Below are 55,882 nucleotides of genomic sequence, written 5' to 3'. Positions count from 1 at the left end.
TGCTGCAGCCACGGCTGCATCATCTGGATCTGCTAAAGACGAGCAGATGACAAAGACAGACATGGCGATGGCATCTGCAGCAACGTTGGTGGCTGCACAATGTGTAGAAGCAGCAGAGGCCATGGGAGCTGAACGTGAACACCTTGCTTCTGTCGTTAGAAGCTGCTGTGCGAATAAATCGAAAGCCGTCGATCGGAAAAGGGGCAAAGGAGATATTGAGTTCACGTTCGGAAAACTGATCGGCGTCGTCGTCAGTTTAACCAAGACAACGTCTTCGTCGTCGTCGATGGTAAACGGTCGGAAAACTGATCGGCGTCGTAGAGGTGGGTCGCCGTTAGCTGTCGAAATCGATGAGAGAGAGAGAGAATGTGATATGGATCGAAAACAGTCGAAGTTATAATCGTGTACTGAGCGTGTAAATTTGATAAATGATGAAGGGTAAATTTGTCATTTCACTAAGACGCGTTAAAACGCAAATGCGCGAAGCGGCTCACACGCGCTTTTCAAAACACCGTTTTTTTTTTCAAATTTGCGTTTACAACTTCAAAACGCCGCGTTTAGAAGTGATATCAAGCGCGCAAAATTTTGTAAAATCTAGCTTTTAGTCGCAAACGCCGGTAAAGCCGCGTTTAGAAGCGCAATCAATCAGGCCCAGAGAGAACAGAAAATAAATGAGTTTCACTTTTTTTTTTTTTTTTATTGAATTATTGAGTGGAAGAGAGAAGAGAAAGGAAAAAAAAATATGAGTTTTTTTTTTTTTCTCTCCAAAAGTGGAGAGATTTAGAGAGAAACCCTTTTAAATAATTTTATAATTTCAATTCTACCCCTACATTTCTTTTCGACATTTTAAAATTTCAAAACTATCCCAATTTCTCTCTCTCCACTTCTTTCAAATCCAAACGTATTGTTAATTTAAAATCTATTTGCCAGCCGCGACTTTGCCACCTCTCGTTCTAAAAAGTTAAGAGCGTTATTATACGCAAAGAGATCTCTGTCAAAATCATCATTTCGTGTGTGACAGAGAGAGAGAGAGAGAGAGAGAGAGAGTCCAAAACCAAAACCAAAATCAAAACCAGAAACTCTAGCTGTTTGAGAAACATTAGTTGTTGTTGTTACAGGTTTTTTCTTGGTTCCGCGAATAATTCGAATGGCGAGGAGACCAGACGAGGAGTACGATTACCTGTTCAAGGTCGTACTAATCGGCGATTCTGGCGTAGGGAAATCGAATCTTCTATCCAGATTCACCCGCAATGAGTTCTGCTTGGAATCCAAATCAACCATCGGTGTTGAATTTGCCACTCGTACTCTTCAGGTCAATCCTCAATCCATCCCTAATTTTTCGATTTCTTTCTCTCACTCTCTTCTTTAACTGTTTGTTTGTCTCTTCTTAACATTAGATCTCAACTAGAAGGAACATGTTCAATTGAGATCTGTATCGATTTATATAAGTTTGATTTGAAATTATCAGATTTTTTGTATTAATTGGGTTGTTTTAATCCGATCGTACAACCATAAAACCGAATTATAATTATATATGGAAATTCCTACAAATGTTGCAGTCAGAAAATGAGGTTCATAATGAAGCAAATTAGGTTAAATCTAATCCCATTTCTTACTATATTGTTTGTAAGGCTACATAATGTCATCTTAGACAATCCAACCGACTTGTTAGTTGTCCCTACTCAATTTGATTTGAATAAAGGTTTAATTATGTTTTAGAGTTTTCATCTTTTCATGAGGTTAGGCATGTCAGAATGGATTGATTTTTTTTTTCTTTAAATTTTTTGTGAGGTTAATCTCCATCTATGGACAACTCATTATATGGTTGGATTGTGTGACCCATAACCTTGTGAAATGTGAACCAAACACCTTTAATAATATTTCACCTGTTCTTTACATATTGCCCATTGGTACTATGTTATATGTAGTGTAGTGAAAGGTTTTTCACTCATTGACATCTGTGCACTAACTGTTGGGGGTTGATCATGTAGACCTATAGTGTTATTTTGTGGCTGTGTGTTTTTCTATTTCTTTATTTGCTGATATTATTATTATTATTCATGGTTTCTTGGGTTTTTTTGTTGTGGTTTGGAATTTCTTTTGAAAATTGGTATCAGAATGAGGGTGAACCAACTTTTTAGGAAGAGATGTTTGTGCCTTGTCAAAGGGTGCAACCCTCTCACTAGGAATATTAGATCGTATTTGATGGCCATCTAAATGATCTTTGTCATCAAATTCATGATGGTTGGTTATAAATTCTTAGTAATTATTTGGACAATCTTTAAAAAATGTGATCTCTAACACCCCAATCGTTAGAACATGTCTATGTTTCAAAATCTTTTTCTTAATCCAACCAGTTGCACTCCTCTTTCTCTCTTCAATAATGATAAATTGACTCGAAAAAAAAAAGAACAAAAAATTCGAACATACTCAATTGACGTGAAATATGCACAGAAACATAGATTTTTTCCTTTTGTATCTCAAGGAAAAATCTATGGTTCTGTGTACATGCCACTTCAGTTGAGTATGTTTCTTTTTTCGAGTCCGTTTATCACAACTATTCTTTCTATCTTTCTTTGAAAAAAAATACTCCTCAACGATCCATTTTGTCTTTATGTATCAAACATTTGAGGACAAGTCTCAATCTCCCTCACTTCTTTGTTAGGTAAAAAATGCAATATAAAAACTTTGAGTAAAAGCAAGAAGAAAAATAACTCATTCCAATGAAACAAGCAAATGAAGTGACAGAATTCCAAACTGAAGAGAAAAGGAAACAAAAAAATAACAAGGATAAAAATCCAAAACAGAAGAATTAAATGGAATTCAGACTATAGAAAAATATAAAAACCAAACCACACAACTTAGCTAGAGACCCAACCTACTTGCTAAAATCATCAAAAGCACTTATTTTAACCTCAAAACTAACACACACACACACACACACACACACAAAACATGCCTACACACAATCTTCTCAATTTATTAGAATCCTCGAAACCCAAACTCAAAAACAAAAACCCTAATGATGAAGGGCATCCACATGAGGAAGACTGAAATTTTCTGTCCGAGTTGACTCAGTCAAACCTAGTCAACTCGGGTCTGACCAACTTGGTTTGGGTTGACCCGGTTGAGTCCATACTCAACCCAATTCTGATTTCAGTCTATTTTAGTTTTATAACTTGTTTGGTTAGTTTCTATTTCAATTTTAGGAAGTTTGTATATTATCTTGTTTCTAATTTGTTTAATCTCTAATTTATTTTTAGATTTTTATTTTTTATTTTTATAATTCCGTATTTATTCTTTAGGCTATTATTAGAAGTGTCCAAATTGAGTTATAATAGGTTTAGAAAGTTTCTATTGTATTATAGATAGGTAAGAAAAGTTACTTTTTGATATTTTAGGATGTTTCTAATTGGTTATGGTAAAGTTATCTATATAAGGAGCTTCAAAAACGAAATTTAATCAATTCAAACATATTAATTCAATTGTTTTCTCTCTTAATTACTCTTTATCTTCATGCTTTATTCTCTTTTAAACTATTGCTTGTTTACCTATTGAATCTATTGATTCACACACTTCCACTACGTCAAAACACATGTCAACTACTCATGACAACCCATTCTAAGAAAAAGAAAATCAACTGATAAACTCTAGAAACGAGAGAGGCAAAATATAGTGATGGTTTCTCTTTGTTGGTTAGTAGATATAAACTCACAAGAGTGTAACTATTTTTTCATTTTGGAGTGCAATCATATCAATGGAGTGTGAAGGGGAGAATTTCTTTTATGGAGAGAAAAATTAATCTAAGATTTCACAAAATCTCAGATTGACCAATTGTAAGATGTTGGTATATTGAGGGCTTTCTTAATGTGGATATTTTGTAAATTGGGGATGGGGATGCCCTCAATGCATGTGACGTTTAGTCCATCTAACTTTGTGGATTCTTGGATTGAATTTTTTTAAGAGTGCTAATTTTGTAACTCAACTTGTTGGGTAACTCAAAAACTCATTGACGTGGTAGGTGCAAGAACTGTAGATTTTTTCCCCTCGGGATACATTACTACACATGTTTTATGGGGATTTGCAGTTGTGTATCCCAAGGGGAAAAATCTACGGTTCTTGCAGGGTACATGTCAGTTGAGTTTTTGAGTTACCCTATCATGTTGCTTTACAAAATCATTAAACTTTTTTTAGTGTCTAAAAATTTTAGATTAATCATAATTTGACTTGAAAAGACTTACTCAACCTGTACTTGGTTGACGTGGTAAGTGCACAAAATCATAGATCTTTTTCATTATAAGTATGGTATAATGTAATAAATCTTCTAGACTTAGATATTTATCTAGAACTCTCCATCAAATGCTAATGCGTTCTTGGGGAAAATTCTAGGCTTGTGACAACCAGATAGAGTTATAGCCTGGTGCTAAGCCACCTATATTAGCTCCATAAGGAATGCCTCATACTAAGTTAGTAGAATTGTGGAAGTAACTAATGAAGTTATTATTGAACGCCAGATTCATCTTACCATCAAAAGTGTTGTATGGACCCTAATGCTGCTCAAGAAGAATCATGATGAAAGTCTAACATTATGCATTGACTATCTAGCATTGAACAAGATGATGGTGAATAATAAGTACGGGATTTCACTTGTAGCCAACCTATTCGACCTATTAGAAGATTTGGTGTAGACATGATATCTAGCTACTACCAAGTTCACACTACCATGGGTGACAAGCCAAATAAAACATTGACAACGAGGTATGCCGTGTGTACCCAAAAATTGGATGTGGTCTAATTTTGTTACAATTTGCAAATGAGCCAATCATAGAGCCATAATCCCTTTGAGTAGGCGATACGCCACCACGTTATACACCTTGCATGTTATATGTGGATACACAAAGAAAAGCCTTGTTGCTTATCGATGAAGGAGGGTTAGTAGGAGCAAACCAACATCGCTAAGTCTTCCAAGATAATGAAGAAATGAAAACATGTGAAATGGTGACCTGTTGAGTATAAGGAGGGGGAGTTAGTGATGCTAAAATTCCAACCTCAACAATTCAAGATGTCCAGAGGAATGCGTAAGAGTTTCTTACGATGATATAAGGGGGGCCATTTTTTCCATACGAAAGGAATTGGAAAAAGTGTCATATGACTTCAGCTAATTCCCAGGTTGAAGATTCATCCAGTCTTCCATAATAGCTACTTAAAGCTATATCATAGAAACACAGATCCATCTCGCATAGTTGGCATAAGAACTCCTATGACCAGAACTACTTCCTTTGATAAGGAGATTAGTTACAATTTTGTCCCCAGCAATTCAAGATGTTCAGAGGAACACGCAAAGGTTTGATACAATAATATGGTGTGGGCCCTTTCTATACAAAAGAAAGTGGGAAAAGTGTCATTCGATGAGGAGGTTGTATAACAGTTGATCGTTGTAGAAGTAAGCTTCGATTCCAATCTTACATGAAGTACTTGGTGAAATGGAAGGACTTACCAGAAAGCAGATTAAGATGGGAGCATGTGAGCGAACTATGGAAATTGAGGACCAACTTACCAAGTTTCTTGAGAAGATGATGTTTGCACAATATGAGAGAGAAAGTGTCACAAGTTCATCAATTTTTCAAAGAAAGATATAACTTTTTTTAGAGACTTCTAGAATGTTCTAGAGAAATATCTTTGACAAAAGGTTCACTTCACTGTACCGTAATTATTATACAAAACACTAAAAAGGTCCTAAGAATAAAGTTGGGTATTCTAATAGGATCTACTATCATTGATTTGTTGTAATTTGGCTAGAGCTTCATTGTTAATGTAGCCTACTTGGGTATATAACATGGAACCTACCTCATCTGTACGTATTTTCAACATTTAAGAGTAATACATGTTTCTTTTGTCAAATCACTTGAACGTTCTCAATTTAATTTAAGTAGTGAGTACGAGTATTCACTAAGATACTTGGGGAAGGCTTATTCAAGCATCATCGAGATGATCGTATGAGTTTTTTATCGACATCAAATGTGGAAAAATCTAAGTTCTCGATTTATAGGTAAAGTCCATGTAACTCTAGATTAGAGATGGGGATTATGCAACAGTTTTGGGCTACCCTCTGGCTGAGTGCACCAAGGGTTTGCTCTTGTATGGCTGATTTGCTCCTTGTATCCTTATCTCAAGCATAAATTAACTCTCAATGTGCCAGTTACCTTCTTGTGTTGATAGTTGTCTTTTAGGATTGGAGAGGGCGTCAATTGGGTGGCTGGAGAGTGCTAACTCTTAACAGTGAACCATACAAGTTTATTTTGTTCTTTTGTGTTGCTTTCTTTTCTCTATTTCTCTATTTATTGCTATCATAATTCATAGTTTCTTGGTATTATTTTGATGTGATGAGCACTTTATTCCAACTATTGGTTTTGAAAGTAACAGTGAATTGGATCTTTGTTCATAACAACAGGCATCGACTCAAGATAACCAAGGTTTATGTATGCATAAATATGAGTTGAACAGTTGTACACTTGTACATTCAATTTTGCACGCCAACCAATTGCAGTCTGTGCTACATATTTGTTCACATGCTAAAAGGAAAAAGTTCTTATGTTCACACACACAATGCAACAACTAAGCCTTGGAGCTTTTGCCGATTCCTAATGGTTAGGTTAGTTCGGAGTGAAGAGATACAACCTAACAGCGTATTTGAAATCCTAAAGTTGTAGGTTTATAAAGTTTGCATGGGAGCATTATGTTACAAACTTTGTTGCAAGGGACCTTGTAAAGTGGTGAAATATCTATTTCGGACACGATCAGATTCCAACACCCCACATAATTTACTGTACAGCTCAGATTTTTTTAAATTTTTTATTATTATTGCAAGATATTTATCGGCGTTTATAATATTATTTGTTCTACCTTCCTAACTGAAAATTTCTTGTAGCAAATATAGTATTATTTGTATATATAAAAAAGGTGGGTGTGTGTGTGGGGGGGGGGGGGGGGTGTCGAATATATGATAAATATCATAAGATATTCCATCTCACAGTCCACTATTATCCTTCTTATTATGTAAAGTTAATTCATCATCATCAAAACCTTATCCCAAAACTTTGGGCACGGTTGAACAAATCATGTTCGTCCATTCAATTTTATCTAAAGTTTTGCCTTTTATTAATTGAAGTGTGCATATCTACTCTCACTACCTCAATCCATGTTAATTTTTGTTTTCTCTCACATTTTTGAAACCTTCAAACAACAGGCTACACCTACATTTGCACAAATGCATTTATTTATAATATTTATTTTTCTTAGTCTTTCCACTCATCCATCTCAACATCCCCATGCCTCTTGCGCTTAATATATGAACATGTTTCCTGATTGCCACCATTAGCTCCATAGGTCTCAAATGATTCTCACCATCAACCTTCCATAATCCCATATATGTCCCCTGTTACACAAAGAATCCCCAAATTACCCCATTTGCTACTTCTATTCCTGAAAATTACCCTTGACGGTTTTATTCATAAGCCACTTGCCACCAGATTTGGGCCCTTTTTACCGTGTCAATTTTTTCACCACTCATCCCAGCTCTAAAATGAAATAGAACTAGAGTAGGATACAAATATCCTCAAACATGGCTTAGGTTATAGTTCATTTACCATCTCGATTTGGGGTTCTGAGTTCATTCTTGATTTTTTTTTTTTTTTGGTTTTGTTTGTTGGAAATCTAGATCATCATGATAAATAGGGAAAGTCTGCAATTATTTTCTCCTTGAAGCACTAGATATTTGGTGTACTGTTTGATCGATTGTTGTTTCGCCAAAGTTATACTTGAATGCATTGGGGAATTAAGACAGATGGATATGACGGAGTTATTTTAAATTGCATCATTATCATTTATGGTTGTCAACATGAAATATCTTTTTTCAGTCCACTATCTTGGACCATGTCTATGAGGTAGTAAATTACATGCAAGAAAAGATGTGTAAGAAACATTGCTCTATTCATAATTTTCCTTATTGTTTATGGTTCGATATACCATTTATGTTATTTTCTTATAATACATACCACATGTATGGGGTTTTCTAGGACATAAATCTGAAACTGATATGTTTTTGTCTAAATTAGATGTCTTGATTTGTCCTTCTTCTTTTTTTCTCCTTTTGAAATTAATTTTTTCCTATGCTTCATAGATTCCACTTTGAATAAACAAATGATCTGTTGTTCATTTCCCCCTTTTTGATTCAGGTTGAGGGCAAAACTATAAAAGCACAGATATGGGACACAGCAGGGCAAGAACGTTACAGAGCAATTACCAGTGCATACTATAGAGGTGCACTCGGAGCTCTTCTAGTCTACGATGTGACAAAACCAACGACATTTGAGAATGTTAGTCGATGGCTCAAGGAGTTGCGAGACCACGCCGACTCCAACATTGTGATAATGCTTATCGGAAACAAGACTGATCTGAAGCACCTCCGTGGGGTTGCGACAGAGGACGCTCAGAGTTTCGCTGAGAAGGAAGGTTTGTCATTCATTGAGACCTCCGCACTTGAAGCAACAAATGTTGAAAAGGCTTTCCAGACAATCCTCGCAGAGATATACCGAATAATTAGTAAAAAGTCACTTTCTTCAGAGGAGCCTGCACCTACTAGTATCAAAGAAGGGAAGACGATTCTTGTTTCAGGATCAGAAGCCAATACAAAGAAACCGTGCTGCTCTTCTTCCTAACTCCTAAGGTGATTTCTATTTTGTATTTCGAGCTATATTTTTTTCTCTTCGTTGGCAGGATTGTTCTAGGGGTTCCTGCACGAGGTATTTTACGGTTTTTATTTGGTTTTCAATGTATTTTGTCTTATGGTCTTATAGATATTGGAGAACATCAGGCCGAAAAGGAGTTTCCTAAATTTATTTGAGGTGTGAATTTGATGTTAAATAGCTGAGATTGTTAGTTTGTCCTATTATTTCTCAAGGAATCAAAATGATATTATCCTACGCAATCGTCAGTTCGAGAAGATCCTAGTGTCCTTGTTCATCATATAATTTGGATTGTATACATAAAATACTAGCTTTACTTTTTGTATACTATTGGAGAGTAAGTGTTTTAGATATTATATATCCATTAAAATGACATTTTTGGCGGAAGTTATATAGGGAAATAAGTGTGATGTGATTAAGGTTTTGGTTTGGTTTAGACGTGTTTAAAAAAGTCACAAACAGGCTTAAGGGATGGTGAAATCAAGCAAGAAAACTAAGGTTTTGGTGTTTGGGAGGTTTGAGAGAGGTATTCGAAGAAATAAAGATGGTAATTTCTTTCTCAACCATATTGAATCATGTTGAGTGTTGTGTTATCCGCCTTCGCTCCCAGGTGTTACATGCTCACATATCATGTCCTAGCTTGACCCGTAACCTTTTTATATTTATAGTTGTGCCTTCCCCATCAGATTAATCCTTTGGGATAAGTGGTTTGTTAATATGGTATTAGAGCACTAGGTTTGTATAGGTCATGGGTTTGAGTATCTTCGAGAGAAATTTTCACCCTATAGGTGAGGGGGAGTGTTGAGTGTTGTCTGTTGTGTTATCCTCGTCCGCTCCTGGGTGTCACGTGGTCACGTATCGTGCCCCAATTCGACCAATGTAATTATAGGGATGTGAGTTACAATTTTTATTGTTTTGACTAAAATGATCCTGATTATATCAAATTCAAATGTAAACGTTGGGGCACTCCAGTGAGATTCTCAATTTTGGTGTCAAACCACTTCTACTGCATCTTCTCTAACTGTAATAGTAAGGGAAATTACTTGAAGGACCTTGGCAGAGGGATTTCATTTTAATTAACCCCTAAGTGTTAGTGCTTCTCTTACTAGTCTGTTTAGTAAAACTTTTTTTTTTCTTTCTAATCAGTCCTTGACCCTCATTCCCCACATTTCTCACGCTTGGAACGTTGAATATGTTGTAATCATTCAAATTCACTATTTTTATTAAAGTAAAATAAATAAAAATTTTGGATTTTAAGCATCCCAATTCTAAGGTTTTTTATGTGAAAAATTAGGGTATTTAAAAAAAAAAATACTTTCTTTTTTAGATGAAAATCAATTGAGGATGGTTCTTTTGGTTTGCAATCATCTAAGACAAGTCGTTATGTCAAGTTTTTAGTCGATTTGTCCATGTATTTTAATACAAAAATGAAAATGAGTGGATTTTACCAATGTCGAGTTTGACATTTTTTATTATCGAGTTCAACAATAAAAATTTTTGAATTCAATAATAAAAAATGGTGAGCTCGACAAAAAACTAAAAAATTTACTAAATGGACCATCAAGTTACTGCCCCAAATTCAAGGACTACTTAAAAAGAAATCCCCCAATCATGGTCCTTTAAGTAATTTTTCCTAATAATAAAGATTTCAATCATTCCGTTAACTTGTCATCCTTATCATTTAATCACAACATCCAACGATTGAGATTTTATCCATATCCCAATCATACTATATTTGATGATATTTATCTCCAAGATAATTATGATTGTGTTTACACCATTAAGATCATGTGTTACTTCTCCAGTTAACGGAATCCAACAATTTACATATATATATATATATATATATATATGGAGGAAAAATATAGGTTTCCAGGAGTTGACAATATGAGTATCTTTCCATTTCACTTGTAAGTTTGAAACAGTAATTTGTTAGATAGATCTTTTGCGTTGAATTTGTTTAAATAAATTTAATAAAAAGATTACAACATTCATGGTCCCGTAGCTCAGTTGGTTAGAGCGTTGGTCTTATGAGCCGAAGGTCGCGGGTTCGAGCCCCGCCGGGACCAACAAATCGTTGGAAAAACCAATTTGTAAATGTACAATTGATAATTTTATTAATTTTTGAACTCCCAAACCAAATTATGGTACAAAAGTCCTTTTTATTTTTCTGACAAAAACCAGATTAGAATAAGACAAGGCGTTGTTTTGTTTACTAACTTGTTAAGATTTCAAATCTAACTTAAAACTCAAATGGATTACCAAATTGGCTTCCAAGTTCCAACACCACACAGCCTTCTAGTTTTGATGGAAAAACTCAGATCCTGAAAAATAATTTCTTTTGAGCTTGATCCAAGCTTTTTAATGAGTAGCGATTGAACTAAGAAAAAAAAAACAATCTTTTTAGTTCGTAGAATTTTGTTTTCGACATCCCTATGGCATCAAATCATGTTTTTGGATGCCACAAGCCGAGCTCAACGACAATTGGTAAGATTTTATGGAAAAACTCAGATACAGAAAATAATTTCTTTTGAGCTTGATCGAAGCTTTTTAATATGAGTAGCGATTGAACTGAGAAAAAAAAACAATCTTTTTAGTTCGTAGAATTTTGTTCTTGACATCCCTATTGCATCAGATCATGTTTTTGGATGTCACAAGGCGAGTTCAACGACCCTTGGTAAGATTTGAAAGTTAGTAAGGCTAGACTTGCTTAAAAGACTTTAAAATTTTCTTGGAAAAATTTAATCTAGTGTGTTGCACAGACATGATCCTTCATGGGTGCAAAGATGGGAATTTTAGGTGTTCTAGTAAATATCCCCCCCCCCCCTCTAAAAGAGAAAAAGATAATCTGAACTAACATTAAAATGTACATCGTGAGGACATTCCTCGATGAATAGCATCTATGGTTCTGACAGACATCCATATCAGAAATGTCTCCCACGATGTACATTTCAATGTTACTCCTGCATGAATCCAAAAAAAAAATCAAGATTTCTTTCCTCTTTTACCATCCCATAGTAGTTTGAACAGGTGATCCCAGCCTTTCTATCATGATTTCAGTTTCTTTGATCATAACATGGGGTGGTAGCTGAATCACATGAGAGGAGATTGAATATAATAACTGATTTATAGCAATTCAGATTGAAAGTGTGTTCATATCTGCTTTCACTTACCTTAATTTTACAAATTCTTAGATTTACCTAAATATTTTTAGTACCTACAACTTTTATATTCCTTTTGACGAGAAGTCGTGAGTTATTGAATATTTTGACCTGCCAAGTTCCACAAAAATAATTTATAATTTTTTTGCTATTGCTTGCACCCTAAATAATGTTCACCTTATTGTTGTATCGTAATAGAGTCGTGTTGGAGTAACATTGAAATGTGTATCGATTCTGACATACTGATGTGGTGGTGCACACATAACCATAGATGCTTTTCACACATACTAGATGTACATTTTAATATTACTTCAGCATTATCCATCCTGATAATCTAGCACTATAATTGCAGTCCCTTACCTATCTCTATACTACTATGAAGCTATCTGGGCTTCCGGAAATGTGGCACTCATGAAGCAGTTTTGAGACTCGTCAGAACATAACTATCAGTACAATAATTACGAATAATTTTATCGAATTTTTAATCAGATAAAAAAAAATTATTCCCATAAGCGAATAACTTCGGTTGGACGAGTCGGTAAACAGATATTATCCACCTCATTGCCAACCCTATTTGCTAGAAAGAGAAAATGTGAAGCCACTGGATGGGTGATATGTATAGATGCTTGGGCAAAGAAATTCATTCAAATTAGGGGGAAATGGCTATCTTACATATACTCGGTGAGGTTGATCTCCCCTTTTTGGCTGTACAAAACAAATCCTTTGCCACCCGAACACACATACCCACATGTTGTCGTTCAACGCCCTTTCCTTGCATGAAGTCTTGCAGGCGTATCAAACTCAGAGCCTTCCCACAAATTGAATGGTAGATGGCCATTGGTTTCATTTGCCTCTGAGCCTGCTGCCTTTCTGAATTGCCACAGTTCTCAAAGAAGCTCCATGTGAGGCCAGTTTTATCTGTTGTGACCATGATGAAATAGCTAAACCCTTCAAAGATGAGAACCGTGCTCTTCTGTGGTAGCATTTGAAACAGTGACATTGAGGCAGCACCACCTTTGTGTGTCAAACGTCATCTGGCATTTCTCCCGGGGAAAAGTAGGGCTTCAGACTGGGCATTGTCGCCATAATTCTTGGGCTTGGCCCTGTCAAGACGAGCTTTGCGGACAGCCTGTTGGATTTGCCTCTCATGTTCTTTGAGCATTTCCTCCATGTTTCCCCCTGGAGGTATTAAAGGTCCAGAGTAGTGGATCCTGTTCTTCTTGGGACCAGAACCCTGAGATCACCAACCAAGGAAAATTTTAAATATACATTAGTCTGCTGCATTGAACATTAAGGGATAAAAAATTTGACGAGTAATAATATTAAAAATGTTAACAGGTTCCACAACCTTGGATCGTGAAATCCATGTTGTTTGAGCTGTGTGATGTGTGTACTACACTTTTTGGGAGGTACTAAATATCATTTAGACACCCAAGACTTCTAGTTAGAATAGCATTTGTAAGTATGTATTAGAATTAAGATATTTCAGAATCATAATTTAAACTATGCAAAAGAGTTAGCCGATTTGCTGAAGAATATAACCATCATAGATTTCTTGTCACATACCCTATCACCCTTCTTGTGAGAAGAGGTCGGCCTATCCAGCAAATGGTGGGTCCATTCCTGCTTTTCTGAGGGCTCGGCATCATCAAACTGACTATATCCATTATCGAATCGTTGCTGCTCTGGTGCACTCCTCCTCTCTCTATGGTTATCCAACTGTGCAATGCTTCTCGATGCTACCAAATGAGGTAAATTACACGAATCAGTGATTCCCTGAGGCATGTGAGATCTTTGTGGCCTCAATTCTGGGCCATTCCTTGAAGAACCAAATTCTCGAGAAGGTCCAACCATAGCTTCGTCCTCCTTAACCTTCTTATTCCGTGAAGAACCAAAAGCACTGGGGTGTATTATACCATTCTGCACAATTCCTCTGGGAGGCTCAATAGGAAAGCCAGATCCGCCATCCTCTTGTGGATTATATTTCTCACTATTGCTTTTTGGCTTTGCCCGCCCTTGCCGCTTCTGAATTAGCAACAAAAGTTACAAAATAAAAAATAAAAATTGAGGTGTAAAATAAGAAAAGTACAACCATATAAACCTTATAGAGGTAGGACATACTTGTAATGAGGCTTGTAGTTCGGCATTTGCATCTGGTGCCGGCTTTGCTTTGGAATCTCTTGAACCCCTTACGGATTCAGATCCGCCCTTTACAGCTGCTGCTCTTTGCCTGGCATCGATGTTAGAGATCGAAAAGATATTTGGTCAAAATTCCTAAAATAAGATGTTTACTTTGCTTCAAGTGACCGCATCATGTTTGTATAGGCACACAAATGCACTGAGACACTATATATCTTGTTTGCGGAACTGGAATAAGATATTTGGTCAGTTTTCCTAAAAATAAGATGTTTACTTGAATCCTTCAGGCTGCTCCATATACATCTCTTCTTCCAAATCACCGTTTAGGAAGGCAGATTTCACATCCCTCTGATGAATAATCAGATTAAGGATAGCAGCCAACCAAGGCAATTAACAGCCGTATTACAGTGATCCTCGCTACAGGAGCAAAGGTATCGAAGTGATCGAAACCTTCCGTCTGCTTGAACCCTTTTGCTACTAATCTGGCCTTACACTTGTCCAATGATCCATCAGCTTGAATACATTTCAAGTGAGGTACTTTAATTAAGACACCAGTGATGTAGACTTTAAATTATTCCATCAAGAACAATTTTGAAGTGGAGCTAACATTAATTTCTAGTTAAATGACTCACTGATGGTAGTAGCAACTAACAAGTATAGAAAAGCCTTTTTTTTCTTTTTCAAAACAAAGTGATTGACAGAGAAGCTAACTATAAGAAAAATGATAGAAAAGCTAAAAGAAAACACCTATAATTACTCACCTTCTGGCTTCCTCATCTCGAAGCTTAGCATCAATCTCCTTGCTTGGTGGATATTTGGGCAAACTCAATGGATCACATGGGAGAGGCTTTGTTGTGAAGAACTGGAAAAAATAACTTGAGATTTAGAATAAAATAAGTTGCATAAAGGATTTTTTTTAAAAGAGATTTTATTTACACACCAACTTTTCATTATTACACACCAATTAGATAATTAAAAAAATGTCGTGCTTGGAAGTTTATGCTCTTAGGGTTTGAGGACGGTGTTTGTTGAAGAAGTAGATGGATAAGATGAGGAAGAGAATGATTGAAGAAGGGTTTATATATGCAAGAACTGAGATATATAATTTCTCATTTGGTATGACTAGGCCCTTTTATGACAGATATCAGTGCACAAACTCCTTTCTATATTTTCAGAGAAAAAGGATTGATCTATGATCTATTCGAAGAGTACTCAGAGACATATACAAAAGGTTTCATATAGGAAAACATAAAAAATGATACAATTGGTCAAAACGCATAATGAGGCTCATAATGTCGTATGCATGCCATTTTGCACTTCCCAACAAATAATCTGTTTTGCTATTCTATTCTGGCTAATGAAGAAGGACAATAGGTTTGAAGACGGGTTTGTCAAAGAAGATGAAGAATATGATAAGGAAGAGAATGAGTGAAAATGGACTTGTTAAAGAAGAATAATAAAAGGTTCTGAACAAAGCCTCTACACTCTGTTTGAACCAATCCAATCTGGAGAGAAACCCTATCCCCAGGGACAGAGCTTTCATCATAACCTCTCTCTCATTCCTGAGGTATAGAAGGGGATGCTTTTGTATAGTATCTTCTTTAAAAATATTCCTAGAGGAAGAGATTAAACGAGAGATATTTGGGGTGGGTTCATTTATTTTTATTTGGTGTTCTATATTTATTAATTGGTGTATTATAATGAGCAATTGGTGTGGAAAAATAAGTTCTCAAAGCTGTGCACAAGCAGATCAGAAAGACTTGGTGATGCGTGATGCAAACTCCACTCTGTTACATAATATGGAAATAAAAAGGGATCCCACGGTGATGCGTGATGCAAACCCCATTCTGTTACATTATATGGAAATAAAAAGGGATCCCATGGTGATACGTGATGCAAACTCTATTCTATTTCTTCATATGGAAATAAAAGGGGATCCCATGATGTCACCTTAAAAATTGACCATATTTCTAGTTTATAAACCATGGTCTCAACCTCTCAGGAAAATATGTTAAAAACCTGAACTTTCTATACTTCACTTCTCACTGAAAATGCAGTTACGTATAAATGTTGTACAATGCATCTGTTCTTTCTTTCTTTTTTTATGATAAATACAAATTTATCAATAATAAAGAGGACAAGATGGCCTCGGGAGGATTCTTACTTTGGATAACTTGATTGCTTGGGGTTGGATCACTCCAAACTGTTGTCCACTTTGTCTAGGGGATGGGGAATCTGTTGATCATATATTAATTCATTGCTCTTATTCTTATAATATTTGGTCATTTTTCCTTGATCTTTTTCGAATCAATTGGGTCTTTCCTCGTAAGTTCTCCTCGCTGTTAGAAGAGTGGGATAGTAATGTCTTTTCATCCAAAAAAAGATTCCTTTGGGTGATGCTTCCATCGGCTATTGCTTGGGGGGTTTGGACCGAAAGAAATAACAGGGTGTTCAATAGTAAGAGTAGAAGCTCTCACGGTGGTTTTTTGGAGATCTTGGGCCTATTGTACCATTGGTCAAAACAAAACATAGACTTTGTTGGGATTACTTTTGAAGACTTTGTTTTTAGATGGAACACTTTTTTGTGATTTTTGATTTTTTTCCTTGTTTGGTTTCTTTTAGAGGCCATCTCGGCCTCCTTGATTGTTGTTTCTCTCCTTTTTATTAATATATTACAATTATCAAAAAAAAAAAGATGGCCTCCAGAGTACAATGCATCAGTTCTCATATCTATCATCGCATGGAGCACTCTACCTAGCATTATTTGTCATGAATAACATCATTCTATAACTGGGGATACATGAAGGCAAGCATGGCATCAATCAATGGGTCCAAAATGTAATATCTAATATGCCCAAAAACTGACCTGCTTGACTATCTCATGGGTTGAACCCTCAACTTTCTTCAGTTTCTTCAACTCTTCAGTGATACAGTGGATGGTTACAATTATCTGATCGGATGGAATTTTGGGACGAGATCACTACGTTAAACCCATTGGTTGTTCAGGGTTGGAAGTCCACAACTTTTCTAGGCAGAGAGTGGATTCTTTGGAGTCTCCCATCTGCGGTTGGTTGGGGCTTGTGGAAAGAAAGGGATGAGCAAATCTTTGAAGGAAAGGAGGGCCAACTCCACAATGTCAATTTTGGTATTCCTGGTTTGCTCTTTTATTGGTGTAAGCAATTCAAAGAGGTTAGAGGTTTATTTTTGAGGATTTTCGGTGGAGGTGGCAGGTCGGATTTAGTGTGTAAGGAGAGTGTTTAGTTTGCTTTCCTTTGTGTTGTACTTTTGAGGACATCTTGTCCTCTAATCAATACAAGTTTTTTCACTATCAAAAAAATAAAGGAAACATGAATAAGGTACAATGACAATACGGGAATTGGGTTGATATAGAAGAAATGCCTGTTTACTTTCATTTTAGCCAATGATTTGGCTTGCTCATTGGCAATGACTTTTAACTTCCCGATGTGAAAAATCTTACTGTACCAGGCAGCTATTGATGGTTGGTAAATTTGTAACATGTTCAACTGTGGGCAACAAGCAAGTTGTTTCTCATGTAAAGCTAAATCGTAGATCAGACTCAAAACCCATTGGAAGCATTATCAACTTGGGAGATTTCAAAATTTTCTCACGGAAAAACATAATTGGCATAAAGTTGGAAAAAGAAAAAAACAAACTTACATCACTTTTAAGTGCTGAAGTAGCTGATCCCCGGTCTTCAGGTTCTATTGCAAGAAGGACATCCATAAGGGACAAAGCTGAAGAAGGGAAGTCATTGAAGGTCTCAGCAACACAACGCATATAAGGATGTTGAGGCTTGAAAATTGTTGCATGTGGCAATCTTGATTTCCTCCAATACCCCTCGGAAGGCGAACCACAGAGCTTAAAGATCTTATGCAGTTGCTCCACCTAGGAATAGCCAATAGGAAGATGTTGATGATCAACCAAATCCAAGTCACACTAAGTAAAGTAATTAATGCCTTTATAAAATATATATTATGTTTAAACAATAGGTAGGGAACCTAGTAAGTTAATTCTAAGATCTTAATACACCTGCACCCACCACATACAAATCAGATCCAGACCATGTTAGCCAGTGGACCCTGTACGTACTTTACGACAAACTGTTAAACATAAATTTTGTCTTAGCTTTAGTAGGGTCGTTAAAAGCCTCTTGAAAATTGTAGTGTATATTTTCCTCCACTCTAGGGTGTATCATACCCCAGTTAAGCATCGTGACCCTCTTCTATTCATAGTTCTCCCCATCTCCAGCAGATGGTCTTTTGGAGTAGGTGGTTGGTTATCATGGTATCAGAGCACTAGGTTCATAACTTCATATAGGTCACGGGTTCAATTCTTTCCACCCTTTTGGGTGAGGGGGAGTGTTAAGTGTATATTTTCCTCCACTCTCGGGTGTGTCATACCCCAGTTAAGCCCCGTGAGCCTCTTCTATTCATAGGTCTCCCCCTCTCCAACATATTGGTCTTTTGGAGTGGTTGGTTGGTCAACAAAAGTCTCTTGGTGATCTGACTTTTCTAGAGTACAACCCATCCAAGAGATGACCACCAATCTAAATGGTTTCAAATTGATGAGTCGGTAGCCCAGTCCAAGATATGATCTGCAGGATTAGAAGTCCTGCAGATCATCATCATATAACTAATTACATATCCAAGTAAAAGAAAAGAAATTTTGTGAGGTGAAAGAGTACCTCAGTTCTCCCAGGCATGATAGGCTTCCCAGCAAGCAATTCAGCAAGGATGCAACCGGTACTCCACAGATCCACCGCAACCCCATATTCTGTAGCACCGAGCAAAAGCTCAGGGGGGCGATACCACAGTGTTACAACACGGCTTGTAAGCGGCTGCTTCTGATCTGGCTGGAAAAAGTTAGCCAGACCAAAGTCAGCTATCCTCAGAATTCCGTTGTTGTCAATCAGAAGATTTGAACCCTTGATGTCTCTATGCAGGACCCCACGACTATGGCAGTGTTCCAGCCCACGAAGTAGTTGCTGCATATAACATTTAATCTGCAATCCCAGCACGTGTACTCCACATGAGATCATATAAAGAATGCACGAGAAGTAAATGGATGGATTTATATTGGAGAAAAGAAAAGGGTTGGGTTCCGGTGACTCATGAGAAAACACATGATCCCAACAGTTAAGATACAAAATCCAACAGTTGAGAGAGATTTATGCGTATCTTGATAACACATATCTCAAAGATAGTTATCCCAAGGATATATCTCAACAATTGGATTTTGTGTTTAAACGGTTGGGATCATGTGTTTTTTCCATCAGTCGTTCTTCATAAGTCAAGGGATCTTGACCCAAAAGGGCAAAAAAAAAAAAAAAAAGGATATTTAAGGAACTATAAGGTGGCCTGCATGGATGTTCTATCGACGGCATTAAGTTATATGGCGCGCATTGGAATATTCAAATGGGTCTCTCCCATATTTAAAATTTTTGGTTGAGTTGTATCAGTTTTTGGGTGCAACAAACTCTAAAATGACTTTCGATACATAATAAAAAGTGATGGTGCACCATCAATGAAACGTCTTCCTTTTCTATTTTTTCCTCCCCCACTCCCTTACCTGCCCTTTTGTTATTCTAAACAATAGGTACTTTAATTTCCCAACACTAAAAAAGGAGAAGTAAGCACCTGTGATTCAGTAAACTTAATGTCGGGTGATGCCGCAAGCCCAGTAAGATCATGCTCCATGTATTCAAGTACAAGGTACAAACTACAGGACATTCGTGACGTAACCAGACCCTCAAGCTTCACAACATTCGGGTGATCAAGCCTACGCAGGATGTAGATTTCTCTTGCCATAAAACGAACGCTTTCTGGATCCATATTAACAAACCGCACTTTCTTCAATGCGACAATTTTACCAGTTTCAAGGTCACGGGCTCTGTACACATTGCTGTAAGTTCCTTGTCCAATCTGCATAAATAGCATGACAATTGAAAACGAAATAAATTATGGTAAGTGAATTCTTTAGACCAGCCATTATTTTCCCCAAGATAATATCATACTCAAGCATAAACCAAAGATCATATTTAAAGAATTTCTTAGTCTTCATGGCTTGAGAACTAGGAAGCTAGCAGAAGAATGAGCCACTTGAGAGTCCAAACATTTTCTTCGGGTTTTAGGAGCCTATATATTGTAGTCGACTGATCAAAAGGCAAAAAAGAAGCATGTGCAGTAATCTGAGAAGTTGCTAAATCAAATTAGCATACCAAAGGGGCGTTTGGTTCGGATTGTATAACATGATTCTTGATTCCGATTATGGATTATCAAGATCAGATTTTATAAACTGTTTTTCAAAATCCAGAACCTCACTTGGTTAAACTGTTTTTGAAACCTGATTTTGCAATCAAAAATCATAATCTTGTTTGGCTAAGATTGTTTCTGAAAATTGATTTTATATAAAAATCTACAAAATTATAATTTTTCTAAAATAATCGTATAAATAAGGGTTTTAGGTTGAAAATAATGGAATACATGAAGAACTTGTAGGTGACTGGATTTTGTAAAATAATAATGGGTTTAAGGTTAAAATGATGAAATAGATGGAAAGCTTGTAGATGTCTGATTTTAGGAAGGGAAAAAAAGAATTTGTAAATAGAAACCATGGATTTTTAGGTGGAAAAATCAGATTTGTTAGTAGAAAAAAATAGAAAACAATAAATTAAATGTGAGATTAAAGATGATGGGAAGGAGATAGAGCTTGAAGAGCTTGAGAGGATTGGTTTTAGAAGAAAAACAGGGGTTTTAGATTACAATTTCAAGGTTTCTACAATCTTTATAGTTGCTAGAAAAAAGAATAGAACAAAAAAGAGAAAGAAAAGGCAAAATAGGTTGAAGAAGACGATGATCAAATAACCTTGAAACCTGTAGAGAGAGAGCTATGGTCACTTAAGAAGATGAGCAAGGTTTCCGTCAAGCTTTCTTTAGAGCTGGAGAAGAAAGGGCACACACACAAAAAAAAAAAAAAATAATTCTGAAATTTTGTTCTCATGTTTTCTATTCGTAAGAGGAGTTGAACCCATGACCTGTGGTTGTTACACGGTAATATATTAAGGTGCACAAATGGTCCAAAAACATCTTGCGACCTGTTTCTGATTATTGCTGATTTCCGTTCATGATTTTAAAAAAAAAATCACTGCTACAATCCCAACCAAACACACTTGTAAATTCTAAAATCTGATTGTACCCCCAAGTTTTTTTTTCCAAATTATCATTCCAAGTTTTTCAAGCACTTGGAGTTCTTTTGAGTTTGAGAAAACTACCCTAGCTGAAAAAAATATATATATTTTAAACATTAATCAGATCATAACAATTACTTTGTTCTCCCATGATTAAAATGTCCTTACGAAAGAAAAGAATAGTTACTAAATTGGTTGTAACATTGAAATCTGCTTAAAATTTAATCAATAAGGTAGAATATGAAACTAAGGCTAGCAATCACTACATGATAATTAGTTTCCAGCTACACAAGAACAAAAACAAACAAACCAAAAAAAAAACTTCTAAACTTTTTAGTAAATATGTATATAATGACAAGGAACTGCAAAGAGTTAGATACCCCGAAACTATGGATTCAAGAAGTAAACAACGTGAACTTCAAAAACTAATAAAGATGCAGAAAGAATATAACTCACTTTGTCTAATTTCTCGAATGAATCCGCCCTTCTAGGAAGCCACCCTTTGATCGCTTCTCCCGCCACTGACGTGAGCCAAGATGGCCACCCGGCAGCAACCTGTTCTCCCTTGACACCATGAGGCATACTACCTATCCTAGAGATCCCCCGCTCTCCTTCACCATTCACCCCAATATCCATCGTTGATCGTCTTTGATGAAGGGGTTTTGTGTGTCTCCCACTGACTACGGGCTTCATTTCCACCTCATCCGATAAAAATGGGGTGTAGACTAAATTCTCTTGTGATGGTGGCTTCGATATTAGCCTCATTTTTCCATTGCTCCCACCATTACCACCACGACTACCACCACCAGCCTCCACCACAATTTCCTCTCTACTCGAGGGGGTAACCAATGGTTTCGAAGACTTACTAAATTCTTTCTCTCTTTGACTCTCGACATACTCATTTGCAGCTGAAGAAGCCCCTTTCGAGCAAATGCAACCCATAATTGCCTACAATTTTCTGCCAAATCTGTGACAATTGATTCAAACCCACTGTGCATTTAAGTTAAAAATTTAAACTAAACATTCCTCTTGAAACTCAGAATCCCCCAGATGCAAAAGGCTGTAATTAACCTAGAAATTCTCCAGACATTCCCAGAATCCAAATCCTTCAACCTTAACCACCTATTCAGCAAAGTTCCTGAAAACTATGATGCCTTTATATTTTCTCCCCAAAAAACTCAAATCCAATAGCTCGAATCCTCTTCAATCAACCAGTACTCATTCCTTAAAATTCAAACATTAAATCAATCCCATCCCCAAAAACTGAACCTCAATAAAAGATGTGAACCCGAAGACCCTCAAACCCAGACCAGAAATCCAGCAATGACCACAGGATTTCAATCAAAATCCACGCTTGAAGATGGATTCTGGTCGGGATGGGGTCGCTATTCTCAATCGATGTTAAAAAGTCAAAACAATTAAAGAGAAAAAAAACTAAAAAACAAACCTTTTTTCTTCAATTTTCTAGAAATAGGAAGAAACAGGTGATTAACAACTCCAAATTTGAAACAAAAACTGATTTTTTTTTTCCTTTTTACCTTGTTTGGAGGATTTGTTTGGAAGTTGGGCTGATGAGCTGTGTGTGAACGAAAGTGATAAACATACAGAGAGGGTTTTTCGGATCTGGGAAACCCTAGAAATGCGAGTGTTCAGAGGATTTCGGGGTTGGACAATTGGTGAGAAGGTTAAACTTAGAAGGGTGACACGGCTCTGAGCTTTCTCTCTCTATTTTCTTCGATTCTAGAAAGAGAGAGAGAAAGAGATTTACGGAGAGAATGACAGAAAAGCACGCCCTTCCCGTGAGGGAAGGAAAGAGTGAGAATAGACCCTGCAAGGATCTCTCTCTCACACAAACACACAGATCCTGCGTTACTCTCGCACGTGTGATATTTCAAACACGCGCGCTTTGCTTTCATCTGTTGGTGGAGGAGGAATCCATCCGTAAATTATCAAAGTGTCACACGTCTCCACGTGGCATATACTTGGACTTCGAACTGTAATATCAGTCACGTAGTTCATATATGAGTCGTGATTTTCTGACACACACTTGCTCTACCGACGTGGTATGTGCATAGAAGCATAGATTTTTCGTCGAGATATAAAACTGCACATATTTACGGGGATGTGCAGTTGTGTATCCTGAGGGGAAAAAAAAATATGATTTTATGCACATGCCATGTCAAGAGAGTGGGGGAGAGTATGTTTGAGAGGGAGTCAGAAAATCATTAGTTTTTTTTTTTTTTTTTTATATTATTAAAAAGTTCATCCAAAACGCATAATCCAAATATGATGGTATTCTTAGTGATTCCTTTGAAATAGGTCCTAAAAAAACATATTTATAGGAGTGCTAATTTTGTAACTCAATCTGACATGATAACTCAAAGACTTACTGATGTGACAAGTACAAGAATCGTAAACTTTTCCCTTTGAGCAACATGTGTAGTTTGTATATCCCAAGGGACAAAATCTACGATTCTTGCAAGATATATGTTAGATGAGTTTTTGAGTTACCCTGTCAGGTTGAATTACAAAATCATTACACTATATCTAATTGTGTGTGCGTGTGTGTTTTTTTTCTCTCTTTCATTGTGCTTATAGAGTGGCAATGGGTCAGATATTATTCAACTGCTGGGCAATTTGGGTATGAATACATTTTTTTTCTCTATTTAATTAAGAATTTTTATAAAATTACCCTTAAATATTTATCTATATTTTTTTTAGAGTCGAATATGAATGTGCGTCATATACGATCTTAATATTTGTTTATCCTATTTAAAAGAGTAGATTGCAATAAGATATATAATCCAAAATTAAGATTTCTCCATCATCCTCCCAATGAGGTATATATATCTGCTTGAAATTTGGATACACATATCCTTTAAATAGTTGGATAAATAATTTGATATGGATATCACTAAATTTTTTTTATAAAAGAATCAAATGGATAATCTAAACCAAACGATGCATTACATTTCAAAATTCAATTATAAGCAAGAATTAGACGTTGGAATTCAAGCCAAACACTCCCTTAATAGCTTCATCCATGTTTTCCCAATATTTTCTCTCCACCAAGCAAATAACTTTACCTACACTCGTTTCTATTAACATCAAAATTGTACATTTGATGATGTGCATTGGAGTCGTGTAAGGTTAGATAAAAGGCATCAATTTGGATTCAAAAAATATGGGAACCACATTGTTACGAACAACAAGGATAGGAAGAAATTTCGCAAGGATCCTAGAAATTGAAATGTAGGAAACTTGCATTTCTCTTCCCACCTCTGTTGTTATTGGACACTCAAAAGGTACATAAAAGAATAAAAACAATTGCAAGACATCCCAAATCACTCCAAAAACAAAACAAAAATAAAATAAAATATTGACCATGAAATTGTAAGGCATAACATTGAAATGCGATTGTCATGATATTGCGTCCATTAACAAGCCCATTGGTGTGTAGATATTGTTTTATACAACTAGTTATAATATGTTTGCCGGCCTTGAATGATCCCTTGTATTTCTTACCTTCTCTGTTCACATGAATAAAATTATTCTATTGATCTTAACCAAGTGAATTATCCTTTCCATAGTAGAGCATTGGCTTTCAATGTGAGATTTTTCATTTATTTTTTATGAATACACTTTGAAAATTGGAATTTATATTGAAAATGCCCTTAATTTTATTTTATTTATACCAAAATACCCTCTGATGTTTGTTCCCAAGGTGTATTTATTACACTTTAACGTGTACCCTTAGGATGTAAGTAAAATCCATTTTTTATTTCATTAATTAGCAACGGAGCAATTTTTTTTTTTTTGGGGTAATATTGGGATACCCATCGAGGTTTTGGTGTCGTACAATTAGCCTTCAGGCTATCACTATTGTCTTGCACATTTGAAGCTCATTACACCATTGACATTCGTATTAAGGTCACCTTTTGTCTCGTTTGCCTAACAAACATTTGATAATTGAGCTTTGTAACAAAAGTCTCACTTGAGACAATCATGGATGTTATTATTGGCTGGCATATGGTCACATTGTCTTGGTTGGTCAAGTGCAACTCTCAGGAGAAATTCTAACCACTTAGGTCTCATGTCACCCCATCTCACCAACCTCAAAGGCTATATAATTGTCTCCACGTGGATATTGTGTTTTCACTCGACAAGCCAATCACATCAACCATAGGTACTATTGTGACACCGACAATGCATAACAAAATGCCGACGGATATGCCACATAGTGTCTGCAAGTAACATTTTGCATGCATGGTTGTGACCACAAACATGAATTTTTACATCCGACCCCCACTGCCCAATCGAATCTTTGGCCATACTGTGTGACATGTGAACATTACTCTGCCATGGGTACGATTTGGGGACCATAAATATTGTCTGGCATTTCCTTTTCTTGTAGAATATCCACATGGTTAAGAAGCAATGCCTTGGAGGACTTTGTCGACATTTATAGATACTTCAAGTGCTAAATGGGTAAAATGCAATGATTTAAGAATAGAACCAACAATAAATCTTTGAATAATCATACGCCCCCATCGCATGACTGTAGATTAGGTGCCTCAAGATATGCAAAATCATAAATCTCTTTCTTGTGTATTCCGAGGCAAATGATCTACAGTTCTGTGATATGGGTGTATGTTAGAGGGGGCATCAGATTATCACGACTTTAAATATTTGTTTTATCAAATTGGTTGGACCATGATTGAAGTTAGTTCGACTGATTTAGAAGTATTTTGGCCTCTTAAAGTATCCAATTAATTCTTGGGGCATGTGCAAGTGACAATGGCCCCTTAGGAAGAATTTGAACTCGAAGACCCTCTGCTTCTTGAGACGTGGTCTTTGCCATCTTGCTAGTCCTTATGTTTGTTTTAGTAAAAAAATAAAATTCACAAAAAAAAAAAATGATTTTGTTTAACTAAATTAATTTGGTTACAAATCCCATTGAATTTGGTCCTACCACCTATTTAGTCAGATTTTTAGAACACTGGTAGAGTGTCAAAGATACAAGATGATCAACCTTGGGATACACAATTTACGTCCACGAAAAGTGTAGATCAAGAAGTGATGGGCTCAGTGGGCCCAAAAGAGTCTTCCACTTGGCATAGTACCACATGAGGTCATCAAAAGCTAGAACAAGGCAGAAGCAGAGGATAACACCCTTTCTTAACAAAGCTGACGTGGCGAACTAGAAGCCACGCCAAAGAACAGCTTCTCGACCCACCACGATGGTATCGATATGGTTTCGATCACTTCGTCTTCTCTTCTCACACTCACTGAAACATTTTCGCGCCATTTTTTTTTAATATCTTCTTTAGATTTTGGTTTTATGGCGTTGGGGATTCTCTCAAACGCTCTCCAATTCAACCCCCTTTCCTTCAATTTTAAATTCCCGCGAGAAAAACGGTCCGTTTTGGCGCGAATTGCAAATGGAGAAAGTTCCTCCTCCAACGGTAACGGTTATGCCACTTCAAAACAAAACAACTCCTTCCCAGGTCTCTCTCTCTCTCTCTTTCTGTCTCAAATTTGTTTCTCATGCAATTATTACGTCTCCTACCGTTATAGATTTTTAAATCTGACCACTTTAAACATTGGCCTTGAGCACTAAATATATAAATTATGGTCCTTAAGTCTTTCTAGATCACCAATCAATTTAACTACATTTTCTCAACAATTTGATTTTATTTTGTTTGTTTAATTGTAGTAAATATACATAAATCAAATAGGTGGGGTCCATTAAATGATGGATCTTGATCTGAACTGTAATAGTATTGGAATCATTTCCAATGGTTCAAAATATATTGTATCGGAATTTATTGACTGATACATATTGGTAGCAGCCAAGACTGATACAAAACATTGAATTTATCGGAATATATCTGTCGAGACAGTATCCTGTCTCGATTTTTCTCTTAACTAAAACATTGCCTCGAGAGTCGAGATGATATTTTAAACCTTGTCAATTCCTACTAGGATTTATATAGATAACAATAGAGAGAAATCTTTATTAGAGGTGAACTTCTAACTTATAGAAGATAAAACTAAGTTAATGTAAAGAGGATATTTACACCTTATTACAAATGCATCATATCTAATACTATCTTAAATGTACATGTGACACATGTCAATATATTGCGCATAATGGCAAATATTTTACGTTTAAGCACTCAAGATTCAAATATGTTCACATTATTGTATAAAGGCCTCAGATACACCTATTTTGGTGTTAAATATAGAATAATTAATGTGCAGGAAAGCTAGAGGCTGATGTTGTTGTCATTGGGAGTGGTATTGGTGGACTATGTTGTGCGGGTCTTTTGGCTAGGTATCAACAAGATGTTCTTGTTTTAGAAAGTCATGATCAACCCGGTGGTGCTGCTCACTCTTTCGAGATCAAAGGCTACAAGTTTGACTCTGGTCCATCTTTATTCTCGGGATTTCAATCAAGAGGTCTTCAGGCAAATCCCCTTGCACAAGTAATTATCTCTTCTTTTTATTAGTATGTCCTTTCCTGCATGAATTAGATTTTGTTTTTTAATATGAGACAATTAGCATAGCTAGTGTCAATCAATAATAAAAAGTGTCAGGCACATTAACACTCACAAATCCAATATGCCAAAACCTTGTGGGCTATTTTATTTCTTCAAAGAGATATTTCTAAAATGCTTTATGGTTCATATTAAGTAAACAATATCAAAAGAATATATCTTGATAAGGTGATATACATTAAGATCAAATAGATTATAGTCAAACAGAATATGGTTACATAAACTAGGATTTGTCTGAAAATGTTTACCGGCATGTGTTCCATGTGTAAAATTTTCAGAAAATATTCTTATCACATCAATCCTAACATCACAGCAAGAGCCACACTAAATGATACCAAGTTGTGGTAGCTAATTTTCCCGAGTTGCTATAAGCACCCTTGTAATAATACTGTAAGGATGGAAACTAAACAAAAGATGATTTACCACACAATGCAGCAATATACTGTTGGTTTTGGTGATACAAAATCACGCACCTTTTTTGTTTCATAGAGTTGATGAGTATTTTTGGCATGTATTTTCCTTAGCTTAAAAGAAGCAAAGAGAGAGGGGATTATAGATGTTATGGTCCATTAAAGGGGGGAAACCATTGCGTCTCTCTATTAGGGTTCTTCTGTTGTAAAACTAAATGCTCAAGATTGTTGGGTGTGGTCATCACATTGTTATTGTAGACTTGGGTAATGTGATCACCACGTGTCAACATTACCACCCACTGTGTGGCATTACTGAAGTCACTATACTCTACCACCGAAGCCGTCATGTGGCATCCTATTAGAGCTCTAACTCTGATAATACAGAAGAAGAGTCGGCCTGACATCTTGATTGTGGTGCACATAGAGTCACCAACAAGGAGAAGGCGCCAAATCCTATACAGGCTATGCCGATGACTGACATAAGACAGAGGCCGGTAGTACTGACTCTTGCATGTCCTCTGACACGGGCAGACTGGTACCACACCTCGGACTTGATGGAGACAGGTCCCTGTAGCCGTGGTAGGATTTGACTTTACCTTGGACCTGATAGTGACAGCTCGCAACAATAATGTCAGAGGGGTTGATCAGGAAGAAGCCTTCGCCTTCTACTATAAAGGAGCCCCCAGGCTACCATGGAGGGGGTTGGACCTTTGGCTCACGTATCACTCCAGATCCTTCTTCATAATCTGTCATCATCTTGTCTTGTACGCAATAAGGTTCGCATGACTGTCTACAATTAGTTTAGTGGGACCTTGAAGTCTTTGTAAAGAACAAATCTAATTCAAAGTAAAATGCCTTATCCACCATCAACATTTTTTATGGGTTCATGACAACATGAGTGAAGGAGGGTTGCTTGGTGGAGTGGTATAATTGGGTTTTTGCTTGGGTTGGGTAGGGAGGTAAGTATTGACTTCCATTCTTATAATTTCCATCTTGATTAGTGGATTTGTTACTTGCCTGTGGATGTAGCCCAATTGTTGGTGAACCATATATATGTATCTTGTGTTGTGGTTGTGTTTTGTTTCTTAGTCTCTTTGTTCTTTTTTGCACACACTCTTGGGTTATTGGTTATTAGAAGTTCTATGGGAAGTTTGATTTTGGTAATCAAGTTTGCTCTTGTGGGTGGCTGGGGGGGCTTCGCCACAACATTTACTATCATGGTGGTGACAGAGAATCCTGGTAGTGATTGGACCCAAAGTGAGGATGAGTTTATGGTTGTAACAAACTCAAACACAATGGGTTTGGGATAATTGTCCGACTTCTATCCATAATTTCTTGCTTCTTCTTCTAGTGACCCAGGGGCAGATTCTTTTACAAAAATACCTCCACTTAAACTCTCTAAAGAGATGCTACCAACAAGGTGCGATGATAATCTAAGAAATTTTCCACCATATGTGGATCTTACAAAGAGTAGTATAAAAAATCATCTAACTATATGTCATATTGAGTCCCTATCCAGTAACTACCAAAATAGCCTAATAGAAGAATCTTTTCCCAGGACAAATTAATCACGTTCCATGCAGTGATACATGTTCAGGTTGTGAAGAATTCATTGGGGTCCGAAGGGGTGCTGCAATAAAAAGTAAGATGCAGAAAAGCTTCTTCCTTGGGTCATCGTAGAACTGGGGGACATGTTGCATCCTTATGTTTAACTATCTTTTTGACTAATTTGTAAATAGTATTGGTTTGTGGTGGACTTACGAAAGGTAATAGTAGATCAATTTGTCTTTGCATATTTCAAATTTTAATTGGATAGAGATGGCAGACAAATTTCCCATAAAGTTTCTGTTGTACACATTTTTGTAGGTTTTGGATGCATTGGGAGAGTCAGTTCCATGTGCCACTTATGACTCATGGATGGTTTACGTACCTGAAGGTGAATTCTTGTCACGCATAGGCCCTACAGAATTTCTTAAGGTTGGTTCTCATTTTCGATTTCAGTGTTCATTTCATTTTAAATATAAAACATAAATAAATTTCATTTTCCACTGTTGAAGTTTTTCCCTGTCCTAGTTATGAATATCATATGTATATATTTGTCTTATTCAAATTTATCTTGTATGATTCATGGTTATGTTCCATTCAACATTATTGTTCACTTAGCTCTTCAAGTGTTACAGTACTTTGTTTTTTTTCTATCCATAGAAAGTATTTTGAGAATATGTACACGTTGGCTCTTAGCTCAAACTGATTTCTCGTGAAAGCTTGAACCTTCCCTATAATTGTTAAGTAACTGAAACAAGAGGTTTTGGTCCAAGGGTCAAAATGACATGTTTTCTGTCAGATTATTCTGTGTGGCTCTAAAGTCCTCTTTGGGTCTCTCCCATATACAGCCTCCCTTGTGTGGGGATCCTAGATTCTATCCAAAGTTGCATTTTTTTGGTGGTCTGCCCCATTGAAAAAATCATTATTTAAAATCACCTGATATCCCACAAAATGGTCATCATTGATTTCTGTTCCTTGTTAGGTAAGTGGTGGGATTAACCACCTCCTCCTCCATTGCAATGTCTCCTTTATTTATTTTTTTTGTCTTAATCAATTTGGTATTTGTTCGAATTTCTCCTTGACTTGATTCAAAGATAACATACATTGGTCTTCTCTTCTCGGGGTACAATTTTATGGAGAATAATTCTATTTGTGATATGTTTGACTATTTGAAAGGAATGAAACAAGATGGTTTTCTATGGGGAAGGGGTCCGTCATTCATGTCGATATCCTTACATTAAGACCTCTGTCTTTCTTCGGTCCTAGTTGCTCAAGGGGGTGTTGTTACTGTTTTTGTTTTTCTTATGATGGTCTCCCCACCCTCCTTTTTTTTCTCTGCTTTGCACCTCATGTTTATTTCCTTGCTCCTTTGACTTATCGAAAGAAGACTAACAAGAAAGTTGTGCATGCTAACATTCATAATTAGTACCACTTTCAAGTTTGGCACCTTTTTTGTCCTATTTGAAATGGTGATACTTCCCAACTGTCCTTTTTTAGGTGTAACTTGAAGTATCAGTTTTTAGGTGGAAAAGTTTTCTCTCTAACACCCTTATATTACTTCAGGACCTTGAGAAGTATGCAAGTTTGGATGCTGTGAAAGAATGGCGAAAACTTCTTGTAAGTATTCATTATTTTTCTTTTGGTTATTATATTTCTTATATTTTTTGCATTCCATAGAACCTTCGAGGAATTAAAGTTATGATATTTTATTCAATCTTCTTGTCATCCCTCTCTCAAATAAGAAATGTAATTTGTCAGGATGCTGTGTTGCCGATGTCTGCAGCTGCAACGGCTCTACCACCTCTATCCATTCGAGGTGATTGGGGTGTTCTCTCCACGGCGGCTGCTAGATATGCTCCTTCACTCTTGAAATCTTTTGTCCAAATGGGACCTCAAGGAGCTCTTGGTGCTACTAAGCTTCTTAGACCTTTCTCAGAGATCATTGATTCATTAGGGTTAAAAGATCCTTTCGTACGTAACTGGGTTGATCTTTTGTGTTTCTTACTAGCGGGGGTGAAATCTAATGGTACACTATCGGCAGAGATGGTAACTTATGTTTTTGAGTTCTTGAGATTGTTGTCTTTCATGGTTGCACTTTTCATTCTTAGCATTTCTTCTTTCTGTTAGTTGTTGAGAACATAGTAACAAAATTCGGATTCGGCAATTATCAATTCTGTTAACTTGGAAGAGATTCAGGAAAATTTCAGAGAAAATAAAAACTGCGATTTTAAATGTATCTTTAAAATTTCCGAGCTGGTGATACTCACAGTGCTCCATTTAATAACCACCCACTAAATTTATGAAGTATTGTTGTGATGCTTTAATTTTCCTGGCTTCATATAGGACTGCATGAGTAATTGATGGTACATTTCATTTTTCTTATATTTACCTTATTTGCATTTTTTTGTCCAATTTTCAGGTCTACATGTTTTCTGAATGGTATAAACCAGGTTGTGCACTTGAGTACCCTCTTCAAGGGAGTGGGGCAGTTGTCGATGCTCTTGTCCGGGGACTGCAAAAGTTTGGTGGAAGACTCTCTCTAGAAAGTCATGTCGAAAATATTGTTGTTGAAAATGGTCGGGCTGTTGGAGTCAGGCTAAGAAGTGGTCAAGTAAGTAACTGTAAGTGATGGAAAACGCCCTTATACTGACTTATATTTATTTTTTAGTTCTTATAACAGAAAACAAACAATTTTGCTGCAGTTTGTACGTGCTAAGAAGGCTGTAGTTAGCAATGCATCTATGTGGGATACTTTGAATCTGTTACCTAAGGAAGTCATCCCGAAGTCGTACCAAGACAGGATTGAAAAGACTGAACAATGTGAATCATTCATGCATCTCCATTTGGGTTTTGATGCAGAGGTGAGTTTACATGATCTTCTTATTATAGAGACATTATGTTGTCACTGACACACGATCTCTGTAATGGAAACCAAAAACCCATATTTAAAGGGATATAGTCCATGAAAAACAAAAATGCAAAACCTTCATAAAAAGGTTTGAACATAATCAGATAAGGCATCAAACTCTAGCCTATTTAACTAATTACCACTATCCATTCCTAGTATGACTTGAGCATCAGTGTATCTTTGTTGGTACCACCACTGATATTGGAGATGAAGATCTACCAAAGAAGAATTCCTCTCATTATCTGAGAGAAGAGGAGAACAGTCCTTTGGCGAGTTTAGTGTATGGTACAACTCAAAATATTTATGCTGTGAGAGGTTATAAGAAACCCTCCGAATACAACCTAAAAACAAATAACGAACACTACACGTTTCTGCTGAAAACGTTCCTGCAAGTTGTCATGAACACATTTGTTCATAATCTTCATTCCTATCAAAACAAGGACTTGGTTGGTGGTTCTTTGATAATAGAGGGTGGGAGATGAGTTTTACAATGAGAGGGTGAGAGTTGAGAGAAAGGTTTTGGGAGACGAGAAGTCCTCTTTTGTAAAGTTTTTCAATTTTCATTGTGAAGTTCTCATAGCCTTTAGCGGTAAACCATGTAAGCAATGTATCTCTTGTACATTTATTTTTTTTTCCCCTATATATCTCTATTCGCTGCTATTATTGCTTTTTTTTTTTTTTTAATACATTTTTTCCCTCTTTTTTGGATTGGTCCATTGTGTTGGAGCACTCCATTCCAATAACTAATTCATGGGTTAAGCTCCCCATCTTTTATTTTTGGTTTGTTCTTTTAATTACCCTTGAGTGTAATTTTTTGACTTCTTGTTAATCATCTTAAAGGTATATTTGATTAATCTTCTTTATAAATGTAAATGTTATCCACAGGGCATCCCCGAAGATTTGGGTATCCATCACATAGTTGTAAATGATTGGAGTAGAGGAGTCGATGCGGATCAGAACGTTGTTTTGATATCTGTACCGAGTGTACTAAGTCAAGATTTGGCACCACCTGGGAAACACATCTTGCATGCCTATACACCTGGAACTGAACCGTTTGGCTTGTGGGAAGGACTTGATCGTAAAAGCTCTGAATATAAAAAACTCAAAGCTGACCGATCAGAGGTATTTACATATATTTAACAACATTTATTGTCCGCGTGCTCTTCTCTTTTTACTGGTATGATTATACAAAGAACTTTTCTAGCTTCAACTAGGGCTTAAATGGGCCGGGCTCTGGCCAGATCTGAGTATATTCATATTTAGATCCGATTTTTTTATATGGATCCGACCTGACCGAATTACTTGATTCGGGTCGGTTGGATCAGATAATTCTGGACCGTTCAACAATTTTTTTTTTTTTGCTATATTTCTTTTCTAATTGCTATACTATTTTATTTTACCATTAGAATTCTTTTATTTTATAAGAATTCATGTTATATTAAAGTAGTAGAGAAAAGATATTTCAAAAAATGTAAAAAATACAATTTTCAAAGCAATGTATCATTAGGATCTAGGCGGATATAGGGATGGATCCATATCTGACCCCAATCCAACTTGGATCAAGGGACATCAACCCATATTTGATCCATTTTTTATTTGGATCTACTCCAAAGGCCCAAACCCGCTAAATTTGGATTCTGATCACTTGGTTTTTGGATTAAATCCAACCGATTTTATGCCCTAGTTTCAACCCACGACATAGCAATAAAAAACTCCGTTTTTTTTTCTAAAGTGTCTTTTAAAACGCATTTCGCACCTCTAACGATTAAAACAATAAAAAAAACTTGACTTTAAAAAAAAAACACGTTTTAATATTTTAAACACGACTTTTACATTTTAAACGCGTTCTTTACGTTTTAAACACGTTATTTAAAAAAAGTTAGAAACAAAAATAACCCATTTTTGCAGATCTATGGTTAATTTCTATTGCCCTTTGATTGTTTGTCCTTTGGTTCATTGGTTAATGTACGATTTGAAGATAATGCTTGATGTGATAGGTTTTTTTTTTTTTCAATAATGTCTTATTTTGCTTAAAAGATATTAGACTTTTTTTTTTATCATCATAAAATATATAATTATGTATGGGAACATGATATTATACATAGATATTCAACATATTTTTTTGTACTCAAAAATATATTATAAACTTAGAATAAATGTCTAATGTATAATACATTACATTATGATCCACGGTAGATGCTCTCTATCGGACAAGATAAGAGGAAAATTATTACTATAATATGGATTCTGTGTGTGGCACCTGATGTGGGTATTAACCGGGAAGGGAGCAAAAATTTATTATAATATGGATTCGATCGTTTTATATGTATGTTCTTTAGCCTGGTTTTGATAGACATCCATGTTTGAACAACATTATGCTTTGTCAAACTGTCAGATCTTGTTAGTATCTGAATTGAAGCCTTCGTTCAAATGTTGTATTGGCTTAGGTGTTGTGGAGAGCTGTTGAGCGGGCACTTGGTCCAGCCTTCAGCCGTGAGAAGTGTGAGGTGAAGTTGATAGGAACACCACTGACGCATAAGAGGTTCCTTAGAAGGAATAGAGGAACATATGGGCCTGCTATACAAGCTGGTAAAGACACATTTCCTGGACATTCAACCCCAATTCCACAGCTTTTGTGTTGCGGAGATTCTACTTTTCCTGGAATTGGAGTCCCTGCAGTAGCTGCTAGTGGTGCCATAGTTGCCAACTCGCTTGTCTCCGTATCTCAACATTCAGAGCTTCTCGATGCCATTGGTATTTGATTGCAATAGTTTTTTTTTTTTTTTTTTCTCAATTTTTGTCATTGATTTTGTTTCTATTAAATCCCGAGGAGCTTAATATTTCATATTATCCAGCATTGTAAATACTTTGTATTCTCTTGTGCTTCGATTGCACATATTGTTAAAAGATATATTTAATAATTAATTGTCTTATTAAATGATGCAACTTTGAAGCACCGATATTGGACGTAAATGAAAAATCTACAAAATTAGCCCATCCAGCCTGAATAATCTCAGCTAGTTCGATAGCCTGTGAATCGATGCAGCTTGAAAGAACACTGATACATGTAATTGTCACCAATCTCTTGAAAGATTTTGTCTCGGACAAGTTTTATTAATTCGGCTAAGATTTTCAAAATACTGGACAAGTCATCCCAGTCGGCAAATGAGATAGTGTGCGGGACGAATCACCTTGTAAATCTCGCTCGTTGTTGAACGATACTGAAATAATTCGCCCGCACCATCTCGGTGTCAGACAACATTTTAAAAACAATGCCACCAACCAACTAGCATAACTGGAGCCACAAAGCATCCCATAAAATAACAAAGAGTTGTGATAAACTGACGCTATTTTTTTCAGATGCCCATCACATAAAGGTAGATCCTTTGCTTCGGGATACACAAGAAAAAGATTTATGATTATGTAACTGCCATGTCAGGGAGCGTAAGGGGCGTCTGAGAAAAAGAGCGTCTGATTATCATTGTATAATAACAAAATAAAACTGTCTTCTCTGACGTCTATGTATTAGAGTGTGGGTCATGGGTCGGATTCGGTTCACATGTTACATTCAGACCCGATCCAAATCAAAATTCAAATGGACCCATAACCGTAACCGTAACCAGACAACTTTTTTCAAGGCCTGGACGTTGGAGCGGTCCCAGAAATAAAATAGACAACATAGCCGTTACTTGGCGGGAATTTATGAAATTTTGTTCCAACCTTTTGAAATCTTGGCCTATTTTAAGGGAAACCCACCAAGCTTTCCTGTCTAACATTTCCTTTTGTCATGGAATTTTTCCATGCAAAAGCAGGTTTATGGGTTCTGTGGTTGATCAAAGACCCCAATCAAATCTTACCCAGATCACCAAACCTTGTTTTATCATCTCAATTTTGCGAAATTCCATTGTTTCTCAATCTTCGCAGATCGGAAAGATGGTTCACGCGTGGATTCTCAAATTTTCATTTGGATCAGATCTCTTATTTGCCAACAATCTTCTTCATGTATACTGTTCTTGTTTGTGTGTTTTCGAGGCACTTAAGTTGTTCTACGAAATGTCTGAAAGAGATGTTGTTTCATGGAACACTATGATTTCTAGTTTTGTTCAGTCAGGGTTTTTTGAAGATGGGTTCTCGTTTTACTGTGAGATGAAACGGGCAGGATTCCATCCAAGTCAATCGAGTTTCGCTTCTGTTTTGGTGGCTTCGATAGAGATGGTCAATTTCAAAAATTGTAGGCAAATTCATGCAGAAAGTTTGAAATGTGGGTTTGCTTCTGATCTTGTTGTGGGTAATGCACTCTTGATGGCTTATGTTAAGTGTGGAGACATCAAGGAGTCTAGGAAAATGTTTGACGGAATGCATAATATTGATGAAGTTTCTATTGAAATCTTATTAAGAGGGTACCTTCAACAAGGAATTGCAGCTCATGATGCTTTCAAATTGTTTAGATATTCTTTTATTGTACAAGTTCCGTTCAGCCATTTTGCGCTTTCTAGTCTTATAAGCTTGTGCGCAAGTGTGGAAGTTATTTATCTCGGAATCCAAATTCACGGGTATATTACTAAGGCTGGGCTATATTCAAATGTTTCTATTGTAAATTCTCTTATTACAATGTATGCAAGATCGTACCTTTTGGAGGATTCTGTATGTTTGTTTGACGAGGCAAGGTCACGTGATATTGTTATGTGGAATTCCATGATTGCGGGATATGCTTTTAATGGTCAAGGAGATGTCGGGGTGGATCTTGTAGTAAGGTTTTTGTCCACCGGAATGAGGATGAACGAGTCTACTTTTTCGAGTTTTCTTTCTTCTTGTGCTATGGTGACCATTCTCGAGATTGCAAAGAAGGCTCATGTTCTAATACTGAAGTTGAGAGAGTTCAAAGATCAAGGAACTAATAACATTATACTGACCATGTATTGTAGATGTAGAAGTTTACGCTATGCGACTGATGTGTTTAACACAATGGAGGAGTGGGATGTTATATCATTCAATCTTCAGATTGGGTTGTTTAGAAACCATGGCTGGTATGAAGAATCTATCGAACTTCTTCGTTTAATCCAGTTGGAGGGCTTCAAAGTAGATGAACTAATGTATTCTAGTCTCATTTCTAGTTGTTCGCGATTAGTTAATATAGAGTTTGGACGGCAAATTCACAGCTGTGTCATCAAGACTGGTTTTGAGACGATTGCACTCCTTGGAAACTCTCTCCTACAGATGTATTCTCAATGTGGAAAGTTCGATAACATGGAGAAACTTTTTGGTGAAATTGACATGCCAGATATATTCACATGGAACACAATGGTTATGGGTTATGCTCATTTTGGGTTTTTTGATCACTCAATTAGAGTTTTGGAGGAAATGAAAGAATCAGGTATAGAGTTTAATGAATTTTCTTATTGTGCCATGATAGATATATGTAGTCACATTGAGGTTCCACAGATTGGTGAGCATATCCAAGCTCGAATCAAGAAGTTAGGGCTTGATTCTGACGTGGCATTGATGAATTCATTACTCACAATGTACGCTAATTGCGGGATGATGGAGAAGGCTTCCAAAATCTTTCAAGAGATCCCTTCAAGTGATTCTATCTCTTGGAATGCCATGATTTGTGGTTATGCACAAAATGGATTCATCGAAGAATCAATGAAGTTTTACATGATGATGAATTGGAGTGGCTTAAAACCTAATAACATGACCTTTGCAAGTATTTCCAAGTCCTGTGCTGAGCATTCAGAGCTTGTTCTTGGGTCACAATTTCATGCAGAAGTCATCAAGAGAGGATTTGAGTCGGATCTTGCAGTCTCTAACTCGTTCATCACCATGTATGCAAAGTGTGGGGACATCCACGACTCATCCAAGATCTTTCGGAACACTATGACTGATAGAGATGTGATTACATGGAATTCCATGATTTGTGCCTACGCCCATCATGGTTGTGGAAGAGAAGCACTTGATACAATCTCAGAAATGAAAATTTGGGGGGCAAAACCTAATGCCGTAACATTTGTTGGTGTCCTTTCTGCTTGTGGCCATGCCGGCCTTATATCTGAGGCTTGCACTCAATTTGGTTCCATGCACCAAGACCATGGCATTGTTCCAAGCGAGGAACATTATGCTTGTATGGTTGATATTTTATGCCGGGCAGGGAGATTGAGAGAAGCAAGAGAATTGATAGAAGGCATGCCATATGAACCTTGCTCTTTGATTTGGCGAACGTTGCTTAGTGCTTGTAGAATGAATGAGAATATTCAGCTCGGGGAGGAGGCCGCAGAGAAGTTAATCCAGTTAGAACCACAAGATTCTTCTGCATATGTTCTTCTCTCTAATATCTATGCTTCAGTGGAGAAGATGGAAGAGAAGGCTGTGATGAGGAGGAGAATGGGAGATAAGAATGTGAAGAAGCAGATTGGATATAGTTGGATTTTGAGTTGAATTTAAAGATTATTTACTATGAAATATCTGCATTGCTTAAAAGGGTTCATGTGGCAGACCCAGTATTTGTTGTCGTAGTTGACGACTTTGACTACGAGACATCTTCTAACATATCCAGAGCACCTTGGATTGCAGTGCAATAAACTGGAACGGCTGCGTTAAGCATCTCAATGCTGAAGATTTGATCCTGAGATCAGACGGGAAAGACTTATTGAACCGGCTCACTCCGAACCCGCAGCTCAAATAGCCAAGGTCGGTGGAAAAGGAATAGTCACGCTTGTTTGGATAAAGGAAGCATTCATACCAGACCCGCGTCTGGACGCCCCTTTCGGGCTCACTTCCTGACAACCCAGCCCACAACAGGAAATGTACAGGCATTGACAAATAAATTCAAGCTGCCTATGTGAAATAATCTTGTTTTATGCAAGTTGTAGGTTCTGGATGCATCACATGTGTCAGTTCCATGTGCCACTTATGGATGATTTGCATAGGTGAATTCTTTTCACACATAGGCCTTACAGAATTTCTCAAGGTTGACTCTCCCTTTCACTTTCAGTGTTCATTTCCTTATATATAAAGGCTTATTTCTTCATATCAAACTTTTTATGTTAATATTTCTTACATGATTCTTAGCTTTACTTCTTGTCGGTTCTTTATTTACTTAACCCTTCAGGTGTTATGGTGCAATTTTCTCTATATCATTGCTGATACTCTATTTTTCTTTCATCTTTTTCGAAGCATTGAAAACATGTCTAGACTATGTATATGGTGGCACTTATCTCTAGACTTTGTACATGGGGCATAGACCTGGAGTTATGTTACATTATTGCCAGTCGGAGATCAGAAAGATCAAATCACCTATCCACGTCGATGCTACTAGAGCGATCACGATGCCATCAATTCCTTAGATCCCTAGGGTATAAGTTGGAAACTTTGTGTAATACCTAGCAAACTCAAAGTAAGAGAAATAGGAGACTGAGGAACAGATCAAAATATTGAAGTTGTCTGGATCACATACTTGGTTCTCTAGGAAACTTAACTTCCAATAGGAGAAGACATTGGTGTGGTAATATCTACTCTTTAAAACCAAACATTACGAGTCATACATGGAAATAATTAGATGATGCATATTGTGCTCTTTAGAAAGCTTAGTTTGCGTCTCAAAAGTCGATAATGTATGAGAAGGAAACTTAAGCTAAAGCTGTAAGCTTGGGCTTGGGGGGATTAACCAGACAAATATCAAGAAGACGATCTACTGAAGTGTACTCATAGTCTGGATATAACTTGGAGGCCTCGAAATCATCTTCTTCTAAATCAAAGCTTGTCTGGTCTCCCTTGACAAATATGCTGTGAAGGATGGAGACAGGTATGTTGTCTGGATGCTTCAGGGCTGCAACAATAGAAATTAAGTAGCAAAGATTAGTTAGACAAATCAAGACATTTCCAGGGTGGGTTAGATAAATTTAAAAACATTTCAGATGGACCAATTGATTACTCCAACTTGTGAGATAAATGCAACGAGAACAGCAACTTATCCCAAAGATTTAAGGTCAGCTAAACAGGAAATAGACACGTGCAATCATAGGTTCATCATTTGCTGCTTGTCATCAGCAATCTCAAGTATCTGTAGTTTGGAATTTAGGTCCACACAATGGGTAGTGAAGAAATAATTTATCCATAATATGAGCATCATAGCAAAAAAAGGAGAATATTTAGATAGATGAGTAATAAAATTAGAGAGCTTCTATTGCCACAACAACTTTTGCTAACGCTACCCAAAGACATGTGCTAATTCTTGGGTGATTTACACATGAATTGGGGTAGCGTTAGCAAAAGTTGGTGTGGCAATAGAATCTCTATAAAATTATGTAGCTCAAGATGAGTTGATTCATATTGCTGACCTCAATATTTGATCCAAGACAAAACTATTGAAAGTAAGTTAGCAAACATGTCTTACTATTTGAGAGCTTCACTATTTCTTCCTCTGGGACATGAATCTTCCTCAATTTCCTTCCAGTTTTCTTCTCCCAAGACGAGATTAAGTCTAGCTGAGATACAATGTTTTGAGGTGGCCTATAGTTGATGACACGGTTGCGTGCCCTTGGATCAGAAGCAGCTTTGATTGTATACACTGCAACATCTTCTTCACAATTCAACACCGCTACACACGAAAAACCATATTCATATTAGAACCTACAGCTAGATAGAAAAAGTTCACTATTTCGATCCGAATTCAGCTAGCCCGAGTATAGTATATCTCGGACCTAACAGGGTACCATGGTTCAAAATATTGGAATGTATCGGTCTATATATATATATATAGGTATTGGCCGAACCAATAAGAAACTTTGAATGCTTTGAGAATGTATCAAAATGTTTTGGTCGATGGAGCATTGATTTTTCTCTTGATCGATACATTGCATTGAGACTAGATTTTAAACCTTGGTGGGCCCAAAAGAGTCCTTGATCATTTAATCAATATATGAAGTGTTTGTTGAATTGGGGACTATAACAAAGTTTGTAGAGCAGAGTATTAGGTACCCTTGGCTTCACCACTGCCATAGACGATAACTTCTTCTCTGGGCTCATGTGGATGGAGTAAGTAATCGACAAAGTATGCAGCGAAGCTGTTTGCAACCACGAAGGTATATGGGACGCCTGCTGCTTTGGTGGCCCTTCTGATCTTCTTCTTTCCATCCATTAGTGGTTGGAATGGTGGGAGTACTTTCAACTTATCCACTTCGTTGCCGAATTCCGAGGGTACAAATCTCTATATATACAATGCCACCAGACAAAATTTATGATAAATAGATGGGTGTTCAGAGTATTTTGCAAAAAATATTGAATCAGCACTGTTTTTTTTTTTTTTTTTAAATTTACGAAAAATTCCAAAGGAGTAATAGATTGATTCATTGACAGATGATCCGAAGGGTTCTCCTGGAAATTTTCTGGATTTGGAAAAGGAGTAGTAGATGAGACCGATTTCTAACGTTTGAACCATGATAGGAAGCACGTTGAGAAAACATAAATAAGATTTCTAGGAGTATAAAACAAATGGTTAGTGGGCAATATGTGAATCCCCCTCTATACCGAAATTTGGAAGACCAAAAAATATCCTCACTTTTACATTTAACCTCACTATTATCAAGGTCATTTTTCGTCGAAAAGAATAGAATTTCAATCCACGACCATCTCTAATAATGTTATTTAGTTTTTTAGCTTTTTAAAATTACATAAATATCATTTTCTATTATGTTATTTACAATATCACCCTAAATAATATTTTTTAAATAAAATAAAAAAACTTCTTATAATATGTTAAATGATATAAAATTAGATTATTTATTAAAATTTTAAAATATCTTTTTAAAGTAATTATAAAAAAAATTTAATCATGCAAAAATCCTAATTTTTGTAATACGGGCGTTTGCTATTTAATTATTTACCCTTCTATGAATCAACATTCTACTCAAGGGCATAACCTAAGCTCGTAAATCAGATAATCATTTAGTATATCAACCTAATGGTTTGATCGGATTATGTAATAAAATCAATCTGCTCGATGCACCATGGATTTTTGTGAATGGTATTTTGCTATGAAGGTAATTTAAGAAAAAAGGTGCATATATTTTTAATTTATTTTAATAGAAACAAATCTGTCCAACCAATTTGACAAATTTTCGATTATAAAATGTCGTCAATTTAACAATCCCTATTACAAATCAACTAAGTTGAATAGTTACAAACCAAAATTTATAACTAGACCTTAGTCGATATCATTTAAAGTCAAGTAAACCAATTTTCATAAGCGCAACTTGTAATTCTGAAACGAAATCAAGAAAACTCTCTCTAGACCCTACTTTATCAATTTCCTTATATTCTTCCTTCAAATGCCCATGTTTTAATGCTTTAAACTCTCTTTTCAAAGCACTATGTCCAAATCCCCAACCAAATAACTCTACAATAAAAATTGAGCCGCACTGGAGTGACATTGAAAATGACATCGTTTCATACTTTGGTGTGAATAGAACCATAAATGCCTCTCACTTGTATCTTAATGAAAAACATTTATGATTTTATACACATCCATGTCAACAATGTGTGAAACGATGTCAATTTCAATGTTACTTCAGCATATTTCATAAAAATTATATGTCCTTACGGTAAAGAAGGGTACTGTTAACTTGGGTCCTAAGAGCAGACATTAAAATGCATTAAATACACCTCTAAAATTTAATTTACTATTGAAAATACCCTTAACTTTTTTTTTTCCTCCAAAAAAATACCTGCAAATGCTTATTTTCAAACCAGGAAGACAGTTCATTTCTCACCCTATAATAATTGTGTCAGGCTGGAATGACATTAAAATAGACATCGATCCACACATTGTTGACGTGGAGGTGCACACATAACCATAATTGAGATGCTTTTAACTTGTATCTCAATGAAAAGCATCCATGATTCCATACACACATCCACATCAGCAATGTGTGAATCGATGTCAATTTTAAAGTCACTCCAACATCATAATAATTTTCATGGATATCTATTTCAACTTATCTCTTCGGTGGATCTACAACCAAAAAATCAGATTTAATAATAATATCATGACCTTACTTTAGGTATCCCAAAATGATCATCAACAATGGTAGAAGTCACCCATGTAAAAAAATGCTCAAATATAATCTAGAAGTCACTGATCATCATCGAAATGATCTTTTACAAATCTATCAAGAGATTTGCCAAATATTTATGAATTGATGCACTCAAAATATTACTAGAGAAGGTATTTTCTTTAGGGTTATAAGTAATTTTTCAATAGTGGAATATCCATTTTTTATTTGGAATTTTCTTTTACTTTATTGTGATTTTCCTAGATGATCCATTTTGCTTTAATTTCTTTAAATGTATTGAAAATGAGTGTATTTTGAAGAATGAGTACTTTTTTTTGGGGGGGGGGGGGGATAATTAAAGGAAAATGCGTAAGGAAGTTTATAAAGGACTTTTTATGAAACATAAATAAGGTTGGGACCTAAAAAATTCTATTGACTTCTAGGGATTAGAATAAAGTTTCTAGAGATACTACTAGTTAGGAATTCCTATAAGCAGACTTTCAACTCAAACAGTTGTTTAATGTAGACCCTCACCTGGCGTACCCTACAGCTTATCAAAACCACGTGCATTCATCAGTATTTATGTCTGCCACTCATTGCATCCTACTTTCCTTACAATGCACCCCCGACGTATTTAAAAAGAGTCGTGATGAATGCACGTGGTTGGATTCACGTCTGACGTGAATCATAGATCTTTGCCACGTCAGTCGTGTATTAAAATCGTTATTCATTTAAAAAAAGACCCATTTATTAACCAGACGCATATCCCCTCTCTCTCTGTCTCTCTTCATTTTGTTCTCTACCACTGTGGTCCTCCCCACCCACGCACCCACACGCGCGCGCGCACACACTCTCTCTCTCTCTCTCCACTACCTTCTTCACCACAAGAATCCCCTCCCAAATGATAGAGATAGACCCCTCCCAAATGAGAGAGAGAGAGAGAGAGAGAGAGGGGTATTTTGGGGAAGCATGGGGGTGCAAAGAGTGCTAGTCTTCATAAAAAATCAACTGTGTTATGTCCACACAAAGTCTCTATATACATGTTCAACATATTAAATGATATTAAAAATTAATATTTATAATTTAAAATAAGTTTTTGTTTGAAAAAAATATTAATTAACTTATAGAATAATACTAATTTTTACAGGTAACAACTAGTTTAATTAGTAAAGTCTTTGAGTCAAGATACTTGAGATTTGTGTTCAAATCCCACTAGTACTAAGTTATTGAACTCATTAAAACAAACTTATCAATATTTTTTTTTATATAAAATAGTATTAGACTAACTAAGAAAAAAAAAACACTCAAAAATACATTGGTAGTATGCATGGAACCATTGACTTTTTTCGTTTTGTACCTTGAGGAAAAATTTAGGGTTCCGTGCATGTTGTCACAATAGTGAGTGTATTGGAGCTTCTTTTTTTTTTTTTTTTTTTTTGAATCAGATTAGCACAACTCTAATTTATACTTCAACCAAAATTTTATTTAGACTCCGAATTTTCAAACTGACTCAATAAATGTCTAAGTCAACTAGTAAGAGTTTCAAAAGTTTTATATATGGGGATGTAATAGGATGAGTGACCTTTTGGAAAGTTCTCGTGTTGCACACCTTTCTCTTTATTGATCAAAAATGAATTTTATGGAGCGAGAGGAATGAACCCCTTAGTGTTTTTTTTCCCTTTTATGATTGGTTGTCTTGTGTGTGTATTATTATTATTAGTAAGCCTATTTTTAATGAGTTCAACAACTAAGTACTACCAGGATATTTGTGTGTATTCTTGTAGAAGTGAACTTTGGATACCTTGATGTTACCAGCCTCTTTTATGGCATTGATGATTTCAAGTTGTTGAAGATGCTGAGGAACTGCTAGTGTTGAAATCACGATATCTACTTGTTGAAACACTGAGACAAGCTTTTCATGTTCATCCAATTCTCCCTGGCATATTTCATGTATTTTTTCAATATTTCAAAAGAATAAAATGATTATTATATATATATAGGAGACGTTCATAGGACATAAATAAAAACATATGTAAAAACAATTATTTGTCAAAATATGCGGTAGAAGTTTCGGATTTAGCTGATTTTTTTTGTGGGGTGACAAAATATCAGTCCAATCTGAATCTTCTAACCCCATCAAAAGTGATTTAGAATGTGGACCGTTGATTTTTCACCAATAATTTGTAATCCACTTATGATGGATTTAGAAATTTTAAAATGGACTGATTTTTTTGTTGCGAGGATGATCTCATCATAGAGATCATTCTCACAAAAAATCAGTTCAATCCGAACTTCTAACCCATTCAATTAAAAAATCAGGAATTATTTTAAACTTCTTCTCTCTCTTTTCATAAGAAATCAGTACACAATTAAACTAACATAATTTTTAAAACCAAGAGTGTGAGATTTTACTTCAAAGATGGTGACCCCCATGGATCCAAATTCTCCAAGAAGCTGTAGCTTAGATGAGTTTGTATCCAGTGTGATAGGCCGTGTATACACATAAGTAGGATGACCCATTGAAATACTACATTTCACCATATATTTTCCGAGATACCCAGTTGCTCCAATCACAAGGATCTTGCTGCTCACTTCTTCTCCCATGGCCTCTTTTAGCCGTTCTAGCCTAAGAACAAAGAAAGAAGAAAATAAAAGAAAATGTGTGTTCTTGGCAATATCAGGGATGGCAAATAAATAGATTTACAGAGGACATGTCAACATCCCAACAACCAATACAAATCTTTTATTGACTTCGATTCGGAGATTCCAACTAATAGGGGCACATGATAATCGAGTTAAATGGTTTATGACTGTTCGGTCTCATCTGTGAGTGAGATGAGACGTCAAACTGAGATTTGAAATCATGTGAATTAATCTGTAATTTACCAATTAACTGCTCATAGAGTATTAATATTTTGTCTTATTCAACCTTTGAATCTCATCAATAGGATGTGGGTTTTAGCGAGGTTTAAGACAATAGATTTTGAGGGAAGAAACCAATTACCATCATTTGTATGATCTTCAAGCTCTTTTTTAATTTTTGTTTCAAAAGTTTTTTGTATTTATCTGAATTAACCAATCAAATTAACCGTTATTGGTTTTAGCATCTAAACTTGGTTACAATGGGAAATACAAACACAAACTTTTTGGTAAAATATTTTTCAAAACATGAGTTAGAAGTTTTGGAATGCGCTGATTTTTGGTGAGGATGATCTCTATGGTGAGGAGATCATCCTCTAGAGATCATCCTCACCAAAAATCAGCCCATTCCAAAACTTCTAACTCATGTTTTGAAAAATGTTTTGCCAAAAAATTAGCCATTGAACGGGACCCTATATTTATATATATATATATATATATATATATATATATATATATATATATATATATATATATATATATATATATATATATATATATATATATATATATATATATATAAAGTGTTCGGAGGCCCTAAATTAAAGAGAGTCAAACATTATGCCAAACATATTTCAAAATAGGGGTTAAAAGTTTCGGAATGGGCTGATTTTTTGTGAGAATGATCTATATGGTAAGGAAATCATTCTCACCAAAAATCAACTCAATCCAAAACTTCTAACCTTAATTTACAAGTTGAAGAATTGTAGATCATCTGATTTTTGTAAATTACTTTTGATGGGTTAGAAGTTTCAAAATGAGCTGATTTTTTGTGAGGATGATCTCCTCATCATAGAGAGTATTATCCTTACAAAAAATCAGCCCATTACAAAACTTCTAACCCATACATCGAAAAAATGTTTGGCTCTCTTTAGGGCCTCCGAAAGCCACCCTCTCTCTCTCTCTCTCTCTCTCTCTCTCTCTCTCTCTCTCTATATATATATATATATATATATATATATATATATATATATATATAGGGGACGGTTCAACAGCCCTAAAGTTTGCCAAGTTTGGTGCCAAACATTTTTCAAAATATGGGTTAGAAGTTTTTGAATGAGCTGATTTTTTGTGAGGACGATCTCAATGATGAGGAGATCATCCTCACTAAAAATCAGCCTATTCCAAAACTTCTAACCCCATCAAAAGTGATTTACAAAAATTGGACGGTCCACGATTCTACAGCTTGTAAATTAGGGTTAGAAGTTTTAAAATTAGCTGATTTTTTGTGAGGATGATCTCTTCACCGTAGAGATCATCCTCACAAAAAATCAGCCTATTCCAAAACTTCTAACCCCATCAAATGTGATTTACAAAAAATGTTTGGCACCAAACTTGGCAAACTTTAGGGCTGCCGAACCGCTCCCATATCTCACAAAAAATCAGCCTATTCCAAAACTTCTAACCCCATCAAATGTGATTTACAAAAAATGTTTGGCACCAAACTTGGCAAACTTTAGGGCTGCCGAACCGCTCCCATATATATATGGGAGCGGTTCGGCAGCCCTAAAGTTTGCCAAGTTTGGTGCCAAACATTTTTTGTAAATCACATTTGATGGGGTTAGAAGTTTTGGAATAGGCTGATTTTTTGTGAGGATGATCTCTACGGTGAAGAGATCATCCTCACAAAAAATCAGCTCATTTTGAAACTTCTAAGCCTAGTTTACAAGTTGAAGAATCGTGGACCGTCCAATTTTAGTAAATAATTTTTGATGGGGTTAGAAGTTTTGGAATAGGCTGATTTTTGGTGAGGATGATCTCCTCATCATAGAGATCATCCTCACAAAAAATCAGCTCATTCCAAAGCTTCTAACCCATATTTTGAAAAATGTTGGGCACCAAACTTGGCAAACTTTAGGGCTGCCGAACCGTCCCCATATATATATTTGTGCCAAGTTTTTATGATCGTGCGATCATAACAGATCCAACGGTTCGGCGACTGTTTTACGGTTTTAAAAGAAAAATCTATTTAATTAAAACCGACTCCCTCAAATTTCAGTTTTTTTTGTTTTAAATCCCTAAACATTAAATAAACCCCTCTTCTCTTCTTCTCTTCGAAGGCTCCTGTAACCTAAACCCATCTTCTCTACAGCTCTCTCTCTTTCTCTCTCTCTCTCTCTACAGTTCGAAAGACCTCTCTTTCTCTCTCTCTCAAGATCTGGTTTGAACGAGTTCCTTGAAAATAAAGTAAAAGCTCCCCTTGGTTTGATGATCTTGGAACTTTGTAAAATTATATGGAAAAATAAAAGAGCTTAAGTTCCTTGGTCTAACTAAACCTTGGAAGTCACAAATGCTCTATGGGACTAACAATGTACATTAGAAATTGCAGTCTGCAGAGCAACAAAAAAATAAAAAATAACTCAAAATATTTAGAACAAAAAACCTTGATGGAAACAATGGAGCGTAATGCTTCCAAAATGGTCTGTCCTATGGACCCACTTTTAGTCAATGGAAATCATCAATTTTGAGCCACCTAGCTTTCATTTTTGTTCCAAACCTATGGGTCCACATTTGATTAAGGGAAATCTTCATTCTGGACTAGAAAAGTTGGCATTTTTGGCCCACACTTGAGCCTATCTTCTTTTCTTTGTTTTTTTATTTTTGATTTTATATTTGTTTAAAGATGTTAAAATTTTCCCTACATCTTACGTTCCATGTTACAACGAACTCACCATCAAGTTTTCAAAGCTGCGGCATCATACTGATTCCATTGAAAGGTGAAAGATGTTCCATTATAAAGACTCTAGACAACACTATGAATAGGCTATAGTATCATGGTTGTCTCCTCCTTTGGATGATCTAAGGTTGGTTCGAGATCAAAAAGCTTGATCAATGGTGATGGCAGAGTGGGTTTCTCGAGAAATATATTATTGAATCCTTTTCTAAGGGTGCTACTTTAGGAACTCGTTCAAACCAGATCTTGAGAGAGAGAGAGAGAGGTCTTTCGAGCTGTAGAGAGAGAGAGAGAGAAAGAGAGAGAACTGTAGAGAAGATGGGTTTAGGTTACAGGAGCCTTCGAAGAGAAGAAGAGAAGAGGGGTTTGTTTAATGTTTAGGGATTTAAAATAAAAAAAACTGAAATTTGAGGGAGCCGGTTTTAATTAAATGGATTTTTCTTTTAAAACCGTAAAACAGCCGTCGAACCGTTGGATCTGTTATGATCGCACGATCATAAAAACTTGGCACAAAACTTGTTTAAGTTTAGGTGCCGCTGAACCGCTCCCTATATATATATATATATATGAGCAAACACATGATCCTAACCGTTTCGATACAAAATCCAATAGTTGAGATTTATGCCTATCTTGATAATATGTATTTCAGAGCTACTTATCCCGAGGATGAATCTCAAACATTAATGGGTTTTGTGGTTTAACGGTTGGGATCATGTGTTTTTTTTCATGAGTCATTCTTCATGAGTCAAGAAATCCCGACTCATTAATATTATTGTTATCATTGTTATTATTCAAAGCCGAACCAAACATCATTTACCATAATTTGAATAGACTTTTAGGCTTCACATTGTACTTAAATTCCAACTTTAGCTGGACATGTCCGAGATAACAAAACTTTCTCATAATAGTAAAATCCACCCAAATGCACACTTAGCCCCAAAATAATAGGCTTTTAATTGGATCTTTTAATTGGTAAAAGATGTGTAATTCTGTGCCCTTGCCATGTCAGCGGTGTACCAAACCACTCACCCATACCATGTGCACTCATCATTATTCAAATCAAAATCATTTAAATATAAAAACACGTTTTGATCTTGACTGGGACCCATAGCTTACATGGTTGACATATAGCAATGCAACTTTGAGGTTGTACGCAAACCATGTGCACTCATCATTATTCAAATCAAAATCATTTAAATATAAAAACACGTTTTGATCTTGACTTGGACCCATAGCTTACATGGTTGACATATAGCAATGCAACTTTGAGGTTGTGGTTTCAAGTTCAACTTACCTATCGAAAAAATCAACATGACCCATGTTTGATATGGACATAGATGTTTAAAGTTTGATCTAGACGTTCCAAGTGGTGGTGTGGTGTGGTCCATGAGCCTCGTTTTAATGCAAAAACTAGAACCAATGAAAATCGAAATCATTTAAATGTAAATAGATTATGGTTGGATAAGCATGGAGGAAACATTATTATCACAAAATTATCCAAATTTCTAAAAATTCTTATTATCAACTAAATGGATGAATTAATTGGAATAAAAATTTTACCCTTAACCTCAACATTTGACCTAGGGTGTCAATGTGTTAGTTCTTAAAGGAATCAAAATCGTTAGATTTTGTTGATCTTGGTTTCTGTTGTTGATCAATTGTAAAATATAACAAGGATAATTCTAATTATTTTGATGTTACCTGATCTTACTCCCTTGGAATTTTATCAGAACTTTTGTAATATTGTTATCTGACCTGCAAGACAATAATAGCTGAATTGAACTAAGGCATAGACTTCGTCGTTCTTTTTAAGATGTTTTGAACCTCTATAAAATTTCAGAAGTGCAAGCAAAGCAATGACATGATGCCCCCAGTATACAACGGCTCAATATAAACTAAATTTTCTTCTGTCTACTACACCTTAGACAAGAATCCAAATTCACACCCAAAATCTTTACCCAAAAAAATAGATTGTTATTTCAAGAAAAATAGAAATAAAAAAAAACCAAGAATAAACTTAAGCACAAAAGAACATTAAAGAAGAAGATCATTCGTAGAAAAAGAAGAGAGATCTACTTTCCCTTATGGGTTAAGATCAGATATATAGAAAATAGAAGCCTAAACAGCTTATAATTCTTTAATACCTTAATTAGCACAATCTAAACAATTAGTAGAATTATTAGGAGCGTTAAGTCCAAATGGTAAGAAAATATTGTAAGACCAAATGATAAAAAATAATTAAGTAAATAATTATTACAAAATGTAATTTGTAATAAAAAGATAAACAGTTAATCAGAGACACCTCATCGCACTGACCCGACTCGGAGTACGCGTGTGTGCATCATTGATTTAACTCGGTGTAGAGTTTCCCTTGAGGGAAAAACTAGGGTACCCCTTGGGCCCAATCCAAAAGCTCTATTCTTGTCATTAAAGGGAGAACCTCATTTTTATCTTCCACCGTGTGGGATTAAAAGATTCTAAGAGAAACATAGAGAGACTTGTAGTCCCTATCATGCACTCTCTCTAATAATACACATTGTCACTATCACCACTCTCTCTAATAGTTCATGATGTTATTTTTATTAAAATATCTCCAACAGTTTCTATTGAATCTAACTCTCAAATTGATGGATTTCTATGGATTTTTTATTCTCAAATTGATGGAACCAAAATCGAAATTGGCAAAACTTTTCTCTTTGAATGGTTTTGAGCCTCGGGCTTTTGTCGGTTTTGGTTCTCAAATCTCAATGACTTTGGTTCCAAGAGGACTCTAACCGGTTCCAATATAAAGGGACCCAGTACCCATTGTCACCCCTAGTTTAATCTTCTTCAATATTTAAACCTCACAAACAAGACAGGGACTTTAGGGAGGTTGAGAGCAATGTGATTTGTTTTATGGAAGTGACCCAAAACCATCATTTGTGTGATCTCCAAAATTTTCTTGATATCTTTTATTTTTTCCAAACTTTCTTATATTTATATTCTAGTAAACTGATGAGCTAAACTCCAATCCAATAATTGTTGAATCCATGGGAGAAACAAATTAGAAGATCAAAGTCTTCTTTCAGGATAAATGTTTGAATCTACCCGGTAAAACAAGAGAAAGAATTTTCTAAAAGAATGAAAATTCGATTGATATAATAATCAAAGATGAATAAAAAAGCCAATAGTTAGATTTCTAATTCGACTCTAAATCCAAGTACTGCAACTTGACTTATCTTATTTATCCATTCCAAACGAACAACAGTTTCAAGATGGTAAAAATCTACTAAACACATAGCTAGCCCCAAAATAATAGGCTGTTAACTTCAAAATAACCCTAAAATGACTAAAATAAGTAGTTACTAAAAATTTTAAAATTCAAATTCATATTGTAATATCACCTCATAATGATTTTTTTCAAGACTAATCTCCGTGGAATGCACTCCCTGGATTCAATGTTGTAGGTCCTCACACTATGTAAAAATTGAAAAATTCAATGGGTAAAGGCCCTCAAATTTTAGAAACCTAATTTTGGTGGCCAAGGGCCGTTGAATTTTATGTTCACCAGATTCGAGGGCTTAGAGCCACCGGAAAAAAAAAAAAAATTCTACAATGAAGACTTTGATGCCTTGGTCTGTCGCATTTTATGGAATTCAATGGCCTTGGGCCATCAAATATAGACTTCTTTCATGTTATGTCACCATTATAGCTTTTTGAATTGGTATTAATTATAATAGCAATTTGATAACCACTTGAAAAGTGAGTCTTTGTCACAACATATAGGTACCCATGTGAATATCACGTTGGACAATCCAATTACCATTTAGTAAGTCATGCTCACCAAACCAATTAACATGGCAGACAAGTAGTTTTAATTGGAGAGTACAGACAAGTAGTTAGTTCCAACATCCATATTTTTTAACGATAATGAGTTCAATGCTTGATGTTGGCAGGATTTGAACCCAAGCTATCATCACCCAAAGAGGTAAGAATGTGAAAGTAATCTCTCTTCTTTGGGGATGTTCTCCATTCAATAGAAAACTTATTGTATGATTAGAAATCTAGTTAGGTTTTTTTTCTTGGAAGTATATATTTCTATTTTTGGTTAAAAAGTGTAATATGTAATTGTGAATTTTCTCTTCATAGTGTAATCGTTGTGATCCATTGACGTAACTCAATCTTGAGGGAGCCACATAAAATTATTTGTATTTTCTATGAGACTGCATCTTTTGTTCAAAATAATCTTCACATAGACCATACAAGTGGGAGAGCTAATAAAATCTAGAACGTGTATTTAAACTATATTTTAATAAAGTTATTAAATGATATTATAGATATGTGAGGTTCAAAAGTTTTCGGAGTTTTGATCTTAGCTACTTAGATTTTGGAGTCGTCACCATTCAAAGAGTTTGGGTTTTAATGAACACCACTAAAATGATTTTTAAAATACTTTTTAGGTTTTTAGTGACTCACTTTCAATGTGAAGGATAAAAGGTTTACTTAGAAAGCAAGGTAAAGAGATTCGGTTGAGGAATAAGGAAGATGTTAGGCACCTTATTCTTCCCATCTATAATTATCAAAATGGTCATAAGTTGAAGTTTTAAAACTGTTTTTTTTTTTTTTTAAGAGTAGAGGAGATGATAAAAGTTAATGGAAAAATTGACCATAATCTAATTTTGTAAATGGACAAAAAGAGATGATGAGCAAGTCCTTATTAAAAGTAGGCACTTGTTGGAGTTTTTTATGAGCTTGGGACTTTGATGAAAATCTACTTGGATTTCATCATTTGGAGTCCCAAATATTCAATTGATAGATGATAGATTTGACTTTGAGTCTACGTAGAGTGAATTAAGTTAAATGACAAGTAAATAGGTGAAAGATTTTTGGATAATTTGGTCACTTAGCTCATTTAGGTCTCTGACAAATTGAGGATAAATATGTCATTAAGCACAAGTTATAGAGAATTCTCTAAGTTTGATAGGATGGTCAGAGGGTATAAAATTGGGTCATTTTACTTTAAATGTCAAAGAATTCCTTTGGTTCTTGAAGAAGGTAAGAAGGGTATAAGAGTGAATCACCTTTAATGAGTCTCAACAAATTATGGTTAGATAAGGTAATTCACCTTAAGTGAGGACCAAGTAGGATCTTGGGTCAAGATTAGTGGACAATGAAGATTACCAAAAGGTTTTGGTGAGTAGAAATTATGAGGATTAAAACATGGGTACTTAAGGAATTTAAGAAGGATTTAGTTGAGAGAAAATCCAACTTAAGAGGGCTTGTGAGGTCATTTACTGATGAAGATCTCATGCACACTTGGGGTGAATAACTGTCCAACTGACTTATCTTATGACAAGGAATGACTAAAAGAATTTTACCTTGACTATATGTGAAGAAAGGCCAGTGTAAATTATACATATGCATTACTCAAAGAAAAGTTAGAACAAAAATGGCTTGGCTATTATGTGACCAATGACTAGGCAAAGCTATGTCTGGCCGTTTTCACATATGGCCAAACAAAACTTGGTTTTTTAATCATTTGTTGTTTAGTTTGATTTTCTTTAAGTGGGTCCTGCTTGTTTGATCGAAATTTTCTCAATTTGGTCCTTATTATATATTGGATTCAAATGAACTCTTGGGCTTATTCGATCAAATTGAGGTGTCTACAAATATAATCACATAATGAGGCAAGACATGATGATCATTGACATAAAAAATCAATTATTTTTTTTTCTAAGCCAAATAATAATAATAAAAATATATTGATGTTACTTACTTTACAACAAATACTTTCTTTAAATAATAATTTAAATAAATATTGTAGATTTTCAAAAAATTTGCTAGCTTTTATAGTCCCGTGACTAACTTGATAATCATAAGCGTGAGTACATTTAAGGAGTAAGTAGATACTCTCTCTCTTTCTCTCTCTCTCTCTCTCTCTCTCTCTCTCTAATGTCTTGTTTGGATGCAAAGTAAATTGTAGATAATATTTGTGAAAGAAAGTAGCTTTTAGAAAATAAAAACTAATTTTCTTTTGCTGTTCAAAAAGTTAAGAGTAGTTTTATTTTTATATTTTTATTTTTTCTTTATTTTTTTAAATTAATCCAAACAAATATTTTAACTTTTGACCTTTCAAAACTTAAAAAAAAATAACTTTTTATGTGTATCCAAATAGGTTCTAAGTGTTGAAGTATGGCTCAAAATCAATTAGGCCCTGTCCAAATATGTGTATTTTTTGAGCCATCAACCATCATTATGCCGATCTCGATAGGGTACGTTGAAAAAATAACGTCATATGTTCATCACTGAGGCCCAGAGTGTGTATGTTGTGTGTTCTTACAGAACCAACTTCGTTGAATATTTCCATTTCTAGCATTATAAATTTGTCAAGCAAACAGAGCTTATGAGTGAGATTCAAAGCCTCAATGCCTGCGACGACTTCATCAATCCCTTTTATGTTTTTCAGGGTTGTCTCTAGTTGAGACATATTGACTAGGATATGACTTTCCATGATGCGTTTTTCCTTTCCATCAAGCCCAAAAACTTCTTGAGGATATTTGGTTGCATTGCTTTCTGCTGTTTTACCCT

At 35.7% G+C, this 55,882-nt stretch overlaps 5 protein-coding genes and 1 non-coding gene across 7 annotated transcripts; 4 read left to right on the top strand and 2 right to left on the bottom strand.

The window, feature by feature from the left end:
- The first annotated feature begins 888 nt into the window (after window positions 1-888).
- LOC147406524 (ras-related protein RABA2a-like) lies at window positions 889-8,986 on the top strand. 2 transcript variants are annotated; one of them, XM_086434600.1, is made up of 3 exons: window positions 889-1,312; window positions 8,235-8,725; window positions 8,856-8,986. In XM_086434600.1, the coding sequence occupies exons 1-2, from the start codon at window positions 1,148-1,150 to the stop codon at window positions 8,715-8,717; spliced, it is 648 nt and encodes a 215-aa protein (XP_086290726.1). In that variant the 5' UTR covers window positions 889-1,147; the 3' UTR covers window positions 8,718-8,725; window positions 8,856-8,986. The 2 variants fall into 2 exon arrangements, with proteins under 2 accessions (XP_086290726.1, XP_086290725.1); XM_086434599.1 differs by having other exon boundaries at window positions 892-1,312; window positions 8,235-8,986.
- Window positions 8,987-10,739: 1,753 nt separating this feature from the next.
- TRNAI-UAU (transfer RNA isoleucine (anticodon UAU)) lies at window positions 10,740-10,813 on the top strand. The gene has a single exon. It is a non-coding gene; the product is annotated as a tRNA-Ile (tRNA).
- A 1,527-nt stretch (window positions 10,814-12,340) lies between these two features.
- LOC147406522 (putative serine/threonine-protein kinase At1g54610) lies at window positions 12,341-23,148 on the bottom strand. The gene is made up of 9 exons (XM_086434596.1): window positions 22,790-23,148; window positions 21,708-22,218; window positions 19,702-19,986; window positions 18,750-19,067; window positions 17,723-17,950; window positions 14,806-14,906; window positions 14,027-14,135; window positions 13,472-13,930; window positions 12,341-13,139 (listed from the first exon to the last, which is right to left on the bottom strand). The coding sequence occupies exons 2-9, from the start codon at window positions 22,191-22,193 to the stop codon at window positions 12,936-12,938; spliced, it is 2,190 nt and encodes a 729-aa protein (XP_086290722.1). The 5' UTR covers window positions 22,194-22,218; window positions 22,790-23,148; the 3' UTR covers window positions 12,341-12,935.
- Window positions 23,149-26,489: 3,341 nt separating this feature from the next.
- LOC147406521 (FAD/NAD(P)-binding oxidoreductase family protein) lies at window positions 26,490-35,595 on the top strand. Its single transcript, XM_086434595.1, has 9 exons — window positions 26,490-26,758; window positions 27,516-27,739; window positions 30,088-30,198; window positions 31,330-31,383; window positions 31,525-31,812; window positions 32,186-32,377; window positions 32,469-32,627; window positions 33,560-33,796; window positions 35,122-35,595. Exons 1-9 carry the CDS (start codon window positions 26,503-26,505, stop codon window positions 35,434-35,436), a joined length of 1,836 nt encoding a protein of 611 aa, XP_086290721.1. The 5' UTR covers window positions 26,490-26,502; the 3' UTR covers window positions 35,437-35,595.
- Window positions 35,596-36,607: 1,012 nt separating this feature from the next.
- On the top strand, window positions 36,608-39,109 carry LOC147406520 (pentatricopeptide repeat-containing protein At4g13650-like). Its single transcript, XM_086432544.1, has one exon. The coding sequence runs from the start codon at window positions 36,608-36,610 to the stop codon at window positions 39,107-39,109; it is 2,502 nt and encodes an 833-aa protein (XP_086288670.1).
- Window positions 39,110-40,094: 985 nt separating this feature from the next.
- LOC147406519 (isoeugenol synthase 1-like) lies at window positions 40,095-46,395 on the bottom strand. The gene is made up of 5 exons (XM_086434594.1): window positions 46,135-46,395; window positions 45,524-45,658; window positions 41,651-41,879; window positions 41,067-41,270; window positions 40,095-40,499 (listed from the first exon to the last, which is right to left on the bottom strand). Exons 1-5 carry the CDS (start codon window positions 46,324-46,326, stop codon window positions 40,300-40,302), a joined length of 960 nt encoding a protein of 319 aa, XP_086290720.1. The 5' UTR covers window positions 46,327-46,395; the 3' UTR covers window positions 40,095-40,299.
- Between the last annotated feature and the right edge of the window lie 9,487 nt (window positions 46,396-55,882).

The sequence above is a fragment of the Akebia trifoliata genome, chromosome 3 (genome assembly GCF_017979445.1).
Source record: "Akebia trifoliata isolate Shusen 1 chromosome 3, ASM1797944v1, whole genome shotgun sequence".
Classification (NCBI taxonomy): Eukaryota; Viridiplantae; Streptophyta; class Magnoliopsida; order Ranunculales; family Lardizabalaceae; genus Akebia; species Akebia trifoliata.
Note: the sequence above shows the minus strand (reverse complement) of the source record. Positions and strands in the feature narration are given on the sequence as shown.

What these genes read in the sequence shown, in the direction of transcription:
- LOC147406524 (XM_086434600.1), top strand. Translation starts at nt 1,148, where the DNA reads ATGGCGAGGAGACCAGACGAGGAGTACGATTACCTGTTCAAGGTCGTA. An exon ending in TTGCCACTCGTACTCTTCAG is followed by an intron (nt 1,313 to 8,234) that starts GTCAATCCTCAA and finishes TTTTTGATTCAG; the next exon opens with GTTGAGGGCAAAACTATAAA.
- LOC147406522 (XM_086434596.1), bottom strand. Translation starts at nt 22,193, where the DNA reads ATGGGTTGCATTTGCTCGAAAGGGGCTTCTTCAGCTGCAAATGAGTAT. An exon ending in CATTCGAGAAATTAGACAAA is followed by an intron (nt 19,987 to 21,707) that starts GTGAGTTATATT and finishes CTATTTATGCAG; the next exon opens with ATTGGACAAGGAACTTACAG. An exon ending in CTCACAAGAAGGGTGATAGG is followed by an intron (nt 13,140 to 13,471) that starts GTATGTGACAAG and finishes TGGTGATCTCAG; the next exon opens with GGTTCTGGTCCCAAGAAGAA.
- LOC147406521 (XM_086434595.1), top strand. Translation starts at nt 26,503, where the DNA reads ATGGTTTCGATCACTTCGTCTTCTCTTCTCACACTCACTGAAACATTT. An exon ending in AGGCAAATCCCCTTGCACAA is followed by an intron (nt 27,740 to 30,087) that starts GTAATTATCTCT and finishes ACATTTTTGTAG; the next exon opens with GTTTTGGATGCATTGGGAGA. An exon ending in TCAGGCTAAGAAGTGGTCAA is followed by an intron (nt 32,378 to 32,468) that starts GTAAGTAACTGT and finishes ATTTTGCTGCAG; the next exon opens with TTTGTACGTGCTAAGAAGGC.
- LOC147406520 (XM_086432544.1), top strand. Translation starts at nt 36,608, where the DNA reads ATGGTTCACGCGTGGATTCTCAAATTTTCATTTGGATCAGATCTCTTA.
- LOC147406519 (XM_086434594.1), bottom strand. Translation starts at nt 46,326, where the DNA reads ATGGGAGAAGAAGTGAGCAGCAAGATCCTTGTGATTGGAGCAACTGGG. An exon ending in TGGGGGTCACCATCTTTGAA is followed by an intron (nt 45,659 to 46,134) that starts GTAAAATCTCAC and finishes GAAATATGCCAG; the next exon opens with GGAGAATTGGATGAACATGA. An exon ending in AATAGTGAAGCTCTCAAATA is followed by an intron (nt 40,500 to 41,066) that starts GTAAGACATGTT and finishes CTATTGTTGCAG; the next exon opens with CCCTGAAGCATCCAGACAAC.